Raw genomic sequence first — 72089 nt, forward strand, 5'->3', positions numbered from 1 at the left:
TTGCAGAGACTGTGAAAAGGAACACTTGGATTGCAATTCAGGCCAAAGTCAATGCCATAGGTGTCACCCACCGGGAGATTGAGGACATCAAAAAGAGGTGGTACGACCTGCGAATTGTGACGAAGAAAAAGATTGCTGGCCAGAAAAAGGATGCTGGTCTGACTGGAGGTGGCAGGAGCAAAGCACCCAAACTGACACCGTTAGAGGAGCTAGTGGAAAGCACCATGGAGGCAGAATGCATCCATGGGATAGGAGACCTGGATAGCACAGCGAAAGCAACCAAAAAACAAGGTAAGAGGCATGTTCCCACATCCACCCCCACCAACCCAAACCCCTACCCCACTGTGTACACTCATCACACTGCAGAAGAGCTCATACTCACTGACAGCAATGCATCTTGGTAGACGTAGTCATGTATACACAGATGCAAGGTGTGCAGACTATTTTATTAAGAGCCACACACAGATGAACAACAACATTGACCCTATGTCAATTTGTTTCTACAGGAGAGTCGTCACGCAGTTCTGTTCCACCGAGGGAGGAGAGTGCAGCACCAACTAAGAGAGGGGAGAAAGCAAAAAGGAAAAGTTGTGAGAGTGCAGTTGAAGGAGGAAACGATCCCACCCAGGAGCCATCAACTCCTGTCCGAGCCACAACACCTGTCCCACTGTCCCCTCTGTTGTTTGGATCTCCTGAGCTCACAAACACACCCATACCAATGTCCAGAGGGTCCTTGCCAGGAGGGGAAAGTAGGCATGCGGAGCCCCCGCATAGGATCCTGCAGACCTCTGGATCAGAGGATGAGGAAGATGTCCCCCAAAATAGTGCAACAGTGGCTGACAGGCCAAGAACACCAATTGCAGCAGGCGCTGCGCGCACCAGTGTCCTTGGCAGGAGGGCACGTGAGGGTGGGGAGGGCCAGGAAAGGGAGAGCATCTTCTGTGGCCTGGAGGGCACAATGGTAAACGTACAGCGCCAGCAGGCCAAATCACTGCAAGCCATGCATAGGCAGGTGCGCTGTATGAACACCAAAATGTCCAACATGGACAAGGGCATAAGCCAAATGGCATCTAGCCTGGAGCAAATGGCACAAGGGATCACAGACATTTCTACATACTTGGGAGTCCTGTCGGACAAGTTAGACAGGGATCATCTCCAGCGTGCCAAGGAACAACAGTACATGCGCCAACATACTAAGGCTATGAACAGGTTTGCTAACAATACAGCACTCCTCTGCAGACGCTCAATTTCTATGCAGGAAGCATTAGTGCACTGCTGCACAGACTTAACACGGGGCATGGGTAGAGTGACCTCTGCGGTGGAGCAGATGCTGAACTCCAACACAGTCAATGCTGGTGACACGGGTGTGGAGGAGACTGAGGGGTCAACCAGCAGGAGTGGCTCTAGTACACCTGTACAGGAGGTGCGCAGGAGCGGGAGGCACAACCAAGCTGAGTCAGGCACCAGCAGGGAATTGTAAGGTCAGGCACCAAAATCCCGCAATGTAGTGCGAGGACGCAAGCACTAACCTATGCGGAAGATTGACTCAACTGCACACGGTGACAGAAACTGAGAAGGTGCAGCCAGTGACATTTACGTACATTCATGGATCCTCTTCAGTTGTTACAATGATGATGTAGTGCTGATTAAACTACACATGTCATGTAGTAAACCTGTGTATGTGTCATACTTTACCTAGAAATAGCGTTGTGTTATATCTGTCCGTCTCAATCTACCATCTAGTGCTGCTGGTCCTGTTGCCTGGGGCTCTGCACATTCTTGGTCGTCATCTATGTTCTCATGATGGGTCATCTCCACCTCTGTGCCTTCCTTGGTAGCAAGATTATGCAAGATGGCACAGGTCACTATTATTTTGCAACACAGGATGGGGGTGTACTGTCGCGCACCTCCACTTTTGTGGAGGCACCGGAACCTGCTCTTCAGGAGTCCAAAAGTTCTCTCCACTACATTGGTGGTGGACCTGTGTGCCACATTGTATCGCCTTTCTGGTCTGTTGGTTGGGTTGAGGTACGGTGTCAGCACAAAGGAACGCAAGGCATATGCACTGTCACCTGGGAGAGAACAAGAGGTACATGAGTTACATTCACATTGCACATTTAGATGAGGTCTACTTGAGGGTGTGTACAACTTTTTTACCTAGCAGATATCCATCTCCAAAATCTCCATTCAATAGCCTGGTGTATATTCTGCTGTTCTGGAATATGTATGAGTCGTGCGTGCTGCCAGGGAATTTGGCAACTATGTCTGTGATGATGTTCCCTGCATTGCATATCACCTGCACATTGATGGAGTGTGTCATCCTACGGTTTCTGTATATGTGTTTGGTGGCTGCAGGTGGGCATAGGTGAATGTGGGTGCCGTCAATGCAGCCTATCACATGCGGGAAGTGTGCCAGTACATAGAAGTCTGTTTTAGTTTTGGAAAGTTCCGCAGGTGTGTCAGGGAACTGTATGTAATGTCCCATTCTCTGAGTCATGACATCCAGGAATTTCCTGAAAAAACGGGACAGACAGCTCTGGGATACACCTCCTACTGCAGCTATCACACTCTGGTAGCTCCCAGAGGCAAGCAGGTGTATGCTACACAGCACCTGGACATGGGGAGGGATGGCGTGGGCCCTGGGTGTTGGATGATCCAGGTATGGGTGGAGGTCCCTTATTAGGTCCATAATGGTCCTGGGGTGCAGCCTGTACCTCTGGAATATCTCAGGCTCAGTCAATTGGAACAGAGTGATCCTCTGCCTGTACACCTGCTCCTCCCTTTGCCATACCCTCTGACCTGCAGCCTGTAGCCTTCGCCTCCTTGCAATCACATAGAGTGCTGCCATTTTGCCAACAGTGTTGCATTTTGGGCCCTTTTTATAGCCTGCACCTGGTTACCACCTGCTTTCAGTCCATGGTAATTACCGACTCTTAAATACCGAATTTTGTTGAAATCGGTATTTTTTTCCTTTCCTACATCTCGATGGGCATTTTTTCCGATTTCTTATTTACCGATTCGGTAAATAAGGACTCGGTAAATAAGGTGTCGGTGAATACCGATTCGGTAAATATGTTATCAGTAAATACAGAATCGGTATTTTACCGATTCATATTTTCCGATTCGGTACATTTTTGACACCTACATCCCGTTTTCTAAATACCGGTCGGTAACGGCCGATTTTACCGATTTTGGGCCGTTACCGACCGGTATTCACCTACCTACATCTGGCCCCAAGTCTTCTCTTATACTTGTCTTTTCTCCACAATTGTTCTCTCTCTCTTTATATTCTTTCCTCATTCTTCATATATACTCTTCTCTTCTTATATTCTCTTTTTCCTATTATTCTCGCTCTTCTTTGCACATAATCCCTATTCTTTTCTCGTACTTTTCTTTTTCTTCTCATACTCCCCTCTCTCTGCTCACACTTTTTCTCTCTTTTCTTATAGTCAGTCAGTCAAACCACTTTATTCGATTACTTAAAATCATAAAAGTATGCTATACATGTTCTAAAATTATTAAAAATTGATAAAAATTGTAATATACAAGATAAGAATACAGTACAGGTTCATTAAAACAAAATTAACAATCATTTCTAAAATTAAGGCAATTGATTGAACTATAAAGTCATTGTATTAAAAAAGTTGGATTGCTTGTGCGGCTTTCTGTCTATCCCTCTTATTTCTTACAGACGCGGCAAGAAAGCTAGCAACACAAAACATAGTTACTGGAGATTCCAACAATTGTAAAAACAATAAGGCAGGTTTACACTGGATAAAATTAATTTTCTTTAGTAAAGGAAGGATAAACCTTTTCCTGGCCTCATGGTACAAAGGGCAGAAAAACATAAAGTGCATGGTGTCTTGAGGCGAAAAATCGTCACATTTACACGGGGCGGCATCTTCCGGTTTTCTCCAACCATCCAGATCCTCAAAGTACAGAATGAATTTGGTTAAGCCGAAATTTTGTCAATAGCCATCTATGAAAAGAATTAGTCACTGTAGACAGATAGGGTGGCATCGCTAATGACAAAGTAACCAGGGCATGGCCCCTAACCGATATTTTACCTAGTTCTGCTGCTTCCCGCTCTGCCTCCCTTAACCTAAAGAAGTTAATTTTTACCCACTCTAGGTCAGCCTTGCATATAGATTCTGGATTAGAAAAGATCTCAGGTCGCCCCATATACATTGCTAACATTTTTATATAGGACAACCACTGGATTTCTTTCCAATTGTCAAGGTTGATGCAGTCCATTAGGATCTTATGATTTAGGGAAAGGTTCGAATTCAGCCAGATTTTAATCCAAAGCAGTATGGGGGCTATTTTGATTATGTCTACTATGTAACCTATCCCCAGTTCAAGATGGACAGAGTGGGTAGCTGTGGATTGAGGGAGGCCTATAAGGGACCGTAAAAATGTATTTTCTTCTGATTGTATTAGGTCGGATTTGGTAAATCCCCATATTGATGCCCCATACCTTGCTTTGGATATGGTCTTGGCTTTATAGATTGCCAAAATCGCCTCAAAAGGTTTCCCCCCCAACCTTTTGGCGAAACCTAACACTGCGGCTGAAGAACTTCTCACAGCATTTACCTTTATTGAGAGCTGTGGGAACCATGAGCCCCTATCATCGAAAACTACACCCAAGTAGGTAAATACCTTCACTCTGGTGATTACTTCTCCGCCACAGTAAAAGGACTTCACTTTATTCTTTGAGGCACCCAATGACATGACATGAGATTTGCCATAGTTAACTACCAGATCCAGGCATTTCATAAAGTCCCCGAATGAGTCCAGCAATCTTTGCAGGCCCAGAGGGGTCCTAGCTAATAAAACAGCGTCATCCGCATATAGGAGCACCGGAACCGGTGTACCTCCCATGCGTGGGATGTCAGGAGTCGCTGTTAACAGGTTTACCTCCAACGAGTTTATATACAGCGTAAACAACATGGGGCCAAGATGCATCCCTGTCGCACCCCTCTACCGGACTTAAAACTTGACGTGCATTTCCCCTCATTTGTCATCCTAATTGAGGCATTTAAGTCTTTGTGCAACTCGGCCAAAAAATACACAAGAGGCCGATCAAGGCCCAGCTCCAGGAGCATTGTCCACAGCTTTGACCTATTGACTAGGTCAAAGGCTGTGGACAGGTCCATAAAACCCAAAAAAATAGAGCCCCTAGTCGCCTTAGTGTATTTCGCTAATATTAGGTGTAGGTTCAGGCATTGGTCCTCCGTGCTCCTCCCCGCTCTAAAGCCATACTGGGCATCTGACAGTATGTTATTGTCTGTAGCCCACCCAGTTATCCTTTCTAAAATGACCTTCCCCAAGATTTTTCTGGAAGAGTCCAACAAGGATATGGGCCTATAGCATCTGGGGTCTCCCCTTTGGCCCTTCTTAAATACTGGGATTATTGTCGATCGAGACCAAGATTTAGGGAATCCTACACAGGCCGAGGTATTAAAGACATTAGTCAAGATGTTTGCCTAGTACAACGGGTTTGCCTTGCACATATCTGTGGGAACCCCATCAGGGCCTGGTGCCTTTCGTCCAGCTGAGCCTTCAATTGCTTTAACAACTTCCTCGAGATGAAATCTTACTGGCATGACAGGAGGTTCTGAGGCTGGAGCCACAAAGATATCTATCTCAAGATGACTTCCATAGATTTGTTCAAAGTGGGTTAACCAGTCCTCCTCTGCTATATTTACTTCTATAACGTTATTCTGAGTATTAGAAAACAGGGACGTATTAATGATAGACCAAAATGTTGCACTGTCTTTTAAAGTTGCTTTGTCCATAAGCTCCTCCCACGCTTCATGTTTGATTTCCTTTTTCCTTTCATGAACTGCTCTTGTGTACTTTCTTCTACGCTGAGCAACCAAAGCTTTATTCCTTGGTAGCTCCTGAAGAGCTTTTTTTGAGGAGATTATGGGATTTAGTACAGTTATGGTCAAACCAGCCTTTTACCGGTTTATTTTTAGTAGGTCTGCTTTTGGACGTAAGTTCTTTGGTTACTTGAGAGCAAATAGCTTCATAAGAGGTTATTACCTCCTCCCCAGTAAAAAGGGGATCTCCGCAGATGTTTAAATCGTAAGCGGCCTTAACAATGATGGTATTAAAAAAGTCCTCAGGCACCACCTTACTCCACTTTAACCTCCTCCCCTGGTCTTTGGCTTTAACTTCCACTGCAGCCAGTGTCGAAACTGTTTTGTTTAAAAGAAAAAAAAACATTTATCAACTCAATTACCACTGGATTGTGGTCACTAAAAGAAGGAGGTATAGCATTATAGGAAATAACGTATTTTAAAAGTCCTGAAGAAAGAAATATGTAGTCAATTATTGTTTCACAATCCCTGCCTATTTAGGTGGCAACACGAGTACTTTTGTCAGAAAACCCTGCTTCAAACAGATCGTTATTAGACAGAAGGTTCTCCAGAGCTTCACCCTTACTAGAATGCTCAAAATGTTGCGGGGATGTGAGGTCTGGCCCATCATTATCAATTAATAAGCAATTCTGACTACATAAATGCACATTAAAATCACCCAACAAGATATATTGGCAGAAAGTGGTTTGCTTTGCGTTGTGATCTTTTAAAAATTCAGTCAACCATACCAAATGTTCATTTGGGGAATCCCCTTGCTGCAAATTATAGCAGTTCACTAGAATTAATTTAGTGTTATTTGTGGGATTTAGCTCCAAGATAAGAAAATTATGGGAGGCACAGTCTACTCTTTTAATTTTCCCCCTTACATTCACAGATACCAGTAACACAAGCCCCCCTCTATCTCTCCCGGCTGAAGATCTTAGTGCAGGGACGAAGTACGAGGTAAAACCGTCCAACCAAAAATCACAATCCTTATCCCATGTCTCTTGGAGAGCCACGATATCATGTTGCTTAACAAGATTCAGCCAGTTACAGTCCTCTCTCTTGGAACGCAAGCCAGCGACGTTCCAGCTTAACATCTTAACCGTTTACCCCTCAGAGTTATACATAGTTATGGGGTTACAATGGTTAGTGAGAGGAATCAAAGTGAGGTGATCAGGTGCCGGGGAAACCAAGCCTGTAAAGGACTCTTTTCTTGATCCCTCGCTAACTTCTCGTCAATCGCACGATTCTAGACCACAAAGTGCGTCAAATCGGTTATGTGTGCGAATGTTAGGCCCAGAGTTAAAATAGTTCTCTCCCCCAGGTCTTTGAAATGAACCCGGCGTCTGGGCCATAACAGGAGTATGTTGTCTAATTCTCGCACTATGTGGGGGCACTTTTATGGGCTGCTTATAAAAAAAGCCAAGAGATCGCACACAGATACTATTAGCATCATACATCATGGAGGCGGCCCTTAACAGAACTGTGGCCACATGTTGTGGGTATCTGAAGTTTACAATTACACAGTCCCCGTTACACGTCTTTCTGGAGGGCCCTATCCAATTTGCCCTTCTAGTTGTAATAATGTTAGGGGCAAATTTTATAGGGAAACCACACTTCATGTTCAACCACGACACAGTTTTATTTTTAAGGGAGTCGTGCATTTCCTCAGGTGTCTGGGCAGATTGCATATCATGGGCAGGAACATTAGTTAGGACGATTACGTAAGGGATGCACTCCGGCGGAAGGTTTATAAATTTACATCTCCTAGCCGGATTTATGCTAGGTGTGACGTCAGGCCCTGTAGTTGGTCGTGTGGCTACACTCACTACAGTAGTAGGGACTGATGTAACTGGGTCAGTTCTAATTGAATGCTGGGTAGAAAGCTGCTGGTTATCCACTCTCACTACCTGCTCTGTCCCACCTCTATCTCCCTGCTCAGGACTGCCTAAGCCTTTTTCCGCCTGCTTAGTGCTGTCAGCCATTGATATATGTTTAGACAGCAACCCTCCTAACCTTTTTACTTCGGTAGTGACACTGTCGAGCTTACGCACAAGGGGTTGGACAAACTGTTCTAATTTAGCTTCGAACTTAGCTTCCATAGAGCGAAGTAATTCAGCAAATTGATCTGGACTTAATGTGTTACTAACCACGTTGCATTCATCATGTGCTTTAGTTGACTCATCAGTGTTATTCTGAACTGCTAAGGGGGTATCTACCCTTCTTTTAGAATGCTTCCCCCCCTTTTGTTTTGTTGTTTCCTGCAGTTTCTAACAGGTCTAGTAATAGGCAATGCTTCTTCATTATCATCGCTTACACTATTTAGATCAACTTCGGGGGGCTCGGTGTGAACCTGGGCTACCACTGTAGTTACCCCAGTAGGATCTAAATCGGAAGTAACAGTCTCAGGGGGGTTCTCCAGAAGGATCGGGGGATCTTGAGTAAGATTGGGAGGACTACCCCTCCCCAAGGAGGCCCTTCTATCGTTGTTTATTTTATTTACCATCTTCACAAGGTAATTATCAATGGGGCCAACCCCCAAAATAAATTTTTCCTTTGTGCCACTTGGCATGGTTTAACCGATAACCTAAGGTTAAAAATACTGGGGAGACAATACAGCCAAATATGTATCCGATGCAGTACAAACAAGTCTATAACAATAATGTAGGTCGGCACTTTACCGGTTACAAATGTCCTTAGTCTCCAAAGGTCTAGATACTAATTTGGCCCGGATATATGGCCCAGCCCTGTCTCTTCCTGTCTATGACTGTCATAGGCTGTCCCGCCCATGTCCCGGGCTTCTCCCGCGCGCTCCCACGACGCGGGGGGTAGCGCTGGTCTTTATGCGCCTCCTGGCGCGAGATCACGGTGCGCGGCTTCCGGCCGCTGAGGATCCCGGGCAATGGAGTCCCACAAGCTCTGCTCTCCTCGGCGGCGACACTTTAGCTGTCAAGAAGTGCGACAGGGAGAGGCTGGCTGTAGTGGCAATCCTCCGATGGCAAGGTCCACTGGTGAGGGTGCAGCAACACCCCCGTGGTTATTCTCACTCTCCCCCTCTTGTGCCGGTGGATTCCGCTGCTCTGCTCTCCTCGGCGGCACTTTAGCTGTCTCTTTTCTTATACTTCCCACTCTCTACTGATATTGCCCTCTTTTCTTATTGTTACATTCCTCTCTTCATTGTCCCCCTGTCCTTATACTCCCTCCTGTTTTCATATTCTCTTCTCTTACTTCTCCATGTCTCCTCATACTACTGCCTTTTTGTTTCATTCCGTTTTGTCCTATACTTCTTCTCTCTGTGTTCATATTTTCCTGTTTTTCTTTATATTCCTTTCATATTTTACATTTTCTGTTCTCTCTGTTCATACTTTTTCTTTCTGTTGATAGTGGTTGCTCTCTTGTCTTACTCCTCCTTGACTCCCTGCATACACTCTGCAGCAGTTTCCTCATACTCTCCGTCTTTTCATACTGACCTCTATCTTTATATTTGTTTCTCTTGTCATACTCCTGACTCTTTCTTTATATACTTTTCACTCTTCATATTACTTCTTTTCTCATTATTGTACTTCTCTCTTTTTATACTGCCCCCTCTATGCTCACACTCTCTTTTTTTCTTCTTATACTCTTCCTTCTCTCCTTATACTTTCACCTTTCTCGTCATACTCCCTCTTACCTCTTTATACTTTCCAGTCTGTTCATACTCCCTTTATCTCTTTATATTGCAGTGTCTGCTTATACTCCCCTTTCTCCTCATATTTTCCCTTGTGTCATACTCCTTCTTTTGTTGTAAGTCCTTCTATTTTCGTAGTCCCACCTTTGTCCATATAATCCTCCTTCTCTTCTTATAAGTAATATAGCAGTATATTTCATATATTTATTTTTGTAATGCAATATATATTTTTTATAATAGATTCTATTTATCAACACTGAAAAAAATTCATCATGCCTACAAAAGCTCAAAAGAGGAAACAACGAAAGAAAGGTGTTTATTTAAACAGAAGTCATCCACAAAATTTACATGAAGAACAATGTGTTAAGAATAAGAAAAAAAGTCCTGGTACGAGACTTTTCTCAGGAAATTATCAAACACTGAGGGGTTGATTCCGATTCGGGAAAAAAAATGTCTGTACGATTTGTATCCGGAGCCCTCTCTGTACGAATCGTACCCGTCCGTCCGAGTCGCAAAATACGAATCGTCGCGATCCGTACGTATTGCAAGGCTGAAACCGTGAACCGTACGACTCGTACACAGACCGTACGACTCGTACACATGCTGTACGACCCGACGAGTACGATCCGGACCGGGGTATGAGGACGCAATTCGTACGGTCCACGTCAGGTAAGGGCGAGTCGTACGGAAAAGCACACAAACACATACACACCCTACGGTCTGTACCCACCATAATCGCAGGGGTACACACCGTACCCCCATTGTACGATTGGTGTACGAGCCGTACCCCCATTGTACGATCGGTGTACGAGCCGTACCCCCATTGTATGATCGGTGTACGAGCCGTACTCCCATTGTACGATCAGGGTACGAGCCGTACCCCATTGTACGATCGGTGTACGAGCCGTACCCCCATTGTATGATTGGTGTACGAGCCGTACCCCATGTACGATCGGTGTACGAGCCGTACCCCCATTGTACGATTGGTGTACGAGCCGTACCCCCATTGTACGATCAGTGTACGAGCCGTACCCCCATTGTACAATCGGTGAACGAGCAGTACCCCCATTGTACAATCGGTGTACGAGCCGTACCCCATTGTACGATCGGTGTACGAGCCGTACCCCCATTGTACGATCGGTGTACGAGCCGTACCCCATGTACGATCAGTGTACGATCGGTGTCCAAGCCGTAAACCCAAATTAGAGGAGAACAAAATGCCTGGTAGAGATGTGCATAATAATCTTGAGTTGGTAAGTATTCCTTCAGAACTGATGGATTTAAATACCTATGAGTCTATTCTTATTCAATGTGTGCATACATTTCAGGCTATAGTTCGTACGGAGCCTCAGACAGAGAAATTGCCTCCTTCAGATTTACAGAGAGGATTAAAGGGAAGAGTTGTATATTTGAATCTTGATTTAAAGAAAAATATTGAAACAATTGGTGTAGAAAATGTAGAACATGAACCTCTAGTTATTCTTGTTAATGGCGTTCCTACAAAGGGTAACAACATTTGGCAACAATTAGTGGATGTTAGGAAAGTGAAAAAGGCAACATTGTATCTGGTAAAAAATAATCAATATTATATAAATGTGTATGTGAGAGAAGAAGAAATAACTGTAGAAGAATATAGTGAGTCGCCATCTGGACAAATTGAAAAAGTGGATGTGTCCAGAACTGAAGAAATCTACGAACATTACAGTGTTCATCCACTTCATTCTAAAGAAGTGATGGGGAACACTCTAGAGTTATTCCAACTGAAAGAAGCAAAAGGAAGTTCCATTAGTGTGTGGGAAAAAAGCTCGGAAGCTCGTTGTTTCCCCAGGAAAAGGAGGACGATATGATGACCGACCTGTGCAGATTCCTACATCTGAATACCCGACATCAAGATTATATACAGAAGAACCAAGATTTGTATTCAATATTTGTTTCATCTTTTGTTTGAGATTGATTTGTCTGGACTTTCTTATGCAGTAAGATCCAGTTAATATATGCAGGTATTTCAATCATAGATTCGAAGCTATGATGTCTTTTATCAGCAATAAAAAAAATCCTCCTCTTGGAGAGGTTTTGGATTTCTTTTGGAGAAAGGAGTATCAAGCGAGAGGTGCTCCTCACATACATATGCTAATATGGATCAAAGATGCTCCCAAATTTGGAACAGACTCAGATGATACTGTGTTGTCTTTTTTTGAAGAATGTGCTACATGTGATATACCCAAAAGTACACAAGATAAGGACTTCAGACAACAAGTCTTACAATTCCAAAGCCATCGTTGTGGGAAATACTGTCATCGAAAGTACAAATCGAAGGACAAGTTCTACACCAAATGTCGTTTTGGATTTCCACGTCCTGTAATATCGAAAGGAAGAGTGAACAGTTGTATGTATTCTTTGTGACATACTATCACAAGAAAGTCTCCCAAAAATACCTACAACTGAAGAAGAAATGAAGAGTCAAAATACATAAATGACTGCAACCCAGTCATTTTGTCCATGTGGAATGCTAACATGGATATTCAATATGTTGCAGACAATTCAATTGCTGTTGCTCGATATGTAACATCCTACATGACAAAATCAGAAAAGACAGAATTGAAGGAAATGTAGGAAGAGATTTCCCACGAGAAGAGTTTAAGTAAGAAATTATATAGTTACAGTTTGAAGATGTTATCTCATCTCGAAATTGGAGCGTATAAATGTTCAGATCGCTTATCATCTGCAAGTCTTTACTCCAAATCTAGAAGAATCATTTGGGTGAGTATAAGTCTTGCTGCAACACGAAATCGAGTACTTAAATCTGTACAAGAAATTGAATATTTAGCTGAACAAGAGCCACAAAGTACAGATATTGTGAAAACAAATATGTTGGATACATATTATCCAAATAAAAGTCATCATCTTGAGAACATGTGACTCTATGAAGTGCTTCAAAACTATATTTTTAAACTGCATGTTACAGAAAACATCAATAATGGTATACATGCCTTGGTTGGTTCTGAAGAAAGTTTGATGAAACAAAGAAAAGGACATTTGATTAATCACCGTAAACTGAAATGTGAAACTCCTGACAAAAGGGAATTTTACTACTTAGCTCTTTTGCAACTTTTCAAACCGTGGTGTTCAGAATTGGAATTACTTGGAGATTTTGAGAGCTATGAAGATTCCATCAACGCAATTAAAGATACTATAGAATGTCCTGTTTTTGCTAATTATGTGAACATTTTGAACGACGAAATTGAGCAAGTAGCTACAATTGCAGCTGAGATTGCTAGAGACAGTTCTCAAGACAGTCAAACTTCTGCTCCGTTGAGTCAGGACCCACTAGGAGAACCAATTGTTCATAATGAAGCAGCAACTGCTATGGAAGAGGTGGAAACAGCAATGTATCAAGCTCAAGGAGATGTAACAAACTTAGGAAACTTGGAATAACAACTAAATGTTGAGCAGAAACTAATATATGAGTAAGTGGGAGAACAGATTCACCTTGGATTACTTCATGAGAAGAAAGAGTGCTCTTGCTCATCATTTGAACCTATCCGAATGTACGTGAGTGGACAAGCTGGAGCAGGGAAAAGTTTTTTAATTAAAGTAATCACAACTTTTCTACAGAAAACAACTGAGTCGCATTTGTCTTGTGTTGTCACTGCTCCAACTGGATTAGCAGCCCACAATATTAAAGGAATTACTTTACATTGTTTATTAATGCTACCAGTAGAACATGAAAACAAATTATAATACCACAAGCTATCTGGAGAAGTTTGTTGTGAAGTTTCAAGAGTCTTGAGGAAAATGAAACTTCTCATTATTGATGAGGTTAGCATGGTATCAAACTTAATGCTTGCCTTTGTGCATTTAAGAATGCAGCAAATTTTTAAAACAGAGTATGACGTATTATTTGGAGGAAAACACGTCATAGTTTTTGGAGATCTACTACAACTTACTCCTGTAAAAGGACAACCAGTGTTTAAAACACTGACTCATGAAGATACCAGAAAGTCTTTGGGGAGCATTGGAAATGTAAACATTAGCTCATATTTTGAATATAAGGAACTTATCACAAATATGCGACTGCAAATGATGTTGATCATGGAACTATTCTTCAAGATATAAGAATTGGGAAAGTGACTACACATGGCAAACAAGCTTTACAGAGAAGATTACTTTCCAATTTGTTTCCAAATGAAAATATTGTCCCAGAGAAAATATATATGAGAATTGCAGAAAAGAAAGCTGTAATCTGCTTAATGCCACCACTGCGTGAATGTTCTCTATTCAATGAAGAAATGTTAAAGTTGGAAAATGAAGACATTATAAAATTGGAAGCTATTGATAAAATAGAACATGAAGGAATCACTATTATAATTAAACTGAAAAGTTGAAGAAGAAATTGGATTCTTTAGAGAAATCGATAAGTAAAACTGCTGGTTTAGAAAATAATTTATATGCCTGTGTGAACTGTAGGGTAATTTTACGACGTAATTTGCATGTGTAAAAAGGTTTAGTAAATGGAGCAATGGGTAAAAGTGTTGATTTTGTTAATTATGTAAATAGAGATGTATAGAATTATTGAAAAGCAAATTTGATGAAATTGAAGAAGTACAACAATTTAGTCGTTGTTCAGCTCGGTTTTTGCTTGTAAAAGATGTGTATGTTTGCAGAAAACAGTTTCCTATTAATTTGGCGTATGCTTTGACCATTCATAAATCTCAAGGTTTAAGTGTAGATAGTGCTTTAGTGAATATTGGAAGTACTGTGTTAAAAGAGGATATGGCATATGTTGCTTTGTCTTGAGTGAGGACTTTATCTGGCTTGTATTTGATTGATTTTGATGAGACAAAGATTAGTGCAGATGCAAGTTGTGTGAAAGATTATAGTAGGTTAAGAAGAGAATATGCACCCAATCTAGCTCAATATCCAATATTTGAAAAGCGTGTGGTAGGTAGAAAAAGAAGATTTGAGAATATCTGTAGTGAAGCTGTAGAGAAAGAAAAAAAACAAGATGAAGTTGTGATTGGAGGCAAAAAGAAAAAGGACAGTGTTGTAGAGAATGTTGGTTATCAGTTTGAAAATAGTTCTGGTGTCAACTGCTATGCTAATGCAGTTGTTAATGTTGTTTTTTTTCTTGAAAGTTTGCAACAACAAATTGTTGAAAATCATGTGCTGCCCAGCTGCCCCAGGGACCACCACCTCCCTGAGGCAGATTGCAACATGCATGGGGGCTCTGGCCCTCCTAAGCAGACCTGGAGACCACCACCTCTCAGGGGCTAATACTTTAAAATGTGGGGGTCACATGCCCCTCTGCTGCCCCAGAGACCTTGTGTAAGGGGGTTCTAGCCCCACACAGCCCTGGGGACAGCCACCTCCCCATGACTCAATATAAATAAATACAGGGGTCCATTGCATACCTCTGGGTCATTGTAGCTTGCTCCCGCCTTAGCAAACTCTGCTTCACTTTATAGAAGCGGGAGCATAAAAATGCTCTTGCTTGAATGAAGCTAAGCAGAATTGTTCTTGGGCAGAGAGAGCTGCATGTTTGCAGCTCCTTCTTCCCAAATGCTGGTTCCCACAGGTGGCGAGGAGCCAGCATGGACCGTGGGGGCTTTGAGGATTGCCCCGTATTGCCGAACAACCTGGCTATGCCCTGGAAGATGGGGTCCCTAAGGCATTATCAGCCAAGGTAGGGAAGCCTCACAGGCCTCCTACCCGTTTTTTTTGTTTAAAGGTTTAGGCCTGGCCCCTGGGGATATGGTCCCTGGGGCTTAAATTGGCCTCAGGAGGCACATGGCCGTCCTCCGAAACAATATTTAAAAAATAACCCCATTCCCGGTGCCATTTCAGTTCCCGGGGGATGGGGTCACCAGTCCGAAATGGGCCTATGGAAGTGGGGGCATTAAATAATTAAAAAAAATTCTCATGGTAAGTGTTGCAACCCTATTGCGACTCCTAGCACAGCCCACAGTGTAAAGTTGCGGTGGATTCACAGAGTCATCTTAAATAAATAATTAAATACTATACAATTCAGAAGGTAGTGTTGCAGTTGTGAACTTTTTTTATAGAGGTAGTGAGATTGAAGTTCATAATCACATTAAAATTGAAAGAGTTAGGAGTAATATTAAAAAATATTAATTTACAGTTAAAATTGAAAAGTTAAATGTGTAGTAGTACATTAAATTTGTGCTTTTGTTTAGCGGATTTGCGATGGGTTTGTGAATCCTGGAAATATTTAGAAAGAGCATATATGTTAAAAAATATATATCTTTCAGTGTTGGGTTTACAGATTGGTTCTAAGAAAAGCTGTTGTGTTAATTATGACTTTGTTCCAGCTAAGTCCGGTTGCACAGCTTAAGGTTGTTGAGAGACACTCTGTTCCCTTTATCACTTCTGTAGATGTCATGCATGTCAAAACATAGATTTTTGTTATAGATAGAGCTCATGTTATGGTCCCTTAGGTAAGCAGCAACAGCATGCTTCTTAGCTTTGTCAATCTGTGGACAGAATTGATTTCACCACTTCCATTTCCGTCATTGGCTTATATTAGAGTTCACAAAGACAGTGTGAGGGAAAAGCAACATCAGTTGTGCAATGTGCCTAGATCATTGTCACCACAGTGCACAGTCATGAGGTCAAGGGGTTAGAGATGCAAAAAAGTTTTAACCAAAGGCATCAATTGGTGCCACGCTAATCCTTTGTCTGCAAACTATTTAATATCCACATTTTGCAAACCTAGGTCTTTGTCATTTCCTCTGTGTTCAGCATAACTTTTGCTATAGAAAAAAGAGCTGTGCCCTACAATCCATACTGTAAGCATTTCGGAGGGATGTTGTGGAAGGAATCAAAAGACGTCTGGTAGCTGGGTAAGTCAGTTGGTAGAATGAGGGGTATCTAAAATGGTGGAGAAGATGCTGTTTTAAAAAAAGCAGGTAACAGATTGGTTGTTCATAAACATTGTGTATTCAAAAAATAGGATGTGTGTTACTTTGCAGGAGAAGAAAAAAGTTTGAAATGTACAGAGGCTAGGATAAGCCAATTGATTCTTTTGCAAAAGTCAACCACACCTGCTATTTGCATTTGTAAGCTAGTCAGCTGAATTTGAAAACATGGTGAACTTGTGAACTGCTGGTACAGTTGTATGTTGCAAAAACTGCTACTATGGAAACTAGGATTAAGCAGAATGGGGAAAGGATTGAAAGTTAACTGTGGTTTTAAAATATTAAATGGTAAGTTATATATAAGTGATATGCAACTAAAGTAAGTTTTCCCAAATTAATACTACGTTTAGAAGTGGAGTGTTTTTAAAAAATAATACTAATATTATTGGAAGTAGGCTTTTGAACTCCTGCAAGGGTTTGCGGCTCCATTGCGATGCTACACTGCGGCAACACAGTGGAGTTGCGACTCCAATAAATTACAGAACCAGATTGGGTACTTTTAGATAATAAATAGTTATTATGTGTGACAAATAGAAATGGGTTTTAGAATTTGAAAAACTGAAGGCAACATTTTGATTTGTTACTTAAATTGATTTGTATGCAGAAAGAGAGGGAAACGTTGCCATTACTGGTATTACCTTCTGAGAGTGGTGCATCACATTTATTGTGTGGGAAAGAACATCTTTTAGGAGTTTCACATATTTTCATATTCTCCATTAGTATATAAGAAGTAACTTACTAATCTGTAAGGTGTGGGATGCATTGTGTTGGAGTGCTTCAGTGTTTGAAATGATTATTTTAACTTTGTAATGCATCATTTGTAAAGATTGCTCAGCATTAGGCAAAATGTGATATTTGAAATATGTTACCGAATGATTGGAACGTGTATTGCAGTCAATTTTATTGCACTGACATGAAGTTTGAAATAGGTTGTGCATACTAATATGTGTGCTTCCAGAGTCTGTGGTGAAAGTTGTATAGTAAACTGAGGTTTAAAACATGTCTTCAGATGTTTTCAGATGTATCCTAGTTCTATATAAGTTGGTGTGTGCGAACCATCCATTACCACACAGGCATTACAATGGTACATGTGTTGTAATGGCTTGTATTGTAAAAGTACGCATTGTAATGGAAGCTGCATAGTAAAAATCATGTTTTGAAACTACACGTTGTAATTGTTTGCGTAGTAACATCATATATAATTGAAATAAGTTTCAAAGTATAAGACTTACATTAGTGATATGAGAAGAGTTGGTCTTTCAAATTTACCTAAGCCTTAGTTTGTGAGGTGTCGGTGAATAGTGAAGGTGCAAGAGAAAAGCGAGGTTTAAGACATGTTGGCAGAGGGATTAATGATTAAGCTACTTCAAATGAGTCACTGGTAAGGTATACCTGAAGTAGGCCATAAAAATGTAGGGATCAATGCGTGTGCCTGTGCCTTTTCCTAGTGACAAAATACATAAAAACAAACCTAGAATTAGAATAATACCTGTGTTTCAGATCACATGCTCTCTAAATTTATGTAGAAGAAGGAGGATGTATTCCTTTCTGGTCATAATATAGGGCACATGGGTATTGCACAGTCTATGTGAGGGGTTCTATGCACATACATAGGTAAGATATGCCTGCGTCTGTCACCAAATGACGGATCAGAACTGAGAAGATTTGGGGAACCGTATGACAAGCTACTAGGTTTTAAAGCTAGCACCCTCAGATGATTACCACTTGTCAGAATACACATACAAGTAGACAAGTACCTCACTCACAATAGTACACAGACCTTTAAATTTGAGAGAGCGCACTTCATATTTCAAGCACACTTTTTGTGCGCCTGTGAGTGAGGTATGTGTCTACTTGTACATGTATTCTGACGTGTCCTATGCATTGGAGGATGCTAGCTTACAACCATCGTAGCTTCTCATATGGGTACAAAAATCTCAGTTCTGCTCCGTCATTTTGTAGCAGAGGAAGACATGTCTTTCCTATATAATTTTGTCACAGAACCTCTCAAACAGACTGTTCAATAATCAAGGGCCCGGTATTATGACCAGAAAGGAATTTATACACTTTCTTCTACACAAATTTAGAAAAAATGCGGTGTGAGACACAGGTATTCTACTATTTCTATGTTTCTTTGTATGCTTTATTTCTTTAGGAAAAGGCACAGACACACACATGGCTGCCTTCAGAAACATGGTGAGACTTAAAACAGTGACATGAGAAGGTTTGCTGTTTTATAGTTGGCTAGGCTGAACATTCTGAGGAGTCTGTTAATAGTGAAGCTGAAAGAGAAAAGTGAGTTTTAACACATGAAGGCAGAGGGATTTGTGAATAAGCTACTTTGTATGAGTCTCTGGAAGGGTATATTTAAAGTAGGCCATATAGGTGTCTCCTTGAAGTGTGAAGTACAGTATGTCAAGTTTAAAGATCTGTGTGCTATTGTGAATGAGGTATGTGTCTACTTATACCTGCATTCTGACATGTGCTGTGCATCGGAGGATGCTAGCTGAAAAAACGGATAGCTTCTCATATGGGTGCACACATCTTCTCAGTTCTGCGCCATTATTTGGTTGCAGAGGCAGACTTGTCTTACCTATATAGGTGTCACAGAACCCGTCAAATAAACTGTTCAATACCCACACACCCTGTATTATGACCAGAAATGAATACATAAACCTTTTTCTACACAGATTTAGAGAGTATTCAGTGTGAAACACAGGTATTCTACTATTTCTATGTTTCTCTTTATGTGTTATGTCACTAGAAAAAGGCAAAGACATACGCATTGATGCCTTCAGAAACATGGGGAAACTTGGAATAGTGACATGGGAAAGGTCGCTGTTTTATATTTGGCTAGGCTCAATGTTCTGAGGAGTCGCTGAATTGTGAAGCTGCAAGAGAAAAGTGAGGTTTAACACATGTTGTCAGAGAGATTAGTGATTAGGATACTTTGTATGAGTCTCTAGAAAGGTACACTTGAACTAGGCTTAATAAAATAAGGTGTCTGTTTGAAATGGGAAGTGTAGTATGTCAAGTTTAAAGGTGTGCGTGCTCTTGTGAAAGAGGTATGTCTACTTCTACATGTATTGTAACAAGTGTTGTGCAGCTGATGACCCGAAGTTAAAAACAATGTAGCGTATTATGCAGGTGCACAAATCCTGTCAGTCATACTACACCATTCAGTCGCAGACCATAGATGTTACCTATGTAGGTGGCACTGAAGTCCTACTACAGCATTTACTTACAAAAGTCAGATAATTTACTTAGGTAGCAAACATAGAACCACTGTAATATTGAGTTAAAAATCTGACTGCCTTATATACTGGGCAAAAAGTGTGGTATAGATCTTCTTATACAGAAATTTAGAAAATGAAAGTGTACAGTAATTTATAAATGTTTTTCCCCAGTCTGTCAGCCATTTAGAGGTTTGCCAATCTGCATATGTAGGTATCCTACATATTTATTTGTTAAAGAATAGAAATGTAATTGCAAGCAACTTCTCATTGATTATTATGAATATTATTATGTCATTAATTTAAAATTATTAATTGATGTGAGAAACTATTCAAACTGTTCTTTGTTTTTTAGAAATGTATTTCATATGGAACACAAATTGAAAATGTCAAGAGAACAGGAAAAGACAAGAGAACAAAAAAAACAGTACTACTTAAAGAAAAGTGGAAAGAGAAAATTAGAAAACGGACCAAAGGTTATATAGGATAACACCTTTCTGGTAAGAGAACTAAACAGATTGTTAAAACAGTTTAATTGAGATAAAAAAAAGTAAAAATTGTTGAAAAGAAAAAGAAAAGTTTTATAACAAATCAGAAGGAAGAGAAGAATTGTCCTGGTAAAACAACATTATTTTATGGGAAAACAACACGTATTACAATAAGGCAAAAGGAGCATAAGGATATAGGTAGAAAAATATTTAGAAGTAGAGTAATTCAAAACTTGTTAAAAAAATGTAAGAGATAAAAGATCAGCAGCATATAAGAAAGAGCAGTAGATTAAAAGTGTAGTAGATAGTGGTTTTAAATTTAAATGAAAATGATGTATATTAATATTGAAGAAAATGAGAACATGTGATAAAACACTGGTATTTATGAAGGAGATAAGCAAAAGAAAAAGACTTGTTAATAGAAATAACTTTGTAAAACTTTTACAGGTGAATGGAAGCACACTTCCAGTACTGAGCCGTTCTTTAATGAAAAAAGTTATTTTCAAGAGAACACATTAGTACATTCAGTTGATACTAGTGGAAGATGTTATGAGGTGAAATATGGGTCTCCCATTCCAAACGAAAAAATGGTTCCTAGGAATGTTGAACAAGTATTAGTTGAAGAGGTTCAAGGAAAGCGTACACAAGATCCGGTATGTAAGTGAGATTGTAGTAGTATTTGTAGTAGTCAACAGGAGTCTATTTATATATTACAAATTAATTTACGACAATATGCAAAAAAGTGTTAAGCAGAAGATTAAGATGGGACAAGGACTAGATCCATGTAACATGAGAAAATATACTAAGTTGCAAGGTCATTCCCTGGCTTGTCTTGCAGGAAAAGTGTATTAAAGTACTTTTCATCATTTAGGAATTTTAGCCATACACACTCTTAAATGTTTAAGTTAGTAGGGTGACTCTACTATGTAAAAACTCCTTAAGTGAAATGAACACAGCTCTTTTGCATGGTTCTGTATCAGATGTACAGAAAGTTTGTGATGATATACAGTTTTGTTTTTTGGTTCAGAAGAGGAGTGTAGACTAAGTGAGAGTTTGATAAGTGTAGCTGTCGAAGAACACGAGAAAGAGATTAGTATTGATAAGGTTGCAGAAGAAATTACAAAGTTTAATACTGTTTCGTCTGAAAAACCAAACTATGTTTAAATTTTTTGTTGACATACTCACTATAGAAGTCAAACTAGGAATCTTGGTTTATATTTTAAAAGTGAAGAAAAAAACAACGATGAGTGGCAGCAATTTTGTGTTTATTTGTTTGTAGAAAGTCAGTTTAACGTAGCTAGTTATTAAGTTATTTGAAAGTATTGTTACAACAAATTAGAAGAGAACAAATTGCCACCTAGAGCAGTACATAACAAGTTAGAGTTGTAACCTATTCCTCAGAAACTGGCAGATTTAAATCTATATGAGTCTAGTCTTATTCAGTCTGTACACTCATTTCAGGCCATAGTTTGCATGGAACCTAAAGCAGGTAAGCTGCCACCAACAGATGTACAAAAAGGTCTCAAAGGAAGAGTTGGGTACTTACCTTTAGATTTTGAGAAACATATTGAAACTGTTGGTGTAGAGAGAAAGGAAAATGAGCCAGAAGTTATTCTAGTAAATGGCGTACCAACAAGGAGTAGAAAAATCTGGCAAGAGTTTGTAGATGTTAATAAACTTCAAAAGGCTACATTATACCTGGTACAGAGTTCTAGTTATTATAATATTGTAAATGTTGATGAAGAAGTAATATGCTTAGAAAATGAAACAGGAATGTCAAGTGGCCAAATTGAAAAAGTGGACAAGTCCAGGAGTGAAGAGATTTATGAACATTATACAATATATCCTGTGCATTTGAAAGAAATCGTAGGTAATAGTATTACATTATTTCAAATGAAAGAATGAAAGGGAACTCCCATGAGTTTATGGGAAAAAAGTTTAGAAGCTCATTGTTTTCCACACCTATTCCCCACTAGAGAAGGTGGACGATTTGATGAGTGAGCTGTATGAGCTGTATGGATTCCAGCTTCAAAATATCGATTAACAAGAATGTATTGTGAAGATCCAAGATTTCTGCAAGTCACTCTATATATATTTCATTTTCTGTTTGAAAATGATTTGTCGGCACTTTCATATGCAATGAACCATATATTAAAAACAAGAGTTCATCTTTAACATATTTCTGCAAAAAACTTAATGGGCAAAGTTCAACAAAGAGTTGAAAATTTTGAATCTCAATCAATTCATTTGCCAATGTGGTACCACTAAATATTGGTATTGTCTCATGGATCAACTTAAATGCATGTTATAAAACTAAGGTACACCAACTTGGTTTGTAACACTTAGCTGAGGTGAATATCCTTGGGATGATTTAATTGAATTCCTTAGAGAAGCAAATTCAAATGTGAAAAACATTGAATTGAAGACAGCTGGAGAATTCTGTTGTTTGGATCCTGTAAATGTGTGCAGATATTTTAACCATAGGTTTCAAGCTATGATGTCATTTATCTGCAATAAAAGTATTCCTCCGCTTGGAGAGGTAACTGATTTCTTTTGGTGTAAAGATTATCAAGCCAGAGGTGCTCCTCATAAACATAGTGATGAAACTGTTTTGTCTTTTATTGAACAGTATGTTAGATGTGCCATTCCAAGAGAAGGAGGAGAAAACAGCTTGAGACAACAAGGTTCACGCTTTCAAAGTCATCGATGTGGTAAATACTGCAGACAGAAATATAAATGTAAAGGAAAATGTTATACAAAATGTTTTGGATTCTCGCATCCTACAATTTCTAAAGGAAGAATAAATAGTTTTTTCTCAGCAGTAACAATACAATAACTCAAAAACCTCCCAAGAATACATACAACTTAAGAAGGACAGAGGCTTCAGAGTAAATGAATGACTACAATACAGTTATTTTGAAAATGTGGAATGCAAACATGGATATTCATTATGTTGCAGTTAATTCAATTGCTGTCGCTCAATATGTTACATCAAATATTACAAAATCTGAAAAGTCAGAGATGAAAGAAATGTGGGAAGAAATTTCGGCATTAAAGAGTCTTAGCAAGAAATTGTACAGTTTCAGATTGAAAATGCTTTCCGATAGAGAGAATGTTCTGATTGCTTGAGCTCAGATAGTTTGTATTCAAAGTCAATAGGAATCATTTAGATAAGTCTAGGTTTTGCCTCCACATGAAATGAGTATTGAAATCTTTACAAGAAATTGAAAACTTAGCATAGTAACAGGCAGAAAGTGCTGATATTGTCAAAACTAATATGTTGGATACATACTATACCAAATAGAGTCCACATCCTGAAAACAAATGCCTTTATGAAATACCTTAATATTATAGGTTTAAAAAGAATGTTAGAGAAAATATAAAAGATGAAAAATATGCAGTAATTGGATGTGATAGATGTTTAGTAAACCATTTCAAAGAGAATCTTATTAACCACAGAAAACTGAGTTGTAAAACTGCAGATAAGAGAGCATTTTTCTATTTAGCACTTCTACAACTTTTCAAGCCTTGGCATAGTGAAACAGAATTCAGTGACAATTTTTCCAACTTACTTACAAATGTTAGATGAGGAGATTGAACAAGAAGGTACTAATGCAGCTGAAATAGCTAGAGAAAGTTCACAAAGCAGTCAAAGTTCTGTCCACTGACTCAAGATCCACTGGGACAACCAATTATTGAAAATTAAGCAGCAATAGCCATGAAAGAGGTAGAAACTGCAATGCAGCAAGCACAGCAGGATATTGTTTAGTTTGAAAACTTAGAGGAACAACTAAAGTCAAACAACAGGTACAACATGGTACCCTCCATGAAAAAAAGAAATGCAAATGTTCATCATGTAAACCAATTCTATTGTACATTAGTGGTCAAGCTGGAACAGGAAACGTTTCTTAATTTAAGGTTTGGCCAGTTATATACACAAAACTACAGAATCACATTTATCTTGTGTTGTAACGGTGATGGATTAAACCCAGATCTGTTGACTGGGTGTGAGTGTTTGATTGGTTCATATGCTCCGTCCATCACCACCCCCTTTTGTACCAACTGGATTTGCAGCACACAATATTAAAGGTATCACTTTACATCGATTACTTATGCTTCCTGTTGACATGGTAATAAATTGGAATATCAAAAGCTATTGGGAGAAGTTTGATATAAAGTCACAAGGGTACTGAGGAAACTATATCTTTTTACTGTTGATGAGGTGAGCATGGTGTCACAGTAAATGCTTACGTTTGTACACTAGCGAATGAAACATATTTTAAAAACAGATGACGATGTTCGGTTTGGAGGAAATATTTACTTGCATTTGGAGACCTACTACAATTTACTCCCATTAAAAGACAACCTGTTTTTGAAACACTTCACAATGATGACACAAGAGGATCTTTGGAAAGTACTGGGAATGTAAATATTTGGTAACATTTTGAATGTAAAGAACTTGTTAAGAATATGCGACAAGCAAGTGATGAAGATTATGGAAATATTCTTAAAGGTATATGAAATGGTATGTTGATGTAACATGGTAAAAAAGCTTTAGAATGTTGGCTACAAAAGAACTTGTATACATCTGAAAAAAACAGCAGCAGGAGTAATGTGGAGAGGATGTAGCCTTACAGCTTAGAGCGGTCGACCTCAAAGCTGGGGAACAGGGTTCGGGTCTCGGCTGGAATGCTCAACATGCTTCTGGGCAAATCACTTAATCTTCCCATGCCTAACAAAAAAAAATGTGTCCATCTGTAACAAATCTGGTGCTCATGTAAAGCGCTCTGATACCTGATATCCTCTGGTCTATTTTGCGCTATATAAAACTAGTACAATCTGCTTGTAGAAAACAAATCTATAGTTTGCCTATACTGCACAAGTGTTCTACACTCAATTAAAAACTTCTAAAACTGGAAAGTCAACAAATTCTGAAAATCAAAGCTATTGATAAAATTGAACATAAAGGAGTAACAATTGTTCTTACTGAGGAACTACAGGCTAATTTGGATTTGTTGGAAAAGTCTGTATCTAAAACTGCAGGATTAGAAAAGAGTTTACATGTATGTAAAAACTTTCAAGTCATTTTGCAGTGTAATTTGAATGTAAAAAAATGATTATTAAATGGAGCAATGGGAATAGTTGTTGATTTTGTTATTTTTCAAAATAGAGATAGAATAGATTGAATAGAACTTTCGATTATAAAATTTGACCAGATTGATGAGGTAAGAGTGATTGGGCATTGTGTTGTTGTTTTATTGCTTGTAAAAAACGTGTTTCCTCTGTCTCTACCATATGCAGTAACTATTCATAAATCTTAAGGTTTAAGTATAGTCAGAGATTTTGTAAATATTGGAAGTACAGTATTCAAAGCGGGAATGGCTTACGTTGCATTGTCTGGTTTGTATTTGATAGATTTTTACGAGAAAAAGATTAGTGCTGACGGAAATTGTGTAAGAGATTACATTCGTTTAAGACTTTATGCTCCTCATTTAGGTGACTATCCAATATATGAGAGATGTATAATGTGTTCTTAATGGAAATACATCCAAATACATCCAACATTCAAGTGAGGTTGAAGATAAGAACACAAATCAAGCTGAAGAGGTATACAAAAAAGTGGAAACTGATGAAGATATTTTAGGATACCAGTTGGAAGACAGTTCAGGTATTAACTGTTATGCTAATGTGATTCTTATTGTTGTGTCTCCTTTATCACATCATCATCATGAAATTATGGAAAATTGTGAAAAAAGATTCTTTTTTATTTGAACACAAAAGAATACACATTGATAATTTCTTTGGTCTAAGTTACAAATGGGACCATAACTGTGATGAGTGTTCATTTAGTTCTACCACTCAAATACATCAGAACGATTCCTACACTTAACAATACCAGACAGCAAATGAGAACCTTGTAAGAAATTAATTAAAAGAGCAAATCAGGATACAACATGCTCACATTGCAGATCGGAGATGTTGTCTACATAACTTAGAGAAAGTTTTGGAAAATATGTCATTTTAATGTTACAACGTTGCAGAGCAAATGGAAGAAAAATGGAAACAAAAATGACAGATTTTAAAGGAACATATCACAAATTATTTAAACGGGGGGTCCCGGGAAAAATATTTCAAGACCAAACGGTATACTTTCCCCAAACTGAACCTTACATAACAAACAAAATACCATTGGTCTAAAGGAAAAATACTAAGACAGCAACAAACTAACATTTTTTGGTCAAAGAAGTCCCTTCGAAAAGGACATCAACCCACCAAGGTGGCATATTTAATCAACTGGGATGTCGTCTTAACTGCAGATCCTAATGCAATTAAGGGCTACAACCTTCCAAAAGTTGAATGGAGCTTTCAAATGTCTTAATTAGTGGCCTACGCTAGAAACCACTATGATCCCACAAGTGATGAAACAGAATTCTTGTTAAAAATGAGTGATGATGGTAATTGGAGTGCATGTGAATAAATCTGTGAAAAAGTGTATTTTAAAATTGACTACCAGGATACTCAATAATTTTAATAAACACTATTGTGGTGTCAAAACTAAAACAGTGCATGTACAGTTTGAAAGAATAACTGTAAGAGGTCAATAAAAATGACAGCTCTACATGTTTCAACCTATGGATTAACTAATCCAGGCTTTCATTAGGAGCTAAACAAATGGAGTCGCTACTGCAATATAGTGTATTAAATGTGTAAAAAACTAAATAGAAGGTCTCGAAAGAAAAAGGCTGGTTCAGTACAACCTACGTTCATCTGTGTATCTTGAATATGGTTGAATATCACAGCGGTATCAGACCCATTCCTAAAAAAACAAAGAAATGATGTTTTCATTAGAAAGACTAAACAAGAGTGAGTTGCTGTCAGAGTAAAAGCAAAATGAACATCATGTTGACATTGCTATGTTGATGATGTCATTTGTATTGACCTCTTATAGTTATTCTTTCAAACTGTACACGCACTGTTTTAGATTTTAAAGGAAGTCAAATATCTATAATTCTGAAATACTCTTCCCATGATGGACCTACTACAACATCTGGACACTATTGTTTATTTGGAGTGTACCAAAAGATGGACACATGATGCCCACCTGGAATTCAAACCTAGATTGCCTTTTCAATTAGCAAATTCTTATTTTTTATTTCTCCAACCAAAGTTTTGAGTATATCATTCGATCTATTGGGGAAGAAGTCAACAGAAATTAGAAAGCACTGCAATCTATTAGTGTTTATAATTACTGTTTTAAAAAAATATATATTATTTGCATTTTTAACCTACACAAACACAGCTGGCAAGTCACAAGTGATTATCCACACACCCAGGCTCCCCTGCCCCCCGCCCACCGTCCGTAGTGACAACATCATGATCATCAGTACAACAAGATCCAGCCTCCTCCTATAATACATGATTTTGCAATGCTTTTATTCTCCAACAACTCCCCTCAGGTCCAGGGCCCATGGCCCGCCCCGCCAACTTGGAACAAAGCCTTACTCAGTAGTATTCTCAGTGTGTCAATCTGGTCCCTGACACCCATCAAGACCATGATACCTTCTCCATTTTCCCCATACTCTGCAGAATTTCAGGGGACAGCCTCTTGCTTTGTAGGTGACCCTTTCCGCCGCCATATACATAGCCATTCCCTTCCTCCATTCCCCCAATTGTAGAGGTGACGCCCTCCCCACGCCCACGCCATGTCTCTTTTCGACACCACCAGGGCCAGCATTGCAAAGATCAGGTGCAGGCGGCTCAAGCCTACATCATTAGTTCTCCCTAGTAAAACAAATTTCAGTTCCGCAGAAAGCGTTGCCTGTAACACCTTACTCAACTCTCCCAATATTTGTGTCCAATAGGTTTGGATACTGAAGCAGTCCCAAATAAGAGGATGGAAGCCCCCCTGCGGGTGTCTACATCGAAGACAACAAGGGTCACTGGCTCGATCCATGCGGTGTAGCCTAACTCTATCATAATATACCTTGTGTAGTATCTTATATTGAATGAGTCATAGTCGGGATTTAATCACGACTTCTCTGTGGTGCATCAGGGCTGCTTCCCAGTCTATCTTGTCCATCTCGCCCAAGTCCTGCTCCCAGGTTGCTCTCAGTTTCCCCAATCTATCCAGCGTGTTATTATTCAGGGTCTTATATGTCAGGGATACAAGCTTATTGGGTATCTGTTCTTGCAGCAGACAGCCCTCTAATGGGACATATTCTGGCAAGAAAGAGGAGAGCACTGCCTCAGCCCCCATGCATGACGCAGTTGAGCATATTTAAGGAACTGAGCGGGGCGTAGCCCATACTCTGTCACCAGGGTCCCATAGGGTTTAAGATCCCCCTTGGCCACCAGGTCCCCCAGAATGGAGATTCCAATATCATCCCATCCTCCACAACCCCTGAGTTTGTGGAGCTCCTTCAGCCATGAGCAGGTCCATATTTTCATCTGCTTTGTTGGTTTATGTGTCCACCCCATCATCTTTGTTGGCCTTTCCCAGACCTCTATGGTTATCTGCGTGGCCGGGAGTAAAAGTCTCTTTCTAGTGCCCCCATACAAATAGTACAAACTGGTGCGGCGTGCCATGGTGTCCCTTTCCAGTCTATACCTTGGGTGATCCACTGATGCATGGAGCCATTCAATTATCGGTGCCAGGTGCTCAGCCCAGTATTAAGCCTCCACATCTGGTAAGGAGATTCCTCCATTATACTGATTTCTCTGGAGCGTGTCAAGGGCTATTCTCGGTTGCTTTCCCAACCACAGCAGAGAGCGCAATTCCGCATTTATCACCTTGAACGTCTGTCTGGGAAGGGGGAAGTATTCATTTTGTAGGGCATACAAAAAACGAGGCGAAGTAATCATTTTAAACATTGCGGCTCGGCCTAATATCGTGAGGGGAAGGGCCTTCCATTTAAGGGCATCATCTGCAAAATTAGCAATCACTCGTTGGATGTTTTTTGATAGGATATGTTTCTGTCTGCAGTCAGGTAGATCCCCAGGTATGTGAACCCCGTCTGTGTGACCTGGAGGGCCCCAGGTAGAGGGGGCCACGCTTCTTCCTGTCGTGGGCTATACAGGATCTATTTATGACAGTTTATCGTGCACCCCATGAATGAGCCTTACCTACCTAGGAATCTGAAGCGTATGGGGACTGTAGTGGCCGGTTGAGCAAAATATAGCAGAATATCATCCGTGTATATCGAGATTTTTTCTTCCTGCGCGATGGTCTGCGATAGGCTACTATTTCAATGGTGAGGGCAAATAGCAGTGGAAACAGAGGGCATCCCTGCCGTGTCCCCCACCTAATAGGAAAGTCTTCAGATAGGATCCCATTCACCTTAACTCGGGCTCTGGGGTCTGCATATAGCAGTCCCACCCATTTCTTGAAGTTTGGGCCACCGCCAAACTTGATCAGAGCCGCCTCCAGAAAGGGCCAGTGTACAGCGTTGAAAGCTTTTTAAGGGTCAAGAGAGAGGAACATATGTGGATCCTCCTGTCCCTTCACCTCCATAAGCCAATTATGGGTCCATCGTAAATTTTGCCTAGTCGCCCTCTCTGGCAGGAATCCCGTCTGGTCCTGGTGTACTAGGCCTGAAATCACCTGGCGCAGTCGGAGGGCCAAGATCGTCGCCAATAGCTTAGCCTCCACATTCAGGAGGGAGATTGGTCCATAAGACGTGCAGTCCTCGGGGGCCTGTCTTGTTTATATATGGGTATGATCGTGGCCATCCGTAGGTCAAGTGGGAGGATGCCCTCTTGGGCCACGTTCTTAAACAGCGCTAACAGATGGACCGTCAACAAATCGGCACCTTTTTAAAAAAAAATCAGCTGGGAGTCCATTTTGACCTGGGGACTTCGCAGGACGGAGTCTGGTTATTGCCTCTCTAATTTCAGTGGCCGATATATCGGTTTCAAGGGTCTCCCTGTCCTTGTCCTCGTCCGTTATGATCGAGGTTTGAATAGTAGTCAGGTAAGCCATGATTTCTTCTGATTCACCCAAGTCCCTGGTTTTGTAGAATTCTCTAAAGTAGGCAGCAAATGTTTGAACAATCTGGGCATCCCCCTCTGTAGCTGCCCCTGCCCATCGACCATGCCCTCTATCCACCTGGTGTCCCTTTCCTTATGGCTGAGCCTTGCTAGAAGCTTTCCGGACTTGTCCCCAACGTCATATAATCTATGTAGGGTTGCTAGTGCCTGTGCTTTGGCTTCGTCCATTGATAGGGCTTTATACTGCTGTTGGATATCAGTCAAGCGCCAGAGCACCTGTGGGTCCCTTTCGGACAGATATTGCAGCTCTAGATCTAGTATTTGGGTTTCCAGGGAATTAGGTTCCTCTTGCCCTTTCCGCTTCCCCCAGGATATCCGATTTTGGGCCCTGTCTCGGAGCCGTGTTTTGTATGCCTCCCACACTATAACACCCGACTGCACCGAGCCCACATTTCTGCAAAATATACTTTTGTGTCAGCCCTAAGGCCCTGCATTATCTCACTATTCTGCAGAACCCATGCCATCAGTTTCTAACCTCCACTGCTGGCCCTAGGCATCCCACCCAACTGGAACAAAAGGGGCGAGTGGTCCAAATCCTGCTTGCTAGGTACTCAGCTTCATCATCAGCCCCAAGTGTGTGTGGGGGGAGGGAGACATAGTCCAGTCTTGAGTGTACCTTATGTGCCCTGAGTAAAATGAATAGCTTATCCGGGTGCAGCCACCGCCACATGTCTGTCAGGCCCAATGTAGTCACAACCCTGGCCAGGGGCGTAGTCGGGGAGCTGTCAGTGCGGTTCCCTGATCAGTCCATGAGGATGGACATAACGTCATTAAAGTCACCACCTATAATGTGTAACATGTCTGGTGTGTTTAGCAGGATATCGGCCAATCTGGAGAGGGTCTTGGCCTGGAGTTTTGGAGGAGCGTAGATCGAGGCTATTTTGACCCTCTGTCGCCCCCATGTTCCTGATACTCCTACATACTTTCCCTGGGGTCCGTCCAGGTCTGATTTACCATAAAGGGATGGGATTTTTAAATCAAGATAGCTATCCCCTTGAGCCCGCCTTGTACCCCACATGTGCCAATACTTTGTAAGGCTCCTTTTGCAAGAAACCCACCGCTCGTTCCTCTAAGGTGGGTCTCCTGGAGTAGGACTATATTAGGGTGCACCCGTTTAATATGTGCCGCCACCAGTCCTCTTTTAATTTTTTTCCCCAGGCCATTCACGTTCCACGTAAGAACCTTGTAGGGGCTAGTCACCAGTCCACCCTCGGGGGGTCTATGGTCAAAACAAGAGGAGAACTTGTCTGTCGGGATGGTGTTCCGTAGCCAAGAGTATCGAAACTGCGGCATGTTTGTCCCTTCAATTCCCTCTCTAAAGCCCATGAAGCGGAGATTGTTGCATCTTGCTCTGTTTTCCACATCGTTCACTCACCACAGCAAGTCTTTATGAGAGGATTGGAGTTTCTTCATACCTTTGTGGAGGTTTTGTACTGAGTCTTCCGTCTCGCCCAGCCGCATCTCCGTTTTGGTGACCCTTTCAGCTAGGTTCCTGAGGTCCTGGCGTAGGAGCGCTACCTCTGCTCCCACTGCGCCAATCTGACCCTGGATTGCCTGGAGGAGGGTATCCATATCTGAGCGGGTGCACGGGCGCTCCTTCTGGGGGGGCGATGACCTTCGCATAGTGGTCCATCCTGCCCTGTCGGGGCAGTTTTGGTTTCCTGTCCTTTCGATGTTGAGCCAGCTCGGGTTTCGGTCAGTTGTGACATCTCCAGGGCCTGTGGTCGTGGTCAAGCCAGGAGGGGAAGGTGGGGGGTACACAGAACTGTCACTCCTGCCCACCCGCAGCGCACTCTCAGTCTGCAGTACGTCGGAGGCCCGCCTCATGAGCCCAGGGGCATCACAAGTAAGTATTTGGAGATGGGGGCCCAACCCGGCGTTCCAGTCTATCACCAGGCCTCACTTTAGCACCTCGAAGACCCGGTCCTCAGGCGCCAACCCCCGCCTCCCCTGATCGGAGCTTCCTGTACGCGGTTCTCCTCCTCCACTGCCAAGCATCTCACTCACGGTACCCCCTGCTGCAGATCCAAGTCGCTGCCATCTGTTCTAGTGAACAGCAGATCTGTCCGCAGCACATGCAGCTTGCAAGCACATGCAGGCTGTTCCGCTCGCTCGCCGATGTCCCCTGTGCTGCCTCCACCACCAGGCCCATCCCTGTGTCCTAGACCTTCGCTACAGCAGCACCTTATTGTCTCTGATGGTGGTGTGGGGGTGAGGGCCCTGTTCCCAGGCCCCAGCGTCGTATCAGTCCCAGCCACACCCCCAATGACAACTCCTCACAGAGGTCACGTCGGATTATGCTGGGGGGTCCTGCTCACCTCATCAGCATTTGATCCCCACAGATCCTCGGCTCCCGATCCAGGCACCCGTGTTCACTCCTCACCTCAGCTCCTCTGCGGCACCATCTTGGGGCTCTCTTACAGGTCCAAGGGCAAATCAGGGAAGCAAGGGATGGGAAGGGCCAACCCAGTGCGGTATCTCACAGCCAGGCTGCACCCCAGTATACCGGAGACCGGAGACCCGGTGCTAAGGAGCCGCCCTCGCCTCCTCAGGCCAGATCCTCCTTTACGCGTTCCTTCACCATAGGATATCTCTCCGCTTAAACCCGGTCCCCCAGCTGCGGCTCTGAGTCGCTCCACTGTGCTCCGCTGGAGAGCGGATCCAGTCGCACTGCATGGAGGTCTTCTCGCTGGTCAATGTCTCCCACAGGGCCTCTGTATGCAGGCCCGTCTCTGTGTCACCGCTCCCTGCCACTGCCGCGGCCTTCAGTCCCGGAGGGGGAGGGAGCTCTGCACCCGGGCCCTCTGCGTCCTGTCAGCCTCCCCGTGTCCCCAGGGATATCATTCCACCCTGGCCACTCCAGATGGTGCTCAGAAGGGGCCCAGCTCACCGCATCAGCCCCGACTCCTCGCAGCCCCGCAGCTCCGGGTCCTAGTACTCGGGTCAGCTCCTCTCCCCCTCAGCTCCTCTGCAGCGCCATCTTGGGCTCACTCACCGCGTCACGGTGAGCCAGGACATCGGTCCTCAGGGCTTATGTAGAGGATTATGCCCCCCGGTTTCCAGCATCGGGGATCAGCCAAGCGTGTCCTCGGGTATTAGAAGTGGTCTCCGGGTCTGCGGGTCACCGGAATCAGTGTCGGATTAAGCTTTCAGCTGGAGCTCGGTGAAAGCCCGTCTTACTCGCCCATACTGCTGGCCACGCCCCTATAATTACTGTTTTGATTATTATTTGGTCTAATTGATATATTTTGAAAAATGTGTATAAAAGTAAATGGTTGTTATATTTTTTATCAATATTGTACCAGAAGTAAATGAGACTGTACATTGGTGATAATTAAAAGAGTGAATGTAGATGAAAGAAGGGATTAACAAAGTGTAGATAGGAAAAACGCATAGTTACACATATTGATAATAAAATACTATGCTGATTTGGGGTTTGTTTGTACAATCAATGCTGTTGAATGAGGATGCTACATTCAAATCACTCTGTATGGTGATGTTATGTGTACTCTAAGAACAGTAAAAAGGGAAACTGAGAATGCCATATAATTGTAAATACATTTTGTGTTCTCAAAACTATATTACAATTTCTAAAATATCTTCTTTCAGGGTGTTTCTACTCTGCCACTTTTTCTTGTTTTTTTAATCTTTTTTCTCCTTTTTTTTGTGTGACTTGGTTACCGAGTCACAAGATGGCTGCCAACGCTTCTTGATGTGTAGTGTTGGCATTATTTAAGAATAAGGAGAGAGACTCCTTTAACCAGCCGGGGGAGTAGGATGCTACTTTTGGATAGAGAGTTTTCCCTTGGTGAACAGATTATGCCAATAAACAATTAAGCAAACAATATTGAAATTAGTCAACACATAACCTCGCACAATATTAGCCCATACATTGAGCCTTTCCTACTTCTAAGTATCACCAGACAACATGTTAAGTGTAATATACTTTTATTTAAAAAATACAATAGTGTATTGCTATTAAAAATTCTAGACATAAATTTCATAACCACTTTTCATCCTTTCTTAAAAACATGTATTCTACCCAAAGTTACCCATGGCAACTAAATATACAACAGTATACCTACAAATGTTATACTGAAGAAGGACAGACCTTTGTCCAGACTCTAAATATAGCATGAACAATACACACAGAGAGAAAAGAAACAGACAATACAATTTGTCATTAAATAACACATCAGGGTTTAAAAATTCCAACGAGTCCTAGTAGCACATTCTTAGCTTTTCTACAGGATTAGTTATAGTCCCATTGATTGTGTTGATTTTGGCGTGTAGTGTTGGCAGCCAATCAGTATCAACCTCGTGCTCGGCAGGGTTCCCAAATACTCCTTGGTGCTCACATATCGATAATTTTATTTTTTGAATTTCTCAGGAACTACTGAACTAAGAGTTATCTTTTTTGCCAATATTTTGTGTAATTCCGTTCTGCAGTTCAGGCTGTTGCCTGTTTTAAAATTCCTAGGGAAATAACATGGGGAAAACGCAAAAGAAAAACCGCTTTTTGAATAGAAACTTGGTCCTATGGAAACTAGGTCCTAACTATAACTACCTACTGGTGGACGGCAGTTAAATGTATTACCTACTGGCGTTTTTTCTTTTGCTAATATCTTTGGCGCCATTGGACGAATCGTCACGACATTTTCAAAACTAATGGGGCGCTCCTGTTAGCTCCAGTCTTGAAAGCTCTATGTTGATGCATCATCAGGGGGGCTGAGAGAAAAAAGGGGGTTCCAAAACACGTTTTCTCCATGTTAATTTACATAGGAAACTTTAGACAAAGCTAGACCCCAAACTGCTGAACAGAATGACAAATTTGGCAAGAAGTAGCTCTTGATTCTTTTATATATGGTGTCACTAGCAAAAGGTACAGACACATTCATGCATTCTTTTAGGAATATAGTGAGACTTACATCAAAACATGTGAAGGGTTGCTGCTTTGCATTTGGCTAGGCTCAACACTCTGAGTAATAGTAGAATGGTGAAGCAGCAACAAAAAGGTAAGGATTAAGATATGTTGGCAGAGGGATTAGTGATTAGGATACTTTGTATGCCTCTGTGGAAAGGTTAAGACGTATGCTGCATAAATCAAGGTATCTGTTTAAAGTGTAAAGTGCAGTCAGTCAAGTATTAAGGTCTTCATGGTCTTGTGACTTAGGTATGTCTCTACTTGCACATGAATTGTCATATGTGTTATGCATCTGAAGATGCTAGACGTGTAAAACAGAGGTATGCATCTATTTTTTTTTTTGTTTGCAGAGTTTTATATAGCGCGAACTAGACCCGAACCGAATCAGGTATCAGAGCGCTTTACATAGCACTAGTTACGTTACATGAGGACAGACACCCATTCATTTTAGGCACGGGGAGATTAAGTGATTTGCCCAGAATCACAGGAGGTTTTGGGGTTGTTACCGAGACTCGAACCCAGATCCCCAGGTCCGAGGTCTAGCGCCCTAGCCGTTAGGCCAACTCCTCTCCCTGTTTCTTTTATATATGATGCTACTAGCAAAAGGTACAGACACATGCACGTATGGTTTCGGGAATGTGCTGAGATTTACAACAGAGACATGTGAAGGGTTGCTGCTTTGTATTTGGCTAGGCTCAACACTCTGAGCAGTAGTAGAATGGTGAAGCCGCAGTAGAAAAGGAAGGTTTAAGATATGGTGGCAGAGGGATTAGTGATTAGGTTACTTTGTATGAGTCTGTTGAAATGTACACTTGAAGTACGCCGCATAAATCTAAGGGTGTTTTTGAAATTTGAAGTGCAGTCTATCGCGTTTTAAGGTCTTCATGGTCTTGTTACTCAGGTCTGACTCTAGGACATGTATTCTGATACGTGTTATGCATCTGAAGATGCTAGACGTATTGAACACATGTATACATCTATTTGTATGTTTCTTTTATATATGATGCTATTAGCAAAAGGTACAAATATATGAATGCATGGTTTCAGGAATATGGTGAGACTTACAGCAGAGACATGCAAAGGGATGTTGCTTTATATTTGGCTAGGCCCAACACCCTAAGTAGTCTTAGAATAGTAAACCTACAGCATTAAACTGAGGTTTAGGACATGTTGGAAGAGGGATTAGTGATTAAGCTACTTTGCATGAGTCTGTGCATTAACACAGGTATACACCTATTTGTACGTTTCTTTTATATATGGTGTCACTAGCAAAAGGTACAGACACATGCATAAATGCTTTCAGGTATTTGGCGAGGCTTACAACTGAGACATAATAAAGGTTACTGGTTTATATATGGGTAAGCTCAACAGTCCAGATGTTATTTTGAAATGGGAACTCCAGTCTGTGAAGTTTAAGTTACTTTATGGTTTTGTGAATGACATATGTGTCTACTTCCACAACTATTGTCTGATGTATAATATATCTGAACCTGGTTGTTTTGGGTAGTAGTAGAGAAATCCTTTAGAGCTGCTCTGTCATTCTGTTGCAGAGGTTAGTAAGAAAGATTGAGTATGGCAATAATACAACAAAAGAAAAGACAAGAAAAAAACTGTACTATTTAAAGGAAAGAGAAAAGCAGAAATTAGATGAACTTGAAAATGTTACATTGAAGAAAAAGATTTCTGGTAAGAGAACTAGAGAGTTTGTTAAAATAATTTTGAAGAATGTAAAAGCAATTCAAAATGTGGAAAAGAGAAAGGAAAGTTGTACAACCAATCTGAAGAAAACAAAAAAAGGACATATTAATAGAAAATCGTGTTATGGAAAAACAATCCATGTTGAACAAAGGCTGAAAGAGTATAAGGACATTAGGAAGAGAATTTATAAAAATGTATTAAAGGTTGTAAAAAATACAAAAGGATATCAGCAGCTTTTAAGAAAAAGCATTAGAAAAGTGTAGTAGAAAAGGCTTTTGAATTGAAACAAAAATTATTTATATTAATATTGAAGAGAATGAAAACATTGGATAAAACAATGCTACTTGTGAACGAGAAAAGCAAAAGAAAAAGACTGGTTAACCCCTTCCATGCTCATGACGAGCTCAGCTCGTCGTGCAGTACAGTGCTCCTGTGCTCATGACGAGCTGAGCTCGTCATGACCACATCCGTTTTTATTGCTGTCCAGCACAGCAGGGGAATCGCTCTAGCAGCGATGCGGTTAATAGAGGTAACTTTTGCAAAATGTTTACTGGTGAATGGAAGCACACTTCTAGCACTGAGCCCTTTTTAATGAAAAAATATATTTTCAACAAAATACATTAGTTCATGCAGTCAGTTGATACTAGTGCTATGAGTTGAAAAATAGTTGTCCAATTAAAAAAAAAAAGATGGTACCTAGGAATGTTGAAGAAGTTAAAGCTGAAGAAGTTCAAGGAAGGTGTACACACCAGCTCCAGTATATAAGTGGGATTATAGTAGTATTTGTAGTATTTGACAGGAATCTATTGACATATTACGAGTTTTTTTAAGGGAATATGCCATAAAAAAGTCTTAAACTGAAGAATAAGATGTTACAAAGATTAGATCCATGTAAAGTAAGACAATATACTAACTTTCAAGGTCATTCTCTGACTTGTCTTTCAAGAAAAGTGTGTCAAAGTACTTTCCATCATTTAAGAATGTTAGCAGTACATCACTCAGAAATGCAGATGTTAGTAAGGGGACTATACTATGTAAAATGTCCTACATTATGTTTAGTGAAATGAACTCTTTTACATGAGTCAGTATCAGATGTAAAAAAAAGTTTGTTATGATATACAGTTTTGTTTCTTTGGTTCACAAGAGGAGTGTAGAGAAAGTGAGAGCTTGATAAGTGTAGGTGTTGGAGACCAGGTGGAAGATATTAGTACTGATAAGTTTGCAGATGAAATTACAAAGTTTAAGATTGTTTCAGCTAAAAAAACAAACTCTGTCTGTATTTTTCATAGACATACTCACTATAGAATTCAAATTAGGAATATTGATATTTATTTAAAAAGTGAAAAGGAAAACAATAATAAGTGGGAGCAATTTGGTGCTTATTTGTTGGTGGAAGTTTGTTTTGAGTTGGCTACTGATCAAAATATCTCTAAATGTTGTTTCAACAAATTAGAAGAGAACAAAATGTCAGCTAGAGCTGTACATAACAACTTAGATTTGGTAGGTATTCCTCCGGAACTTGCAGATTTAAATACATATGAGTCCATTCTTATTCAGTCTGTGCACCCGTTTCAGGCTATAGTTCGTATGGAGCCTCAAACAAGGAAGCTGCCTCCAACAGATTTACAAAGAGGTTTGAAAGGAAAAGTTGTGTACTTATCTTTGGATTTTAAGAAAAATATTGAAACTGTCGGTATAGATAGGGAGGAAAGTGAGCCTGTAGTTATTCTAGTTAAAGGTGTACCAACAAAGAGTCGAAAAATATGGCAAGAGTCTGTTGATGTTAACAAACTTCAAACGTCTATATTGTATCTGGTGCAGAATAATATTTATTATAAGAATGCAAGTGTTGGTGAACATGAAATATGTGTAGAAGATAAAACAGAAATTTCAGGTGGCCAAATTGAAAAAGTCTAGGAGTGAAGAGATTTATGAACATTATAGTATACATCCTCTACATTAAGAAGTGATAGAAAACAATATTGAATTATTTCAAATTAAAAAAGTGAAGGGTACTCCCATGAGCGCATGGGAAAAAAGTTTAGAAGCACGTTGTTTTCCACAGCTGTTCCCCACTGGAGAAGGTGGTCGATATGATGAATGAGCAGTACAGATTCCAGCTTCAGAATACAGCTCGACAAGATTGTCCTCAGAAGATCAAAGATTTCGACAGTGCATTCCATATATACTTCAACTTCTCTTTGAAAGTGTTTTGTCTGCTCTTTCATATGTAGTGAACCATATATTAAAAACAGGAGTTCATGTTCCACATGTTTCTGCAAAGGAATTCATGAACAAAGTTGAACAAAGCGATGAACAGTTAGAATCTCAGTTAATAAATTTGATGGCGTGTCAACGTTGTACCAATGAATAGTGGTATCATCGTCATGGAAAACTTAAATGTATGGTAAGAAACTTAGGTACTCCCACTTGGTTTCTAACACTTAGCTGTGCTGAATATGTGTGAGACGATTTACTTGACTTTCTACGAGAAGCAAATTCAAATGTAAAAAATATTGATTTGAAGGCACCTGGAGAAATATGTTCATTGGATCCTGTAAATGTCTGCAAATATTTTAATCATAGGTTTCAAGCTATGAAGTCTTTTATCTGCAATACAAATAATCCACTTCTTGGAGAAGTAATTGATTTCTTTTGGTGAAAAGAGTACCAAGCCAGAGGTGCTCCTCATATACACATGCTTTTAAGGATCAAAAATGCTCCGCAATTTGGAGCTGATACTAATGAAAGTGTTTTGTCTTTCATTGAACAGTATATTACCTGTGCCATTCCAAGAGAAGGAGGAGAAACACCTTAAGACAGCAAGTTTTGCAGTTTCATAGTCACTGATGTGGTAAACACTGTTGACGAAAATACAAGTCTAAGGGAAAATGTTATACAAAGTGTCATTTTGGATTCCCACGTCCAATAATTTCAAAAGGAAGAGTAAATAGTTTTATGTCAGCAGTAAGGCATACAATAACTTAGAAATCTCCAAAGAATACATACAACTTAAAAAGAACTGAAGATTCAAATTATATTAATGACTACAATCAATTGATTTTCACAATGTAGAATGCAAACAGGAATAATCAATATGTTGCCGATATTTCAATTGCTGTTGCTCCCTATGTTACATCATATGCAACTGAACCTGAAAAGACAGAGATGAAAGAATTGTGGGAATACATTTCACAGGAAAAGAGTTTTAGCAAAAAATTGGACAGCTTTAGCTTGAAAATGCTTTCTAACATAGAGATTGGATCCTGTGAATGTTCAAATCGGTTGAGCTCTGCCAGTTCATATTTAAAGTCAAGAGGAATCATTTGGATATGTTTAGGTCTTGCCTGCACACTTAATAGAGTATTAAAAACATTACAGGATATTGAATACCTTGCACTGAATGAGTCAGAAAGTACATATATTGTTAAAACTAATATGTTGGATAATTACTATCCCAAAAGGAGTCCATTTCTGGAAAACGTATGTCTTACTTCAGCATTATAGCTTTAAAAGAAACATTACAGGAAATATAAATGAAGAAAAATATGCAGTAAATGGATGTGATGGATATTTGGTAAAGCATGTCAAAGGAGGTCTTATTAACCACCAAATACTCAGTTGTGAATGTCCGATTAGGAGGGAATTTTTTTCTATTTAGCACTTCTGCAACTGTTCAAAGCTTGGCATAGTGAAGCGGAATTACTAGGAAATGTTGACTGCTATGAAGATTCTTTAAATGCATGTAAAGATAGCATTCAATGCACAATCTTCCCAACTTATCTACAAATGTTAACGGATGAGATTGAACAAGAAACTACTATTGCAGCTGAAATAGCTAGATACAGTTCTCAAGATAGTCAAAGTTCGGGTCCAATACGTCAAGATCCACTAGGACAAACATTTATTGAAAATGAAGCAGCAATAGCAATTAATGAAATGGAAACTGCAATGCAACAAGCACAACAGGATATTATTCAGATGGAAAAGTTAGAAGAACAACTAATCATTGATCAAAAAGAAAGATATTTAAAAGTGACAGAACAGATACAACATGGTTTGCAACATGAAAAAAAAGAATGCCGATGCTCACCATTTAAACCTATTCTAATGTATATCAGGGGTCAAGCTGGAACAGGAAAATGTTTTTTAATTACAGTTGGAACTAGTTATCTATACAAAACTACAGAATCACATGTATCTTGTGTTGTATAATCACCTACTGGATTTGCAGCACATACCATTAAAGGGATTACTTTACATCCATTACTTATGCTACCAGTTGAACATGATAATAAATTGGAATATCACAAGCTATCTGGAGAAGCTTGTTATGAAGTCTCAAGAGTACTGAAGAAAATTAAACTTCTAATCATTGATGAGGTGAGCATGGGCTCAAACGTAATGCTTGCCTTTGCACACTTGAGAATGCAACATATTTTAAAAACAGATTATGATGTTTTGTTTGGAGGAAAACATGTAATTGTATTCAGTGATCTACTACAAGCTATCAGGAGAAGCTTGTTATGAAGTCTCAAGAGTACTGAAGAAAATTAAACTTCTAATCATTGATGAGGTGAGCATGGGCTCAAATGTAATGCTTGCCTTTGCACACTTGAGAATGCAACATATTTTAAAAGCAGATTATGATGTTTTGTTTGGAGGAAAACATGTAATTGTATTCAGTGATCTACTACAACTTACTCATGTAAAATGGAAACCTGTTTTTAAAACACTTGTGCATGAAGATACTAGAAAATCTTCGGGAAGTATTGAATGCATGAACATTTGGTTACATTTAAATATAAAAAACGTATTAGGAATATGTGACAAGCAAGTGAAATGTTCTTCAAGGTATAAGAATTGGTGTCGTGTTAAAACATGGTATACAAGCTTTAGAAAGTCGGCTACAGAGGAACTTGTTTAGAACTGGAAAAACAGTGGCTGAAATAATGTACAATAAGCTTGTCGTAAAGAACAGCCATGGCTCGTGCAGGGCGTTACACCGGGCGGTGATGTCAGGCAGAGGAGGGACAGGGTGGGGGGTTGTAAAATGCGGGATATAGACGATGTCATGTAAGTACCGAAAAAAAAACGAATTTCGTTGCGCGTGCTGCATTACATTTGGCCTCCAGGCCTATGGGAATGAATGTCAATTACTGAATCGGTAAATACCGATTCGGTAAAATAGGGGAAGAGTCAAGGGTGGTAGGGTGTCACTTTGACACCCAGTTGCACCCCTGAATAGTGCTGGTGTGGACATGTGGCATACATACATGCCCTAAGGGCATGTGTGTCTTCCACAAGGCACACATTTGCATTTACAGAGGTATTCCTTATTTACCACCAACTAATAGTTGGTGGTAAATAACAAATCCTTAAGGCACAGAAGCACTGTTCAAAGTGCTTCCTACATGTCATTTACCGATTCGGTAAATACTGATCAGAAAAGCCAATTACAGGTCGGTAACGGCCAATTTCGGCCGTTACCGACCGGTAATAGCCTTCCCACATCTGGCCCTTAGGGCCTGATTCCCATCTCGCTTGTAAAGCCCTCCGTATGACTCAGATCTGTCAGGCTTTACAAGCGAATCGTGCACCTGGAGTCCAAGCGAGTGAGTACGATGCATTCACATGCTTACAGACGAGTACGATGCATTCACATGCTTACAGACTCGGTCCACTCCGACACCCGTTGAACTCTATGAGAGCCTGTATACTGGACGCGTAGACAGGCTCCCATAGCAAAAAGGGGTGGGTGGGGAAAGGCGCAAACCCTGTGGCAGGCACCTCATGGTGCCCACCACACTGTGCATACATTGGAAGAATGGACAGATGGGTACCCCCACAGATCCGAATTGGAGGGCTCCAGATGATGGGGGCCTGTAATGGGCCCCTAAAGTAAGATTCCGGCAACTTTTTTGACCCGAATCGTGAAGGCTGTCCGAATCGTGCATCGTACTTGCTCGCTCAGAAACAGAGTCCATTGAGCTGTACGAAGCGTTTGTGTACGAGTCGTATGGATGGGATGGGGTTGGGAAACAATTTGATCAGTGCGTTAACGATCTTTGCATCATACTTGGTCGTTCGGGCCTGTGTACAATTCGGTCGGGAAAAGGGGCTACGAATCGGATCCGTAAAAGCCAAATCCGATTTGTAGGCCTTCCGAGCGAGATCGGAATCAACCCCTTAATGTATAAGTTGGACGTAATTAAGAAACCGTTGATAGGTAAACATATAGGTACGCATATTGGAAATACTGCTCTGCAGTAATTTGAGATTTTTTCTAAATCTCGTTTATTGTTCTTTTCCCTGCTGTTGTATGAGGATATTACATTGAAATCACTGCGTATGGTGAAGTTCAGTAGAATCTGAGAACAGCAAAAAAGGAAAACTGAAAATGTTATGTAATTCTAAAATTATGTTGTGTTAAAAGTGTAATATTTTCATTTCTCTAATACATTACATTATATAAAAATGTTTTCTTCTTCTTTACAGTAGGTGATGGTGACGTTTGAAAAGAGTTTTAGTTCAGTTTACAACAATACTATTCTAAAATAGTTCCACAGAGATATGTATCTAAATTACTAAAAAAGGTAAGAACACATAACATAATATACATGATAACATTCATTTATGTATTATTTATTTCTAATAAAAATAATGTTGAACCTTTACACTATTTAAAAACGTTCAGATACCATCAGACAGTTATTATCCCTACACTCATGCAATTAATCAGGCACTACTGTTGCACTCATCCATTCCCTCAAACACTACCCATGCACTCATCCATGCACTCAGCCTCTATCCATGCACTCATCTAATCACTCAGACACTACACATGCACTCATCCATTCCCTCATACACTACCCATGCACTCATCCATGCACTCAGCCTCTATCCATGCACTCATCTAATCACTCAGACACTACACATGCACTCATCCATTCCCTCATACACTACCCATGCACTCATCAATGCACTCAGGCACTCTCCATGCACTCCTGTAATCAAACAGGCACTACCCATACACTAATCCATGCACTTAGGCTCTACCTGTGGATTGCTCCATGTACTCAGGCAGTACCAATGCACTGCTCCAATCACCCAGGCAGTACTTCTGTACTCATTCAATCACCCGACACTACCCATATACTCAGCCATTCACTCAGGGACTACCCATGCACTCCTACAATCATCCCAACACTACCCCTTGTTGTGTAGTTACTACATAACCTATACAGGATCTGCGCGATTGTGACAGACTAGTTCCATGCACCTTATCAGATATGTTAGCTTGTCTGTAACAGCTAGCTCACAGTGCCACATTAATCTCCTCTTACCAAGAAGAGAATAGATGCTGGCAGCCCCAGAACATGACACCCCGAATCCCTCAGAATTGTGGAAATAAAATACTACCTTTCACTTAGTCACGACTGCTCACTTAGGGGCCGATTAGGATTGCGGTTTTTCCGCATCCTACCGCCGGCCCAGAGGATGCGGGAAAACAGTAGCGGAGACTTCAAAGACCCCCCGCCAGATTAGGATGGCTGGGGGGTAAGGAAGACCGCCCGCCGCTTTTCCGCCGCGGTCGCCTTCCGACCATGGCTGAAAAGCTCTAACATGTCTGGCGGTGTCTATCAGACACCGCAAGGCCTATTAGGATGTCTGCACTTCTATGCTTTTCCGCGGCGGCTTTTCCGCCGTGGAAAAGCATACGGACCTTCACTTCGGGGGCCCGTTGCGGGCCCCCTGGGTGAAGGGGGGGTGCACATGGGGGGTACCTATGGTACCCCTTGCATTTGCGTGCACAAATCAGCAGGCACTGCGCAGTGCCTGCCGCTTTGTGCATGCAAATGCGATGCATGCATTTTTAACCTTGCGGCGGGTGCAGCTTGAAGCTGCACCCGCCGCAATTTTAAAGATAGAGGATGTGACCGCCACCCTGGCGGTCACATCCTAATCTGCTAGGAGGGAACGCCGCTGCCCCTGCGGACGTTCCCTCCTCCTCAGGGGTCGCGGACCGACTCAAGTCCGTCCGCGATGATAATCGGCCCCTTAGTTGGTCTCAGAGATACACAGAATAAACATAGTGGACGTTTGTCAATAAGAATTTATTGAACAGTTGTTATTCGAGTGTAGAATAGATGAGATGTAACAACCAGTAGCAGAGATATATAATCAGAAGTACTATGAAAGTAAAAGGGTGGTACAGTTCTACCATTTTGCAGTAATCATGAATATATACAAGTACATAAAAGAAATGATAAAAGGTGTATACTCCTACGATGTCTCCCTAACTAGATGTACCTAAATGTACATATCATCTGTGTAGATGTTGTGCCAAGAATCCCTCTAGGATCTAGTCAACCCTATTACCTGAGAATGAGAGAATATGGGACCCCGTCCTGGACTCGAGTTAGACACCCCGTCAGGGATGTTAGACTACTGCGAGCTGGAGTGTCTGTATGCAGGAACCTCAGCGTCTCCTGTCAGTGTGTTAGCCGGGAAGTCACGGTCTCTTCTGTCCTTCTAAACAAGATGCGATGTATATATACTCATAGGTCTCCCCAGGGGTACTACGTTGCTGTGTTACTGTGCCGGCCTAAAGGATGACGTTGGGCCTGAACTTTATATAGAGATATTATACAGGAGATGGCAGTCCTGCTGTGCTTACAAGAAACTCATGTATAATGTATGAGATTCGAACTAGGGTAAAACCCGTGTTCTGAATGCAGTGTTGTATCTAGATAAAAGGTCAGGCCCTAATAACCGTTATGTATGTAATGTAGGAGAGAATATAGGTGAAACGTTGCAATGTTATCTGCGCCTATATAGGGTCCCTATATGGAATATAACACCCACTCCTCTTCCGACAGGATGACATATGTAACTTATTACTGTACTTCTAGCCTAACTAGATATCGGTACGCTCAACGTTCATAAAACATTTATTTTGCTAAAATGTTTAAAACTTTTAAAACATTTCTAAAAAAAGAATGTTAAAAGCAAATTTTAGCAAGCCATAGCTCTAAAGTGTCCATAGTTATAGTCCGAACCACTATAAGCATTAGAAAGCCATGTATAGCCAAAAATGAAAGGAATGTCAATTTTGTTTTTTGAGTTTCCCAAATTGAGCTTGTTTTTAAGCTCAATTTTGAAACACAAAAAAACAAAATTTACATTCTTGCCTGAAAATTGACATTCAGCCCGGAAACTCAACAAAACAAAGTTAACACAAAAAAGGGCAAATTTTCTTCCAGCACACGATGAGACAAATGAGTCAATTGTTTATGTGTCCTGGCTGGTGCACACAACATTTTCGTTGCTTGATTCTGCAGTAGACAGCATCTGTAGCACCTGGAAGAGTACATCAATTGAGCACAGATGATGTTCCACACTGTCCGCAGCCGGTGCTGGGGCAGTCTGTGCGCCGTCCAAAGCCTGGGTGTCAGTGGAGGAGATGGTGTCCATACCAACACATGCAGTTACTACCTGCGGTGGCTCAAGGAATGCCGCCATCAACATTGGAATTCGCTGAGGACACTGCAGAATATGGGCCGTTACCGGGTCCAGTAGAACATTCACGACTGGTTGCACACGTGATGGGAGTGTCAAACAAAGCACACATTATTCTCTGTAAAACAAGCATCAGAGGATAAGTAAGATGCAGTCCATCCAGATTGGTCGAAATGACGAGAGCCAAGATGCACTCAGTTCTCTTAGGCAAGGCCTGCCTAGATGTTGTACCATGCGGTCACTCTATTTACGCTCCAGGAGTGCTTTTACCATCTCTTTGGCGACTGGGACGTCCATTGCGTAGCAGATAGAAAACAATCAGAATACCTGCTATTAGAAACATGATTAGCGGAAGTCCTCCAAAGATGCTTCAGAATACGGAGTGTATGAAGTTTGCTATAAATCCAAGTAGAGTTTGAAAGATGCCTACAAGTCCAGAACCTATAGTCTTAAATAGGGGGACTATGCCTGTCTTATCAGACATGTTAAAGGTATGATTTACCACTTCTACGAAATGGAAAGGGCAGTTTGTATGGATAAGCGCCTATATCCCTGCCAAAGACCTTGCGATCTGGAGATCAAAAGTCTCTCGAGCGGAGGTTAAGGGCACAGACTTCTGTAAAAGCATGGTTTTCATTCTGCTTAGAGTATCAAACCGTATTAAAGAAACATTCAGCGAAGGTCATAACCGCACCTCCCTGACTGTATCTGTCGGTTAAAATAATACTTGCATACAACAAGTAACCCTGAAGCTCACTGTTACCAGATATGCGATGCCCGGAAACATTCCGTAGCAGCCTTGACTGTTCAGCATCAAGTAACTCCCATTTTAAAGTAGCCTGAATGCTGGAGTAATCACTTCAGCTGGGGCACCCCTTAGATGACAGGACAAAGTCGCTACTGAACCATTACAACCCCCGTGCAGCATTATATCCTGACATATGAGTGATCCACTTAAAGCGTTCTCACAGTTTGTAGCACTTACAAACACTTCTCAATCCCCAATCCGGCATCAAAATCTGTATGGTAATTCCCATGATTCCTTAATGTATTCCTTACCCATATTTTCATATCTGCCTGCCTGCTTTTGTTCAGGGCAATAGTGAAACTGAAGAATAGTGACCAGTAAAGTTATGTGGCCATGGATTAGCCATTCCCCCACTGTAAATGGTAATCTATCCAGTTTTTCGATACACAGCATTGTATATTCTGCTTCCCTTTGTGCCATTTCTATCTGTTTATCAGTTAGATTGTATTTGGAAAACAGAGGTGTGCTGTTGATAAAATGCCAAGGTACATAGCCTGAAAACAAGAATTGCATCTTCCACCTTTACAACGCAATAGAATGTATTTGAGATTGCCCGTGTTGTAGTATGGCCAAATCTTGTTCTAGTATGTTTATCGCAGAAGATAAAATGTTGCCTAATGAATATATCCTGGAGGTCAATGTTGTCAACCCATTGTCTACCACTGCTAGAGAGTTTTTCTAGATGTATACGGTCTATTTCCCGTTATCTCTCTATGGACTCTTGTTGGGTTATTTTCCATATTTCATTGTAGGCAGAATAAATGCCGACATATATGAAACGTTTCCGAAGTGGCATCCTGGGACCTAGTAAAAAATTCCCAAGATCCACATCCTGTGACAGTAAGGATAAGTGTTGTTTTGCCTGTGTGAGTGTTAAGGTTTTTAGCCAATCAAGGCACAACTTCCCAACACTGTAGGATGTCACTACCCCAGGATTTTCTCTCTGTACATAACGTGGATCTGGCCTTTGGATATTGAACCCTTCATTTTACCTATGAGTCTTGCCTGACAACTATTGGTGTCTGTGGCCCAAATCAACCATTTCTTCCAATCGGGGTCTGATCTATTGTATTGTATGATGTCATCTAATGTATCCTCTTTTTTGATGTTTATTTACCCTCAGTCAGTGATGGTATTCGCTGCTGAGATGTGTTCAAGTCTTTGTTCTTGGCTAGTCCAAGGCAAGACATCTGTTGCACTGTCTCGTTCAAAAAAATGATCTGTTGAGGGATGAGGCATGCTCTAAACAAAGATTCTGTTCCATGAACTTGCCATTCTCTAGTACCCCAGACTGATTTTAAGTCTATGGTGTCTTTCCATAAGTCATAACCTTGTTCAGACAACTGGGCTATAAAAGATGCAGAATAAATCTGTTTGATGTTTGTTAACACATTTTTCTGTGCTGATGTTGGTGTAACCTCATAATAATATGAGGCTGGGTCAGACATATTAAACCTAACCCCGGGGGTCATACTCCACTCCGCCAGCGGAGTTTGCTGAGTTTTACCAACTCCGCACTCTGCTGGGAACACGAAGTTGGGCAAAACTACACCTCCCTGGCAGAGCGGAGTACGAGGCCAGTCCAATAAATAATTTTTTTAAAACACCCCTTACCCTTTCTTCTTCCTTTCCTCCTCCTCGCCACAGTATCTCCCTTCTTCTGGCGTTATCCTCCTTGCGTCCCCGTAGGTATTACGTCATGCGTGAACTTTGTGAACACTGCGCATGCTCAGTTTACACAGTTCACGGAAGACTTAATTCCTACGCGAGGAGGACGACGTGGGAAGAAGGGAGACATCACAACAAGAAGCAGGGCAGGCAGAAGACAAGGTAAGTGGTGATATTTCAAACATTTTTTATCCTGCTTTGTGGTCCCGGGGCGGAACGGAGCTCCGCGTTGTCCCGCAGAGTTTTTTTACTACTCCCTGGAACTACACGAAGTAGCACTAAGCATACTCCGCCCCGGGTTAAATTTAAGCCCTGAAAAATATGGAAACTTTTGTGCAAATGTTTTGGAACTGCCTTTCGGCGGTGTTGGACAATGTTCCCACTGGTGATATGTGATTACATTTCTATGATTAGTAGATTTATGCAAAAAGTGCTGACCATAAAGTTGATAACAATACATCATTTGAAATCTGATATGCTTTCCAATGTTTCACTGTTAGAAAAAACAACAAATTGTTGTAAATCAGACAACATGTTATTTACAGTTTCAAAGTCTCAATCATCGGAAAATGTACTTGAGGTAATGATATCACTCAACAATATTTTAAATAAATGAGGAATTTTTAACATTTCTGTTGAGCCAAATATATCGGAATCAACCTTGTCCCAAACTATACCATCCGGTATAGGTACTGCTATAATGTTCACTGATGACTAATTTCTATGTTCTCGATGAGTTGATTGATGTGGTTTCACAATTAAATTCACCTTTTGGGTTGCAGAGCTTTGTCAAAGATATTTGCCATTAACAAGCATGCTAAAAACTATTACTAAGCCTACAAAGGAAAGAAAGAAAAGCATCCCCGTTATTACCCATAGTTCTACCCAAGGTGATACCAGGTTAGTCTTTTTAAGAAAGTTCAGAAAGTCTTTAACTTGCTGTTTGCGTGAATTTTGGGCTGGCATCGTTTTAGGTTCACTTGGAGCCAAAGAAAACTTATCAAAGTTTATGGAGTAGCCAGAAGCAGTTCGATCCGTTGTTGGTATTACATCAGGATTTGTAAAAATCGTAGTTTGCTCTTAATGAGGCATGTTGATGTAGACATCTGTATTTGGTTGAATAGCAATTTATCTATCATTTTGATTCTGAATTTGAACTTCCGGTTCAAGTGGAACGAGTTCCATAGCATTATTGCATAGTCCTTTATTCCGTGCAGGGGACTCTTCGAACGTGATGAGTCTTTCTGTTTGAACCTCTTGAATTTTAGCCAGAGGAGGGTGTCTGCTACTTTGGAGTCCACGTGGCCTACTACTCAGTATGTGCCACATAATGTGGTTTGATTAGGTCGATTGGGACAAATCTTTTCTCATTTTGTCCTGCAAGAGGTGGTAGAAGTACAGAAGTAGAAGTACAGTTTGTGTTCTTTCAACTGCTAGGACCTGTACAGGTTTTCTGTAGGATGGCCCAAATTCTTTCTCGCTCGCTATTTTCTCTCTGACCAGACAGGCCTTGTTGTGACTATTTTGGCTTCCGTAGTGGCGGTCTGCCTGAGGTGGACATTACTTTTTGTGTCCTGGATTCATTTAGATCCTGTAAAATAGCCAAACGATCATGGATGTCAAAAGGTTTTGCATCCGCCATTGCCCTTTCAAAATAAAGATCAGGTACACAGATTTGTGTCCCAAATATGACCTCATATGGAGTGACCCCCCCTATAGAACTTCTGGGCATGTTTTTCAGAGCTCGCTGCACTCCATACAGATGTTTTACCCAGCTCTCACCTGTGCCTACTTTAGCTGTTAAAGACTGCTTTAAATCTCGGTTTTCCCTCTCCACAACCAAATTTCCTTCGGGATGGTACAGAGAGGATTACCGCAATGCTACACCCAATCCTCGCATGGCCTCCTTATAAGCCCGAGAGCTAAATGCAGGGCGCTGGTCAGAATGTAATGTGCCAACTGTTTATGTCCCTATGAAGACTAGCAAATGTTTTATAACAGTTTGAGTGTCAGCTGAGCGTTGGGGCCACACCCATAGGAATCTTGGGCAGGAATATACTGCAACCATGATATACATGTAAGTCCCATCTCTTTTTAAGGGGCCGCAGTGGTCCAAGTAAACACATGCTAGTGGTTTGTTAGATATAAACAATGGTGTCTGTGCTGGACGTGTTATGGTGGATCATTTCATCTGCTGGTAGTTGTCGCATTTCAAGACAAAGTCTTTGGCTGCTTTGTTAACGCAGGCCACCAATTACGTTGTTTCAATTAGGAAACCATCGCTGTCACTCCTGCATGTGCCGAACCTATCCCCTTGTGTGCTGCTTGAATTAAACCTAACCTACAATCCATATTTTGTATTACTCTATCCCCCACTCCAGGAATCTGAGCAAATGGAATGTTATTGGTATCTAACTTGTAGGAGTACTTGAGTGGAAATCATTTTGGTACTGCACTGCTGTTTTTGCATGAAGTAATGACAGCCACCATAATCTCACCGTCTATTCTCGTTTTAGAACGAGTGATTGGAGCTACAGAAGCCGTGCATACAGCCCCCTTTGCGGCTTCATCAGCCAATGAATTCCCTTCAATGTGAACCCCATCACGCTGATGACTCAGTGTATGTGTCACGTGAGCCCTCAGTAGTTCGGTTTTCAACTCCACTACCTGTTCCTATAGCATTTTGTTCTTAATTGTACCACCTTTAGCATATTTGAACCAGTTTTGAAATCAGAGTTGCAAATATTCATTATATGTCTGTACACAGTAAAAGGAAATGCACACAATTAATGTGGGAAATTCTTGATCTGTATTTACCAGTGCCAGTATCAAGGCTTTTAACTCTGCCAACTGTCCTGTGCAGTCTCCTAGAGATTGGGTTCTCGTGCAACCTGGATGGAACTTTCCATCCCACCTGCGACCTTTAATGATTGCACATGCTGAGATATATTTTTGATCCGACAGTGTTAATTATATATTCATACTGATATAGAGACATTATTTCAGTTGGTAGAGGATATTCTTGTTTGTATTGCAGGAATGCTTGTGTCTTTAAATTTGGATCGTACCTGTATTCTACATCTGTTGCAGTAAGAGAATTAGCCCATTGTGTCTATCTCGGATGTAAGACTTTAGCGTTAAGAATGCTTGTCTTTGTTGCAGCCTCTAAGGCTGGAACCGGAGTCACTACTATTATTCATTTCCCCTGAGGCAGTGCTGTCTCTCTCACTACAGCAGTCTTCTGTGAACTGTTTGTATTTTGAGCTGCTATTTGTCACGGACCTTGCGGAGAGTAAAACCGCCGACCCGCTGCTGAAAAACCCCCACCTCCACGGCCCCCGCTGCGCGGGGGCCGTTCGCGCAAAGGACTACAGGGGAGTTTTTATTTCTTGGCTGGAGACTGTGACCTTAAGCCTACCCGGGACTGCGAGGACCAGCAGCCACAGCGGCGCTGACAAGCCGCAGCTGGTCCTCTTCCCGACACCGCCCCTCAGTTGTTAAAACCGGAGTGGGACTTCGCATCCTCCGGTCTTCTGTGAACTGTTTGTATTTTGAGCTGCTATTTGTCACGGACCTTGCGGAGAGTAAAACCGCCGACCCGCTGCTGAAAACCCCCCACCTCTCACGGCCCCCGCTGCGCGGGAGCCGTTCGCGCAAAGGACTACAGGGGAGTTTTTATTTCTTGGCTGGAGACTGTGACCTTAAGCCTACCCGGGACTACGAGGACCAGCAGCCACAGCGGCGCTGACAAACCGCAGCTGGTCCTCTTCCCGACACCGCCCCTTACTATTTAAACAACAGATTGTACGTGCACGCGGGCCGCGCGCGGGTCAAAGCGCGGGGCTAAGCCCGGGCAAGGGCGGGCCCTCTGAGGCCCTCAGAGGCTGAAGAAGGCTGTGCTGTGCCCACCCCTTTTTAAAAGTATTACATTTGTTATAACGTTTATTAGTAGGTTTGTGATACCCTTGTTCCCCTCCTAGACCTATTCAAAATGACGGCCAAAAAGCTTAGGTCTGTAAGAGTACTGATTGGAAGGTCGTAATCTAAAACAAAATCGAATCCCCTTCGCAATAAGGTTAATCATGTTACACAACTTAAGGGTACCTGTCAGTTATTCAATCTATGGGAACGGGGGAAAGTTAGAGCATCAAATGTGGAGTTTGCCCACGATGATACTGTAAAAGTTCCCTCCTCTTCGATGGGATTGGGTACTGTGGGTTTGGGGCACGAGAATGACATGGAAAAGGGAGTAACCACTCCAGCTGCAGTAAGAGAAGGTCTTGCCTCTTTGAATAATTGTTTGTCTCCCTCTCCGTATAAATTAAAAGATAAAAATACTGGTCACCCCCTCCCTCTACAAATTTCCCCTGAAGTTATTTTCCAGGTGGAGGAAGTGTTAGAGCATGCTTTTCTTCCTAAAACTAGTGTGCCCCCTTCTGATAAATATGAACCAAATCTACTTTCCCCAGAGATGTACAAAATAACGATCTAGCACTTTCTGATTTGGATTTGGAGCTCTGTAAGAGATATATCGAGGTTGATACTGACAAGATTAGGGATCTCATAAAAACCCCTATAACACCGGTTCCACCTGTTCTCCACCTTTATAGCAGTACTCCCTCGAATATCTCCCAGTTAAACATCTCAAGGAGCTCGAATCTTAATATAACAGGTATTGATGCTTTACTTCCTCCTAGGGTGGATAAACCAGTTTCTGATTGCCTGTCTTCCCTTGAACACTTGCTCTCCTCTATTTTAGTATTATTGGAGAAATTTGTTGGGGGTTCTGACTGTGTATTGGAAACAGTAACCCAAATACTGAAAGTTTTATTACACAATACATTTGAGAAGAAATCCCGCTCTAACTTTGATGCTGTGGGTGAAGATCCTGTAGGGCAGAAAATTCCTGGGTCAAAGATTGGGTTCCCTAATACTTCTAAACCACTTAATGATAGGGAACAATATGTCTTCCCCTTGAAAATCCCATCTCAAATTGTGCAGTTGATATAGTTCCAGTAGTGGAGGTCTTTCAAGATATGGTGTTAAAGGATGATATAGAATCTCCCCCAATAATAAAGGATCTATATGAAACGGACCCTAAGGAAGATAAGGAACTTTTTCCGATCTTTAATAAACATCATAGCGTGGGTGACAAGGAGGTTCCAGAACTAGAAAACGATAGGAAAAAGGAGAACTTAGGGAAAGTTAAAAAGTATGGGACAAAAAAGAGGAGAATAATCAGAAGAATTGAAAAAAATAGACGGCGAAAAATTCTCTGGAAAGAAAATTTGGAAATGGTTTCAAATCAAGAATTAAATCAGGCCTCCTTGCCGATACAAAAAGATGAAAGATGAGGATGAAAAAATAGCGGAGGATACCTCTAACCCTCTAACACAGATCTCTGATTTCCTACCTCCTAATCTTTGCTCTTCTGAGGGGCCTTCTATAGTTAAAGGGGATCTGTTCAATTCAATTCCCCAAAAAAACGAGATAATCTCTACTGGTTGTGTATCCTCCTCTCTTAATCCCTTGGCTAGCCCTTACCCCGCCAAAAGGGAAAGAGTAGCGGTTTGTCAAAAACCTCCTGAAATCCCTAAGGAGGAGAGCGTCGATACCCTCATCCTGGATTTTTTCCCTTTATTTGATGCTGATTGCATTCTAAATAGATCATTGCTCCTTAAATATTTTCAGGAATCGGTAAATTTAAAATTGTTACAAACCACAGATATAGATCTAGTATGGATTCTGAAGACAGAGGGTGTAAATTTAACGAGGGTAAGATTCTACTCTAAATTAGTGGTGAATCTAATTCTACAAAGGTCAGAAGATTTCCAGAGTAGAGGGATTGATGTTATGCCTTTCTGGGGGAATTCCCCCTTTGGTAGACCATCTCAGTCTTAAAGACCTTTAGGGTCTTCTTTATTCCTCTTGCAGGCAGTACCTGGAAATATAGAACAGGCATGCGGTTTTGATGATCTAAAAATCCGCGTATCTAAAGATCTTCGCCTTCTATCTTACACTAATCCGCCTATGCCCCTCCCTCATGATAAGATTGAAGATGAAACTCCTCACTGGAACTGGTTACCTGGTGTTCTTTCTAAGAAATTGACCATTAAGTACCCTCCCAATCCTCATCTTTAGCGACAATATAATGTTACTTTCTTGGAATTGTGCAGGGTTAAAGAACTGTCCGGTAAAAATTCGATACCTTACGTCCCTAAAAGCCAGTGTGATCTGCCTCCAGGAGACTTGGTGTTCTGAGAAACTCCAGATAGGAAGGGACTATTTTGTTCTGGAGGGTCACGCTGTTCCCTCCAGGAGAGGCCATGCTAGGGGGGGAATTGCTTGTCTATTATCCAATCGGATAAAATGGAATTTCTCCCACTATTTAGATTCCTGTAATCTTTTTCAAGCTGTAACGCTGTTTAGCTATGACAACGTTGAGGTATCTAAACCCATAGTATTAATCAACGCTTATATTCCCCCTGAAGTTAGTTTTAACGTAACTTTAAAAAGGGTTTTCGCCTATATTCAGAGTCTTGGGGAGAAATCTCCTCCCCCTAAGATAATTTTAGTAGGGGATTTGAATTGCAAAATCTCTAATCTAAGTATGAGTCTGTTTCGCGATAAATATAAAGAAGAATCACTTCATATCCCCCAAGCCATTCTTCCCGAAAAAATTATAACAAATAAGAGAGGGAAGATGCTTCTTAAAGAACTGTCTGTAATGGGTGGGATCATAGCGAATGGAAGGCTCCCTTCTGATTCCCCTGCAAATTTTACGCATAAATCTCATCAGGGAGAATCAATATTAGATTACATGATAGTTGAGAACTCTACCTTTGCCCTATTAAAGGATCTTTGGGTTACTGAAACGGTTTTTAGCGACCATAAATTACTTTTCTCATCTATAAACATAAATCCTCCGAAACCTGACCAATGGTCACTCAATAGCGACCAGGTAAGCTTTGGAGCAAAATCGGGAAGATGCTATTGGAACACAAAAGCTGAACAAGATCTGGAGAGTGGTCTTGATGCTGCAATAATGACCTTGCTATTTGGCAAGGTTTTGAAATTGGGTGCTTCCTCGATTTTATGAAGTTAGTGATCGCGGTGGCTAAAAATCCAAATAAGAAAAGGTGTTTTGCAATACCCTCTTGTCCCTTACGTTTACTCAATATTGAAATAAATTAGCTAGTAAGGGAACAATACTTGTGTAAATCGTCAGAAGGTTCACACAAAGTAAGTTTATTAAAAAGAAGGAGGAAAAGGTTACAAGTAAAATTACGGAAGGAAGTGGAGGATACCATTTGGATAAAATTGAGAGAGGCTGCCTTTAAAGGGGAAATGAGACAGTTCTGGTCGATTATAGGTGAGGGGTGTGGTTTACGATCAAGGCCGCTTCCTATCCCCATTGAAGAACGAATATGGGTAGATTATGTCACAACCCTTTATGCAAATAATGGAGCGGCGGTTCCCCGGGTAGGTTCTTTCGTAAGTGATCAGTTTTTGGATCACTTATCTGAAAATGATATTGTAACAGCCATAAAGGAAACGCGCTCATCTGGGGCAATGGGGCCGGATGAACTCCCAATATCTGTTTTAAAGCAAAGCAGCAAAAAATGGAGCAAATTGTTATGCCCTGTGTTCAACATCTGTTTCTCCAGCGAAAAGATTCTTCCCTCGTGGAAAGGGAGCATCTTAGTGCCCCTTTTTAAAAAAGGTGACCGATCGGCCCCTCAAAACTATCGCCAAATTGCCCTTCTAGATGCAATCGGCAAAGTCTTTGCTAGATGCCTGTTGAAACAAATTAATGATTGGGTGGACCAAGCAAACATACTTCCCCTTGAACAGACGGGATTCAGAAAAAACCATGGTACCTTGGATATTTTAACTGCTCTCCAGGTAATAACGGATAAATATATCAGGGTCAGAGGTGGGGGAGTCTATGCTGCCTTCATAGACTTCTCCACGGCTTTTGATAAAGTTGACCGTCCTCTGTTGTGGAAGAAATTATTTGCTTTGGGTATGCCAGCTAGGCTGTTAAATCTAGTTCAGGAACTCCACTCTGCGACCTGGTGTAGAGTACTGTTGGGCGGGGAGAGAGGCCTATCTCAAGCAACTCTTTCTGCCAATGGTCTTAAACAGGGTTGCCTATTAGCGCCCCTGTTATTTTCCCTTTATATCTGTGATCTCCCACAGACCCTATCCCTGAGCGAAGGAATTGCCCCCACTCTAGGGGACAAACCGGTTGCATGCTTAATGTACGCAGATGATATACTTCTTTTAGACCTTACTCCGAAGGGTCTCAATAGTCGTCTGCATGCTTTGCATTTATTTGCTGAGTGCCATCATTTGAAGATCAATATGTCTAAAAGCAAGGTAATGTGCATCACAGGGAAGAAAAAAATCAAAATCGGGTAATTTTAGTTGGTTTTTGGGGAGTGAGAAATTGGAAAATGTAAAATCTTATGTCTTTCTGGGGAAAATAGTATGTGGTAACTTGAGTGACAAGGCTCACAAAGATAGCAACACTAGGAAAGCCATGACTCAGGGAAATGGACTGAGTGCTCTTTATAAAGCCACCGGCAGAAGACATTTTGTCTATCTGCTAGAGGCTTTTCGAGCAAAAATTCCAGCTTCCCTGCTCTATGGCACTGAGCTAATAGATTTGAGGCAATGGGGTTTTCTGGATACTTTTGAGGGTAGACGTTTGCGACACTTATTGTCGGTTAACAATGCCTGTACAGTGGAAACCCTTAGACTCGAATTGGGCATACGAATTAGTTGGGTTCAGGCCCTGGCAGGAGTAATATGTTGGGTCTTTCACCTAGCCAATGGAAAATCGGCTACTTTAAGATGTCTGATTAAAAAAGAATTATTGGGTCCTATGAAAGAACATTCTGTGCTTATTAAGAACTTCAGAAGGGCTGTTACGTTACTAGAACTAGAGGAATCAACTCTTTTTTTATTATCTCCACACCAGCTAAAGTTGTCATTTAAACGGGCGTCTTGGGAGTTAAGTATTAGGAGGGATAGAGATGTCCTTATTACAAAGAAAGGTGTTACTGAGGTTGTTAAATCTTACTTATTCAAACATATACAACCCTATGCATCTTGGACCCTTCCCCGCGGCTTACGCCGCTTTTGGTTCCTCTTGAGACATGATCTTCTCCCTTTAAACAAATTATTAGCTAGATGGCATGGTTGTTCCGATAAATGTAATCTATGTAACATTGACAGCTCAATTCAGGATATTACCCATATCCTTTTCATATGCCCTGCTCTAATGGTTCATCGTCGAAAGTGGGTGAGACCTATATGTTTAAAGTTAAGCATTTCTTCTGCCAAATCCCTACTCGATGCCATTACCAATCCTCCTTTAAATGTTTTTTAGAATTATATTAATAGATATGATTTTCACTTTTCAGTTTTTATATAAATGGAATGCATTTTGAGAATTTTATGCTTTGTAATTTCTGTTGTCATTTATGTTTTGTTTATATGTGGATCTCAATTGAGTTCCAAATCATATTCAAATAAAATTGAAATAAATACTGCTGTTAATGTTTTTTCTGTAGATGCGAAGCAATTCTCAGCATTTGTGTACAAATGTGCTTTGTATGCAATTGGTACAGTTTCACCTCCATTATATGTCAGATAGGTGTACCCAGATTGACCTGCAATTATAAGGATAACCAGATTGCCTACGTTTACGTGTGTCTGTAAGTGTTTGGAAATTATCATGTCAGCTTGTAAGGAACGAAGTGTATCTGTGTGTTCCTGTGTCCATTGTCTTACTGAAAAATCAGGTTTTATTAATTCGTTGAAAGGTTTTACTCTTTCTGCATAATCTAAAATGTATGTCCTACCAAAATTAGGAATCCCAGGATACATTTTTTGATTTTTGAGGTTGGAGCAGCACACATTTTTCTAACAAATTGGCTGCCAGGCTTTTCCCTTCACTTGAAAGCTCATATCCTAAAAACAGGACACTGAGATGGGAAATTTTCAATGTTTTGAAGTTGAATTTGTAGCCCTCAGAAACGAATTCCAAAATTTGGTATCACTCTGGTCTACATCTGTCAGATAAATATCATCCACATAGGACAATGTCTCTTCATTAAAATGTTGAAGTAACTCGGTTAATCTGCCAAAAACAATCCCGGGCTGTTCTTATACCCTTGGAGGAGACGACAAAATTTCCCCTGCAACTCTAGTGCTGAGAATGCTGTTAGATGTCTGCTTTCAAGCGCCATATTTTGGCAGAAAAATCCATTTGAGATATCAAGTGTTGTTTTGTATTTTTTCTGTACAATGTTATTAATTAATGCAGCACTGTGTGCATTTTGGACCGCAAATGTCTTAGTGCACGTGTTTAAATGTCTGTAATCTAAAAATAGACAATATGAGTTGCGGGTTTCATGACCAGAAACAAAGGATTGTTCATCGATGAGGAGCAGTTCTCGTTCACCCCTTGGTATTAAAGTTGATCTAAGATCTCCCTGGCCTGTTTTTTAGCTTCTTGCTTTATTGGATACTGCCTCTGTGCAGTTGGAGTATTTTTAAAAAGAATTATGTAGTGGGTTGAATCCTCATCCCATCCAACATGGTTTTTGTAAAGTGCTGGAGCCTGGGCTGCCGCCCACTCCTGCGCATATGACGGCCAATCTAGTTCAGCTAACAAAATGTCATAGCCAAATGTCAGGTTCTACCAAAATATACCTCTCACTGTTCTACTTTTGTCCCCCTCCATCTGGAGTGTTATTTTTTTATACTTTATGTGGGACACTTACCCTAGTATTGGGTGTTTCTACTGTGATAAAATCATTCAAGTCCGCTATCACCAGAAAGTCCATCAGGTTCTGGCAAGCTATTGTTCCCTCTGCCGCAGTGTCTGATTCGTGTGCCTCTACCATGAAAGCTACTATGCCACCCCTAGGTGTTAAACCATGGCAACCTAGCAATTTCAGGATGACTGTATTTCTGAATTTTTCTGCAATTTATATTGCGTCTGCATCTTCTTCTCTGGCTGAGAGGTTTAGATTTACTATTGCTTCATCTTTGGTCTCAGTAATTTTTGTAAAGATAAAGTTTTTATGCACAATTTTAGGAACAATGTGTCCTTCAAGTTTGTTTAACCAACAGCCAATAAATAGGATTTTTTCACCTACGCAGCTGTGGCGGAGTTTTGTGCCCACCCACTCCAGACGTCTCTGGTGTTTTGTTAGTTGGGGTCTCTGAGAATAGCACGACTGAACTACGCAGATTCTACTGTTAAATAAGTGCCCAACCAATGTTGGCAGCACCATGTTGTGTAGTTCCTACATAACCTGCATGTTTGGATAACATAAGCTGTGGGATTGGAGACAAACTGGTTCCGTACACATCCACAGGATATGTTAGCCGGTCTGTATCAGCTAGCTCAAAATGCCACTATAATCTCCTCTTTCTAAGGAGAGAATAGATTCTGGCAACCTTAGAACATGACAACCCTGATCCCTCGGAATTGTGGAAACAATATACTACCTTTTGCGCAGTCACTCATGCTGACTTAGTTGGTCTCAGAGATACACATGACATAATAAACATACTGGGCATGTCAATAATAATTTATAGTACAGTTATTATTCTAGTGTAGAATAGATGAGCTGTAACAACCATTAGACAGTAGCAGAGATATATGATCAGAAGTACTATGAAAGTAAAAGGGTGGTACAGGTCTACCATTTTGTAGTAATTATGAATATATACAAGTACATAAAATGAATGATAAAAAGTGCATACTCCTACAATGTCTCCCTAACTAGATGTACCTAAAAGTACCTAGCATCTGTGTAGGTGTTATGCCAAGAATCCCTCAAGGATCTAGTCAACCCCATTACCTGAGAATGAAAGAATATGGGACCCCGTCCTGGTCTCAAGTTGGACACCCCTCGAGGGATGTTAGACCACTGCGAGCTGGAGTTCTGCATGCAGGAACCTCAGCGTCTCCTGTCAGTGTATCAGCCGGGAAGTCAGTGTCTCTTCTGTCCTTCTAAGCAATATGTGATGTATATATACCCATAGGTCTCCCCAGGGGTCCGAACTTGCTGTGTTACTATGTTGGCCAAAAGGATGATGTCGGACCTGCACTTTATTCAGAGATATTATATAGGAGATGGTAGTCCTGCTGTGCTTCCAAGAAATCTCATGCATAATGTATGAGATTCGAACTAGGGACACTCCTGTGTTCTGATTGCAGTGTTGTAAAAGGTCAGTCCCTAAGAACCGTTATGTATGTAATGTAGGGAAGAATATAGGTGAAAGGTTGCAAAGTTACCTGCGCCTATATAGGGTACCTATATGGAATACAACACCCTGTACTCATGCAATCAGCCAGACACTACACATGCACTCATGCAATCATTCAGGCACTACTGTTGCACTCATCCATTCCCTTACACACTACCCATGCACTCATCCATATACTCCAGCACTACCCATACACTCCTCCAATCATCCAAGCACGACCACTGCACGCATCCAATGAGCCAGGCACTACTCATACACTCATGCAATCACTCATACACTACTGTTACACTCATCCATTCTCTCAGACACTATCCATGCACTCATCCAATGACCCAGCCTTTACTGTTGCACTCATCCATTCACTCTGACACTACCCATGCACTCATGTACTTGTAGTGTAGTTCCTATTATCCCAATAGGCTCTGCGCATTGGAATAATATCTTCAATAGTATAGACGTAGGACAGAGGTTAACTAGGTCTTCTACTGACGATATTAGACTTAAAGTTTAGTGTTTGCCAGCTAGCTCAGAGTTCACTAGAAACTTTCTCGAATAGACAAGGAGGAGTTTAACCTCCCTGGATAGACAAGAAGGGATTTAGTTTCTGACAACCATAGAACATGACAACTTTGCTCTCCCCTAATCAAGAGTGTATCTCTAGAGTCGTGTGAAAACAAAAGACAACTTATTTTACTCAGTCAGTTCAGTGCATTCTTAGTTTCACCAGATTGTAGAGAAAAGGAAGAGACGGGCGTGTTCAATAAAAAGATGTTATTTATTGATCAGTCTCTTTTCTCATACAAGAGAAATGAATCGCTATTATTGCAATACTTATAGTTAAGTAAAGTACATACAGTAATAACAGAATTATAAAATAATACTGTAAAAGCATTGATATGGTTTCTTAGCCATATGATACTTAAAATGGATAAAATAGATACATACATATATACATTGACTAATCGTACTCAACTGGTGCTTCTAACTACGCCTACCCCAATGTACCTGACCTAAGCCTAATACGTGGGCGGGAGTAGATAAGTAGCAGTTTAAGTTAAGTTTGCTTTGCCAAGGGTCTGCTTCAAGAATTCTCTGCAAGGGGTTATTCAGTTCAATACCTGGGATTTAGAAGGCTGGAGGGCTGGTATCTCTATCTCAGGTCTTGATATCCCAGCTGCCTGCAAGGGCGGCTTGGAAGCGCCGGAGCTGGATTTCTCGGCAGGAGAAAAGGCAGCGTCTCTCTCTCAGCGCGTCAGAAAGGAGGGGCAGCGTCTGTGGGCTTCGCTGTCAGCTGGGCTCCTCGGCAAGTCTCGCTGCTCCAATCTTGTCACCACCTCGTGTGTTTGCTTAAGGCAATGTCGGTATTATTTATACCTGAAAGGTGCCGGGATTGACGTAAGGATGGACATAAATACGTCAATAAGGATGTCATACGAACTGGTCGTTCGCACATTCTTTACTGAAGTTCTCGGCTAAATCAAAACAATGGTTGTGGGGATTTCCCAGGTCGTGGTAGGTTTGATTTGTTTTGAGAACACCGTATGCCTATTAGGGGGCTGGAGAAATAGTGCTTGCCTAATGAGATGGCATGCGCTATGACCTAATCAGATAACGGGCTTCTGTGCCGTTGTATGGCTAATCAGATAACGGGTTTCTGTGCAGTTGAATGGCTGCTAGTTAATTATTAACCAGACAAGGGTCAGAAATAGGGGGATCGATACAGTACCCATAGTAAATACATCACACCCACTCCACGTAATCTATGTCCATATTTACAAATCTAGGCATAGTAAACAAAACTAGTAGTGCATGTGGATACCGAACCACCCCAAAATACAATCAAATGCATTCTGAAAATTGGAAATGCGAAATACACGAAAAGATGAGTATAGTTACTATATGCACTTCAAGCAGTATAATAATGCTAAATCTAATACGCATGAAATCAGCATGAATGAAATGCGGAAATTACACATGAAATGGCTCTTAATACAGAAGAAAAAGTCGAGACCATCTCATCACAAAAATCATAATACTTGCGAACGTGCTAGAGGGTAGCTAATGTCTCTAGAGTAGCTAAAAGTAGAAATTTTGTTCTCTAGGAATAGTTTTACTTTAAGCAGAAGATAAGTGTCCCAAAAAATCGTAAATATTTTTGGAAATGGAAGGGGAAAAAAAAAAATTCTCGCTCTCCGTAAAAACTGGTGAGAACATTTCTTATTGCTTTATTTTCAAAGTTGAAGGCCAAATACAGGGTGTAGGGAACGCCGTGTGCTAGTTTGCTCAAAGTCATTCTTTCTGCTCTGGTGAAAACATCATATTGTTGAGACTTTCGAAAAAACTGTCAACTGCTTCTTGCGAAAGTTCCACTAACTCGGAAAAATTTATTAACATGCATTCATGAGCATGATTGCCTTCATTGATGTTTCGATCAGCATAGCTGACAGAAGGTCGTACCTGATCGATGCTGCTTTCATCTTGTACTTCACTACTCTTCAATCGTAGTGGTGAAGTCTCCACGAATGCCGTCATCAGGATTGGTAGCCGCTGGGGACAGCACAATGCATGACCCGTTACCGGACCCAACAAAGTCTCTGCGTCCATTGGCACATCCGATTGTAGTGTCAGACAGGTGTCCAACACGCATTCTTCGCCGCATAGCAAGCACCTTAATACAGGTATAACGCAACTTTGCCACATCGGTCTAAATGAAAGAAACCAAGTCATGTTTAAATCTCGTAGCCTTGCTAGTCCAAGGACTTTAGTTATGCGGTCCCGGTAGCCAATAGCTCGGATTGTTTCTTCCATTGTCGCTGGTGTCTTGTCTGTGACGTGGTTTGCCATAGCGAAGTAACAGGATCAAAAATAGGATGCCTGCCACTAGTCCCAAAAGGAGAGGAAGTCCGCCAAAGATGGAATGGACAAAATCAGGAAAAATACCCAGGATGGCTTTGAATGGGGTTAAAGCTCCCGAAAACACTGTCTTAAATACACTCGAGATTCCACTTGTATCAGAAATATTTAAGATTTCGCTCAGTATTTCTGCGAAATGTATGGGGGAATTGGTTGATAACAGTGAATGAATCTCAGCAGTTGTCCTTGCAACTTGGAGATCATACGTTTCTTTTGTTGACGTTAACATGGTTGGCGTCTGTAGGAGCACTGTCTTCATTCTGCTTAAAGTATCAATTCGAATAGAAGAAATTTTCAAACTGGGCCATAACCTTGCCTCCCTGTCTCGGGCATCGTTTGGGAACAATACTCGTTCACAGCACATGACCTTCGTAGTCACGGTTATGAGATAAGGTTTTCCGGGCAGCAGACTGCAACATCTGCGATCTACAATTAGAATGTAACTCCCGTTCGAGAGTCTCCTAAAGAATGGTTCTATTTGTGTTGCAGGTGTGGTGACTGGTAGCTGGTGACATGAAAGGTTATTTGAAGTCCCTTCACATGCTCCATGCAAACTAATACCCTGACACAGAAGTGTACCGCTTAGTGACCTTTCACAATTATTGCCACTAAGAAACACATTCTGGCCTTTATTACTAACACATGTGTGTGTATAGGGCAAGTTCCATGTTGACTTAATGTATCCTTTACCCAACCTTTCATACTGGCCTGCCTGTATATATTTTTGGCAGTATTGAAACTGGAAAGTTGTTATCGGAATATTTATTATCCCATGTATTATCCATTCAATGACAGGTCGTTCTGACATTGTCAATGGTAATCTCTCAAGTTTTTCAATGCTCAGAATTGTATAGTCAGCACCCTTCTGTGCCAAACTGATTTGTTTATCAGTAAGGTTAAAGATATTAAATAGTGACGTTGTGTTGATTAAACGCCAAGGCACATAGCCTGAACGCAGATTTTGTAACGTCCAGCCAAGTTGTACAATAGAACGCAATTGGGACTGACCGTGTTGTAACATCAGTAAGTCTTGCGATATTATATCGATTGCTGAAGACACAATACTGTCCAGTGAATATATTCTGGAGGACAGAACACAACAGAAAGTGATTTTTCCAAATTAATACGGTCAATTTCCCGTATTTTTTCTGTTGTCTCAATTTGAGTTACTTTCCAAGCTTCATTGTAAGCTGCATATATAGAGGCCGCTAAGAAACGTTTTTGACGCTGTTTGCGTGGTCCCATAATGAAATCACGCAAGTCAGCACCCTCTTGAAGTAAAGTTAGGTGTTGCTTAATCTCTGCCAGTGTGGATGTTTGTAGCCATTGAAGGCAGAGCTTGCCCACACATTTTAAGTAGTTACTATCCCTGGATGTTGTCTTTGGGAATATCTAGGGTCTGGCCTGGTCAATATGAACCCCTGTATTTTGTTCAGGAATCTGTCTTGACAGTTATATGTGTCTGTGGGCCAGATCAACCATTGTTTCCAATCAGGATGTGTTCTGTTTTGGTTTAAAATATGGTTCATGTCTATCTCAACATCTATAGAGCTATTACTGTTCGTTGTTGGCTTTGGAATAGACGGTTTGTTTAAGTCTTTGATTTTGGCTAAGCCAAGACAGGTAGTTTGTTGAATAGTGTCATTCAAAAATATAATTTGTTCTGGGATCATGCAGGCTCTGAACAATGATTCTATACCTTGTACTTGCCAATCTTTTGTACCCCAAACAGTTTTTGCTTCAATGTTATTGTTCCAGAAATCAAAACCAAACGTATTCATTTGCTCAAAAAATGAATCTGAATATATCAATTTCTCCTTTGTAAGCATGGTCTTCATACCTGTCTTATTTGACAATTTGAAATAAAATGTTTCTGCATTACTTGTGTTAAACCCTGAAAAGTATGAATATTTATCATAAAATGTTTTAGAACTACCCTTTGGAGGAGTAGCACAATGTTCCCATTGGTTATAATTTAAAACATTTCTAGGTTGTGCAGATTTATGTAGATAATGGTTACCATAGTGGTTGTAGCAGAACTTGATCATAATTAGACGAACCCTGCAAATAATCATGTTCTGTAAATTTAGCAGACATTACTAGGTCAGACATCATATCATTAATACTTTCAAAGTCCCAATCATCAGCAAATGTGCTTGGTTTTACAAAGTCACTTAACGAGATCTTAAATTGGTGTGGATACTTCAGGATTTCAACCGGGCCATAGATTTCATAATCAGTATTGTCCCATGCTACACCGCCTGGTATAGGATTGGCTGTGAAGTTCACTGAAGAAAGTTCTCTTTTCTTGACGTGTGAAGATGTATGTGGTTTAAGGACCAAGTTGATTTTCTGGCTTGCTGTGTCCATTTTAGCATATTTTCCCTCAATGAAATGTCCTCAGCATAGTACCATGATGAGCCAAAGTATGAGGACAAATGCACCTAATGTCACCCAAATTTCAATCAATGGAGAAGTCAGATAGGTTCCCTTTAGTTGATGAAAATGTTCCTTTGCTTTGTCTTTAAAAGTTTTTGTTGATGGCTGTACTTCTGGTTCGCTTTGTTCTTCTGAAGAATCATCGAAGTTGATGAAGTAGCCAGATGCCGTTCTGTCAATTGTTCCAATTGCTTCTGGATTACTTTTTGCTTTTGGATTTTGCTTTGTTTCATTAGCAAAGTCTGTAGTTACATCATCGTAGGTTGTTGTTTCTTGATGAAAAGCTTTGATTTGGGTTTTAAGAGGTTCAAGTTCCATTGCTTTGTTGCATAGTCCTTGTTGTTTCACTGTAGATTTTCCAAATGTGATCAGTCTTTCAGTTTGAACCTCTGTGGATGTAGCAAACTTTGGTGTTCTGCTACTTCTTGGGAGTCCACTTGGCCTACTATTTGTTATCGGCCACATGATTGTGGTTTAACCAGGTCGATGGATATGACTCGGTTCTCCTTTTTACCAGCAAGGGGCGGTAGTACTACTGATCTTGTCCCGTTGATAGACAAGACAGGAACTGCTTTTCTGTAAGAAGGCCCAAATTCCTTCTTTACCGCGATCTTTTCTCTGACCAGATCCCCGACTTTTGGAATCCAGACAGGCCTTGCTGGGACAGGTGGTTTTTCTTCAGTGGTTGTTGGCTGCTGTTTCAACTTTATGTTGCTCAGGTCTTTTCTTGTTTCATTTAAGTCCTGTAAAATAGCCAAGCGATCTTTGATATCAAAGCATTTTTCTTTAACCACTGAAGTCTGACTATCTAAGTCCTGGATTAACATTCTAGTCCCAAACAATAGTTCGTACGGACTGAGTCCTTTCAGAGAATTTCTTGGCAGGTTATTTAGACTACGTTGGTCACTTATTAAATGTTTGACCCACCCAGCTCCTGAACCTAATACCTTTGCTATTATAGATTGCTTTATGCCTTGGTTTTTTATTTACACCATCCTGTTTCCCTCAGGAAGGAAGTGAGAAGAGTCCCGCAATGCAATGTTCATTCTGGCCAGGCACCCCCCATAAGCTGTTTTAGAGCTAAAGTGAAGATTTTGGTCAGAACGTAACATGCTTCTAGCGTATATGCCATTACAGACTCGCAAATCTTTGTATAACAGTTCCGACGTCAGCCCAAAGCTGGGGTCTACATTATAAGTGAAGATAGTCTCTACATGTTAATACGACGCATTATCCATACTGGGTTTTTATTTTTTTTTGTTGATTTGATACTTCTGGAGTGAAACGCCATGGTATTAAACCGTTTCTCTCGCCACTGCGATCTCTATTGCAGTCTGGGCAGTTTTTTACAAAAATGTGATGATGCAGGCTCATGCCTGGCCACCAGTACACTGATTGTAATTCTTCCAGAGAATCTTTTTGCTTGAGGTGTCTGAGACCCTCACCCATATGTGCGTCTGCTATTAACAAGCCTCTCCTGTCCGTGTTTGGAATTACTCTATCCCCCACTCCAGGGATTCGAGCAAAAGGGACTGAGTTTGCATCGATTATGTATGTATAATTGAGTGGATAATTGATCGGTAGCGCTGAGCAGTCGCCTTTTGATGACGTTTTTACTGCCAGCACAGTTTCACCGTCAATGTATTTTACTGCACGCTTTTTTGTAGCTACGGAAGCCGATTTAGTTGCTACCGCTGTGGCTGTCTCAGCCAATGAATTCCCTGCAACGTGAACGCCATCACGCTGATGACTCAGTGAGTGTATCACGTGAGTTTTTGGTAGTTCTTTCTGTCAAAGAACTACTTGTTCCCAAAGCACTTTTTGCTTTATTGTTGCACCTGTATCATCTTTGTAACCGTTTTGAATCCATTTCTGTAAATCGTTATTGTATGATTTGACGCAGTAATACGAATCGCACACTATAAGTGTCGGGAATTCGCGATCGGCATTATCTAGCGCCATTTTGAACGCTATTATTTCAGTTTGTTGTTCTGAATTATTTTCCACTGAGTGTGTTTTTGTAAGTAGAGGTCTTAATTTACCTCCGCGCCACACTTCTTTTACAATTTTGCATGTGGCGTTGTAAGCCAGCTCTCCCCAAACTGAGGGTTGAGCATGACCGTCTGTATATATTACACAGGCATACTGTCGTAAAGGCAGAATGTCGATTGGCAGAGGGTATTCTCTCTCATATTCTAGATATTTTAATTCTTTCATTTCCGGGTCAAAATAGTATTTTACTTTGTCTGTAGCAACATAATTTACCCATTGTATCCATTCTGGATTCAGTGCCGTTGTCGGTAAGTTACATGGTGTTGTTAATGCCTCAAAAGCTGATTCTGCTGTTCTGACTGTAACCTGTCTACCGTCGGCTTGGTATTTTTCTTTTTCTACAGCTGTTTGAACCGCATGAACAATGTTTTCCTTAATGCTAAACCTTTTTTCAGCTTCTGTGTACAACTGTGATTTGTATGCTATCCGTACCTTCTCTCCTTCATTAGAGGTCAGGCATGTGAATCCGCATCTTCCTGGGATGACTCAAATCACAAGGTTGCGTGTGTTGTCACGTGTTTGTAATTTTGTTTTAACTAACATATCTGTTTGTAAAGATCTCAAAATTTCTGTGTGTTTTTGAGTCCAATTGATTCTTTTAAAATCTGGTTTTATAAGATCATAGAGAGGTTTAACTCTCTCTGCATAATTTATAATGTAAGTTCTTCCGAAATTTAGGAAACCTAGAATTGATTGTAAGTTTTTTAGTGTTCTAGGTGCTTGGATTACAGCACATTTCTCTAGGAAATTGTCAGCCAGGCTTTTGCCTTCACTTGATAGTTCATATCCTAAAAACAGGACAGTTAGATGGGCAATTCTTGACTTTTTAAAGTTGAATTTGTAACCCTCTGCTGCGAACCCAAGTATTATGGTGTTCACTCTCTTCAAGTGAGTATCCAAGTCATCATCTGTTAGATAGATGTCATCGACATAAGATAATGCCTCATCATCATATATTTGTAGTAACTCTGTTACTCTTGCTGAGAATAATCCTGGGCTGTTCTTAAACCCCTGGGGCAAACGACAGAATTTTTTTTGCGCGCCATTTATTGAGAACGCGGTCAAATATCTGCTCTCTGGTGCTATATTTTGACAGAAGAATCCATTAGAGATGTCTAATGTTGTTTTGTATTTTTTGCGCACTATGTTATTCATTAGTGCGGCACTATGCGAGTTTTGTACTGCAAAGGTTTTGCAACATGAGTTAAGGTATCTGTAGTCCAAAACAAGACGATATGAATTGTCTGGTTTGGAGACAGGAAACAAAGGATTATTCATTTGTGAGGTGCAAGTTTCAATCACCCCCTGGTATTCAAGTTGATCTAGGATCTCTTTTACCCGTTTTCTAGCTTCTTACTTAATTGGGTACTGCCTCTGTGCAGTAGGTTGTGATTTTAACTGGATTTTGTGAGGAGGAGAGTCCTCATCCCATCCCACATGGTTTTTATATAATGCAGGAGCTTGGGCTACTGCCCACTTTCTTGCAAGTGTATATTTTTTATGAATTGGAATATGATTTGAGAAGGCAGGCATAATTATTTCTTCGCCATGAGGGCACTCCCTGACAAACTCTGGTGGCCAGTCTCTTTCAGCTAGAAGGATATCATAGCCCTTGGAGAGATTATCCCAAAAGAGACCCCTTATTTTCCTAGTCTTATCCCCCTCTATACGCAATGTTATTTCATATATTTTATGAGGTTTGCTAACTCTGGTATCTGCAGTTTCCACCTGAATGTATTCATTCGTGTCCACTGTCTCCAGATGATTCATAAGGATCTTGCGAGCTATGCTCACTTCTGCTGCGCTGTCTAGCATTGTCTGAGCCCATTCTCCGTTTTTCAGCTGTGTCCTCAGTATTCTCGGCATGGTTGATTACTTTAATACTGGCTACCTTCTTTTTTTGAAACTGTAATTTTTTATTTGGATGAGCAGGTTCCTTGTCTTTGGACTTGACGTGCTCTTCCCTGTGTTCTGACCGTCCTCTTCTTTCCGATTTCTGCGAGGAAGTCTGAAAAGATTGAGAGGGACGTGTATCAATATCTTGATATCTATCAGGTTTTTTTAGATGATTCCTATTTCTAAGGTTGTATTTTTTCTCAGAGGGCTCCCTTTGGGGAGACTTGTGTCCTTGGTCCGGAGATTTTTCTCTCCGCCAAGGAGACCTTCCTCTGGACTGGAATCTTTTTTCTTTAGGAGTGGATTGTTTATTTCCATCCCAGATCCTCTTTGAAGTGTTTAGATTATTTTTAATAAATACCTTTTCAGGATTTTCAATAATTTGGGGTTTCACCGGTTTTCCACCCAAACTATCTCTTCCTAGTTCTTCATAGGATTTTTCTATGATTCTGGCAATTTCAAATGGTTGGTCTGCTATATCTGTCTCTTTCAACCTCTGGCGGATCGCCACATTTGCTGCTTCTCCCTTTATATTGGCTAATAATATTGCCGAGACCTGCTTGAAGTCTTTTAGTAATTTCATACCAAGAGTTAAAGCAGGTTCTGGACCGTATTCATCTTGAATTTGTTTTAGCACATCTGGTATTACTGACATGGATGGAACACCATGTGTTTTTGTGTAAATGGAAGCAAAGACTGTACCCCAAGTGTCACAGTCCTCCACATGTGGTGCGATTCCCATTGGAAGACAGATAGTCAGAATCCTGTGTTTCTCAATAGAGGTAGTATCAGGGAACACCGCCTCTATTTGAGTGATTTTTTGTGCTAACCAGAATGGAATTTGTTCCCGTTTCACGGGTACTTTACCTAGACAGGACTGTATGTTCTGTGGTGTAATTTTATTTGTGTTCCCCTGATGAGGGATCAGCTGTGGAATTTTAATAACTGGTTGGACTGTTGAAGTCCGCATTACATATTGGACTAATTGTCTATGTATTTTAATTAATTGTTTTAGCTGTGCTAAAAGATCTGGTGCAGGCATTTCTTCAATGTCTGGATGTGGTGTGTATCTGGCTAGGACCGGCCACGTTGCTCCTGGTCTACCTAGTGGACCGAGCCTGGTGATGTGATTATTATGTTTTAGGGCGCCATTAAACCAAAGCAGGTGCTCTTGGTATTTGAGTGGTATTTCCACCTCCTCGAAAGGAGTGTACTCATTTGGAGGTTCCTCTATTTTGTAATAGTGGAAGTCCTTTGTTACAGCGTTTGCTGCTGGAAAGTTTATCCATGAATAGAATACCTCTGTCTGACGATATTCGTGTGCCTCAATTACGAATATGACTGTACCACCTCTCGGTGTCAGCCCATTTTCTATAAGTTTTAAAGTTATAGATTTCCTTATGTTGACCGGGATGAGTATTGCCTCCGGGTCAGTTTGCAGCAGAGTATTGTCAGCTGCTAGGAGTTGAGCTGCTATTCTAGGTGTCTCCCTTTCTTCTTCAGCTTGTGACATTCTAATGTCAAGAAAGTTATTTTATTTATTTGCAGATCAGGTTTCTATGGAAACAAAGATTAGATGCACAATATTTTGGAACAGTGTATCCTTCAACGTTGAATAAACCAAGAACCATACATAGG

This window comes from Lissotriton helveticus, chromosome 6, assembly GCF_964261635.1.
Source record: "Lissotriton helveticus chromosome 6, aLisHel1.1, whole genome shotgun sequence".
Taxonomy (NCBI): domain Eukaryota; kingdom Metazoa; phylum Chordata; class Amphibia; order Caudata; family Salamandridae; genus Lissotriton; species Lissotriton helveticus.